General features: G+C 36.5%; 3 protein-coding genes across 3 annotated transcripts in view; all 3 read right to left on the reverse strand.

Moving 5' to 3' along the window:
• The window catches only part of LOC138883686 (uncharacterized), a 702-nt gene extending 632 nt beyond the window's left edge, over window positions 1–70 (reverse strand). Inside the window, exon 1 of the mRNA XM_070164388.1 lies at window positions 1–70. This exon is cut by the window's left edge and continues 632 nt beyond it. Within this exon, the coding sequence (XP_070020489.1) occupies window positions 1–70 (70 nt within the window).
• Window positions 71–14,398: 14,328 nt separating this feature from the next.
• On the reverse strand, window positions 14,399–20,040 carry LOC104224905 (probable glycosyltransferase At5g03795). Its single transcript, XM_009776628.2, has 4 exons — window positions 19,460–20,040; window positions 18,316–18,506; window positions 16,163–16,508; window positions 14,399–15,313 (listed from the first exon to the last, which is right to left on the reverse strand). The coding sequence occupies exons 1-4, from the start codon at window positions 19,613–19,615 to the stop codon at window positions 14,639–14,641; spliced, it is 1,368 nt and encodes a 455-aa protein (XP_009774930.1). The 5' UTR covers window positions 19,616–20,040; the 3' UTR covers window positions 14,399–14,638.
• A 23,209-nt stretch (window positions 20,041–43,249) lies between these two features.
• LOC104224904 (threonine dehydratase 1 biosynthetic, chloroplastic) lies at window positions 43,250–50,760 on the reverse strand. Its single transcript, XM_070164908.1, has 8 exons — window positions 50,153–50,760; window positions 48,136–48,315; window positions 47,550–48,026; window positions 46,433–46,685; window positions 46,279–46,348; window positions 44,241–44,358; window positions 43,771–43,905; window positions 43,250–43,658 (listed from the first exon to the last, which is right to left on the reverse strand). Exons 1-8 carry the CDS (start codon window positions 50,585–50,587, stop codon window positions 43,518–43,520), a joined length of 1,809 nt encoding a protein of 602 aa, XP_070021009.1. The 5' UTR covers window positions 50,588–50,760; the 3' UTR covers window positions 43,250–43,517.
• Window positions 50,761–72,089: the final 21,329 nt, after the last annotated feature.

The raw sequence follows: 72,089 nt of genomic DNA on the forward strand, positions 1-72,089 counted from the left end.
ATAATTGCTTCCTTCTCTCTATAGTGTAGAAGCCATAGACTACTGACAATATACACTTTTGATCCCCCATAGTACCTTTAACAGAGCAATGTATAACTTGTGCTTCTACTTTAAGTAAAGTAACTGAGTAGTAGTTTGAATCCCAGATCACTCAAATTCTTCCATTCACTGCATCATTATAGTTAGTAAGTATCTCCCAGCCAGGGGCAATGTGGCAGCTTACTCTCTTTACTTTATCCTCTTTCACTCTAGTTTCAATAATACCTGCAAGCTTAATATTTTTGATCTTCAGATAATTTTTGAGTTCTTTCCGCTTGTACCACTTATTGATACCCCTGACATTCCACACTAACCAGGTAATTGATTGGATTTAGTTCCCCCACCTCTCTCATGAGGTAGGTGTTTAACCAAAAATCTGAGTTTTTGGTCAAAGCTAAAAAGAAATTCGGGTTACTGATAATCATGAGAAAAAAATAAAATACTTTTGAGAACGATGGTAAAGAAGCAAATAGATGTGAATTTCAATAAATTCTCAATAGTATTCTGTGTCCTTACAAATGATGATACTTCTTCCTTTTATAGATAATTCTAGGTAAAGGAATGAAGCCTCAGCTTTAATGATATAATCATGAGTAATAAATGATATTAAATAAGCCGTTATACAATCATTCCTATTAAATACCAATTTCGTAACGTATCAAGTATTTAATAATGAATTTGGACTCCTTTCTGTCACCAGATCTTTGCTTTCAATGTCTTCTACATGTTGGCTGTAAATAATTTAAATTGGTACGAGACTCGTATCTATACGTCGTCTCGTGCCTATTTAAATTCTTCTTCCCGTGGCTGTTTCCATCCGTGCCTCTTAGTCAATTGCTACGCTTTGACCATTTAACTAATCCACGTGTCATGCCACATCATCTTTTAATATAAACTCAGTTTTTTTCCAATACAGATAGTCCCCCCACTTTCCATTTTTTATCAATTAAATAATTGGTAAGTGGATCTTCATGTAAAAGGAATTTTTGCCACAATTAATGCTCATGACAGTACTAACGTCTCAGCAGTCTTTTCTATTTAATGTTCTGCCCATGTGTCATTTTCTAATTGATTCCGCTATTCATACCCTTTTTCGAGACTTCTTCATTCTCACTATTTACGAAGTGATAGCTGCCTTTATTATAGGCTTTTCATCATTACACTTAAAAAGTTGACGGTTCCCATTTTACACATAACTTTGTCTTCCTTTGTCTTCTTCACAAATCTTCAACACATACTTCCTTCTTAACAATGTCTTCTTCAAACCCTAACCGTAAAAAAGTTCCAATTCTAGATCAATTCCCCAACGCCCCTGTTAGACACAAAAGAGGCGGAGGAGGTAGGCTTCGAACAGGGTTAGAATCTACGCGAGGCGGCTCCTCTGGTTCTTCTTCAAGGAGTTCTATCCCAAAAGCCCCTTCTTCTAAAAGTAGGGAAATTCTTGATCCTTCTCAAGAACCCTCAGTTGATGATATAGTTCCCGGTGATTTGTCTTTTGAAAGTGACAAAACGTCTCTTCAAAAATAAATTAAAAATTTAGAAAGAGCCGATACTTACCCAACAATAGTAACCGAGCTTACAATCCCCACCATAAGAAGAGATTGTAACTGGAAGGATAGTCTCCGAATGTCAATTCCTTCCCCAAATCAAAGAATTTCCTCTTTTAGAAGTGGGTATTCTTCTGTTTACACTTACCCCTTCACTTTAGGTTTTAATCCTCCGATTGACCCAGTTATTCTCGATTTTTGTCGTTTCTTTACAATTTGTTTGGCCCAAATCGGTCCATTGGTGTGGAGAACAGTGGCTTGTTTGAGATATTTATCCTCCAAGGCCAATGTCAATTTCACCTTTTCTCACCTCATTCATCTATACCATCCTAACTTAATACGCCATGGGGTTTTTACCTTAACTGCAAGGAGCAAAAAAGTTTTGGTAAATCCTGAGGATGACAAAGATCGTGGATGGTATATCCGTTACGTTGCTGTCCGTACAGTGGACTTGATTGGCGAAACAAATATTCCCTTCCCTGAGAAGTGGAATTTTGAACGTAGGTTTCCTTTTATTTACCGTACCTACTTTTGAGAATTTCAAAAGAAAGTTGTTTTTAACCTCGTCCCTTCTTGGTTTTTTGTAGCAACCATGGGAGATGTGGAACCTATTCCCAACTTTCGTGGTTGGGTAGACTCACTTTTGAAGATTGCTTCTAGGGAGCAGAGAACTTGGAAATCAATTTCTTCCTTACATGGCTGGAAAGTCAAAACACATGGTATCCCCCTTTTATATGAATTTTTTTTTACATGTTAAGCACTTTTTCCTCAACTTTAATCATGTATATCCATCCTTTAATCAGGATTTGGCATTAGAGGAATGACGGCTGAAGTAGCTATGGCCATTTGCATGTCTACGAATGCTGCTCTTGATTTGGATAAGGCTCGAGCCTTGCTGCCTAAAAGGAAAGCTACAAAGGAAAGTTCTGAAGAAGAAGAGGAGGGTACCTCCCTAATTACCAGGCCAAGGGTCAGGAGACGAATAATCATTGATGATGAAATTGAAAACACTCCTGCTCGTACCTCTGCCACCGAGCCTGTTTTGATTCAATCTGATGAGGACGCCGAACCAAGAGATAATAATGAGTCAATTCAGCATCTTTTTGACAGTGGTTTCGAGAGTGGCGAGCTCGTCCCTGTTTTTGATGAAGCTCCTCTTTCCTCATTTGTTCCTATTTCCTCCATTCCTCTGCCAGCCGTAAGTATTTCTTTACCAGTTTTGACGACTTCCGTTCTTTTGCCAGTTTCTACCGCTCCTATATCCGTTCCCTTGGTTGTTTCTGCCGCACCTGCTTCCGCTCCTGTGTTGGTTTCTACATCTTCTCCTTCCATTCCTTCCACTGCTCCTCTTCCCTCTGTTCATCATACAGAGACAGGTTCTAGCAGTGGAAGTATGACTATGAGAAGTGTTACTTTGGAGGTTCCTGCCAATCATAGCCTCTTGAGGAAGACCGGCAGAGCCGATGTTTGGCTCGAACCTCTAATTGGAGATATCGAGAAGAAGAAGATGGAGAGCCATAGCTGCTTAACTCTGATGAATGACGTAGTTCATTCTACTTTGAAGGTATTTTTACCAACAAGTTTTTTTTTTAATTATCTTCAATCTCTCATTTCCATGACTTACCTCTGTAGGCTAACCTTATTGGCACGGAATTAATGGGAAGAATTTCCCTACTGGAAAGAAAAGCTCGTGAGTCTGAAAAGACTGTCCACGAGGCCGAGGAAATAGCTAGGGGAGCCCAGCTTGAAGCAACCAATTGGAAGGAGCAGTTCGAGAATGATCAAGGGACCATAGAGGAGTTGCAAGAAGATAAAAATCTCCTGGAGCAGCAAAACCGTGGTTTAACTTCTGAACTGGCAACTGTCAAAGCCTCTTCAAGCCAATTGAAAAGAGACAAAGAGCTTTTGGAATGCTCTTTGTCAGAACAATTATCCAGGGCTAGTGAAGAAGTTAGAGAGCTGAAGGCACTTTTGGCTAGGAAGGAAGAATATGCAGGAGAGTTAGTGCAAAGCTTGACTCAAGCTCAGGCTGACTTACAGACTTCTTCTGACGAGATTCATGCCTTGAAGAGTTCTCATGCTTCTCTTGAAGCTTCCCTTGATTCCCATTTAGCTGAATATCAAATCTTAAAAAACGATCTTGCTATGTGGGAAAAGGAATATGGACTTCTAGAGGAAAATTTTAACATAGAAGTGAGTTGGGCTTTCCTGAAATCTCGTCGTGATGCTTTGACGGAAGCTGCTCAAGAAGGTTTTGACTTGCAGTCTGAACTGGCCAAAGTCATAGATACCATCGAGAAAAGCCAACAGTCTACTGATACTCTTTCTCCTGCACTTGAAGTTCCTGGAACAGAAGAACTTTTAAATGAAGAAGTGAATACTGCAGCAATTGAGATTACAATTCCTGCTTCAGCTGAAAATGTTGCAATTCCAGCTTCAGAGGGTGAAACTTCTATGACCCAGTCTGTGGAAGTTGAAGCTTCTGTGACTCTTGTTTCCCTCATTGATCCTAACATTTCAAGCTCTGCTGAAATCGTTCCTGTTGCTGCTTCTTCAGAAGTTGCCACTGTGCCTGTGGCTGAAAGTGAAATAAATATTGCAACTTCTGATGTGCTAACCCCTTCAATTGGATGATGGTTTTATCCCTTAGTTTTTAAGGGATTTTTTGGTGAAAGTCCCCAGTTATCATAATGGGGCACTTGTATAAACTTTTATTGACTAAGTTTCTACTTAGTCTTTTTAATTATATTAAGAAGTTTTGTTAGTACTTCAATGTGTTCTATTCTTGCCTTTTCCTTACTTATTTAGGACTTATAGAATAGTTTAGCATTTTTATCCTTTGAAAATGCTTTATGATTCTTCTCATGACTTATTAACATGAGGCTTATAAAAGAGGGTCCTTTTATTTTATCGACACTTAATGAAGAAGACGTCTCAACTTCATAATGGTGTTATAATACGATGAAAGTAATAGGAAAACACACGTTTTATATGAAACAACTTTGGCAAGTTTTTATTCATAAACTTTTAACAAGTGTTTGACTGTTACATGTATTACAATACATCTACAACTTTCTCGTAACTGTTTTTCTTGTAACAGATTTGTAAATAACATAAAATAAACAAGGTTTTTCTTCATAACCTGTTTCAGTACATAGTCATGACCCTATCTTTACATGTTAAGAAGGGTTTGAGAGGTGACTTTGTTTATGAGTTTGAGAGATGACTCTGTTGTTCTCATGAATGCTTGAAGACTTCGTAACTTTTTCTCAACACTTGCTTCTTTGTGGCCGATTTTTGTTCGATACTCGTATCTGTTTCTCTACACATATCTGTGTATAATATGTAGTCCCCCAAGTGTTTGAGCGGTGAAGTATGAAGCCTCGAGCACTTGTTTATTTCTTTTACTTTGGCCCTTTTCCTGAAACAGAAAGATATACGGGACTCGACGGTGCGATTATAGATGAAGACTGCCTAACTCGTGTGTATTTCCATCAGATTAATTGTAACCCTGGGCTAGGAATTTAAGAATACTCCATTTTGCCTTGCAGGTTGTGACTCATCATTTGGCACGAGTTAGGATATTTTGCCTAGCATCTAAAATCGTTAGTAAAATATTAATAAACCAAGAGAGAAATTTTAACATGATGATACCTGACCGTAGGTACTTTCTTAAAAGTAATATCTTTTTAAGTGGACAGCATTCCAATGTGAGGGTAAAACTTTACCATCCATTGTTTCCAACTGGTATGCTCCTTTTCCCGCAATGCCACGGACTTTGTATGGTCCTTCCCATGTTGGACTTAGCTTTCCTGAGTTAGCAGCTTTTGCAGATTGGAACACCTTTTTAAGCACGAAGTCCCCAATTTTGAAAAATCTGAGGCGTGCTTTCCTATTGTAATATCGTTCTATTACTTGCTTTTGTGCTGCCATCCTTATCAAAGCAGCTTCTCTTCTTCCTTCAAGTAAATCTAGGCTAACCCGCATCTCTTCATTATTAGATTCCTCCGTTGCCTGATCGTATCGTGTGCTTGGCTCACCTATTTCAACTGGAATTAAGGCTTTCGTACCATAAACCATCGAAAATGGTGTTTCTCCAGTGCCTGTTTTGGTCGTTGTACGATAAGCCCATAGTACTCCAGGTAACACCTCAGGCCAATTACCTTTTGAATCTTGTAACCTCTTTTTCAAGTTATTGATAATAACTTTGTTAGTTGATTCTGCTTGTCCATTCCCCACTGGATGATATGGCGTAGACGTTATTCTTTTGATCAGCCAACTTCGAAGAAATTCTGTAACTTGTGCTCCAATGAATTGTGGTCCATTGTCACACACGATCTCCTTTGGTACTCCAAAGCGGCATATTATATATATTTCGCCATATGAAGTCTTTAACTTCTTTTTCTCGTACCTGTTTAAATGCCCCTGCTTCTACCCATTTAGTGAAATAATCTGTAAGTACAAGTAGAAATTTTACCTGACATTTTGCTTGTGGAAGTGGACCTACGATATCCATTCCCCATTTCATAAAGGGCCAAGGGGCTAAAACAGGACGTAGTAACTCAGCTGGTCTGGGCATATTATTGTCGTACCTTTGACATTTATCACATTTGGACATGAAACTGGTTGCCTCTTCTTCCATCTTAGGCCAATAATATCCTATGCGAATTAACGTTCTTACCAGTGACCGTCCTCCTGCGTGATTCCCACAATGTCCTTCATGTACTTCTCTCATGACATATTCGGTTTGAGAGGGACCGAGACACCTTGCTAGTGGTCCGCCGAACATCTTTCGATAAAGATTACCTTGATATAAACAATATCGTGCAGCTTTTTTGCGAAGCGCGTAAGCCTTTCCTTTGTCATTAGGCACGGTTCCGTGCTGTAAAAAGGCAACAATTTCATTTCTCCAATCCCATGTTAGATGATTAAAATTTACCTCGTTTTTATCAGGTTCAAGAACGGAATGAAATAGATGTATGACTGAAGCATCTGTATTGTTTGCCACGTCTGCTGCGGATGCAAGGTTTGCTAAAGCATCTGCCTCTACATTCTCATCTCTTGGGATCTGCACTACTTTCCAAGTTTGGAATTGCTTTATTAACTCCCGTACCTTTGCGAGGTATTCTTGCATTCGTGACTCTCTGGCTGTATAAGTCCCCAGCATCTGATTAACCACGAGTTGAGAATCACTCTTGATTATAATCTGTGTTATGCCGAGTTCTCGTGCCAATTCTAAACCTGCAATTACAGCCTCATACTCTGCTTCATTGTTAGTTATAGAATGACATTTTATAGCCTGTCTAATGGTCTCACCCGCAGGTGGTACGAGGACTATTCCTAAGCCTGCCCCTTTTACATTAGATGAACCGTCAGTGTATAAAACCCAAGTCCCCGGGTTCGCACCATTAAAAACTAATAATTCTTTTTCTGCTTCTAAATGCATCCCCTGGCTAAAATCAGCCACGAAATCAGCTAGTACTTGAGACTTTATAGCGGTCCTGGGTTGATAAATAACTTCATACTCACTTAGTTCTATAGCCCATTTTGCTAATCTTCCTGAAAGTTCGTGTTTATGCAAAATATTTCGAAGTGGAAAAGCAGTAACTACTACAATGGGATGACATTGAAAATAAGGTCTTAACTTTCTAGATGCCATGATCAAAGCTAATGCTAATTTTTCTAGCTGTGGGTATCGTGTCTCAGCTTCCAATAAGGACTTACTTACATAATAAATAGGAGATTGTTTACCTTGGTCCTCGCGGACTAAAACAGCACTTACTGCGACTTCAGATACGGCCAGATAAATGAGAAGTTTTTCCCCCACCTTCGGTTTTGCCAACAACGGTGGTTTTGACAAATAAGCTTTCAAATTTCTAAGGGCTTGTTGACAATCTTCATTCCATTCAAAATGATCTTGCTTTTTAAGTGCAGAGAAAAACTTAAAACACCTTTCCGAGGATTTGGAAATAAATCTCCCCAAAGCTGCAATTCTTCCCGTTAATCTTTGTACTTCCTTTTTATTAGTAAGTATATCCGGGATTTCTTCTATTGCTTTGATCTGAGAAGGATTCACTTCAATACCACGATTAGAAACAAGAAAACCCAAAAACTTACCTGATGCAACACCAAATGCACATTTTTCTGGGTTGAGTTTCATATTAAATTTTCGCAAAATTTCAAAAGTAAAGATAGATGAGAAATATGGTCGTGAGATTGCTGGGTTTTGACGAGCATATCGTCTATATATACCTCCATTGTTTTCCCTAAATGTTCTTGGAACATTTTGGTGACCAACCTTTGATAGGTTGCCCCAGCATTTTTGAGGCCAAAGGGCATTACTTTATAACAGTAAGTCCCCCTGTCTGTGATGAAAGAAGTTTTTTCTTCATCACCAGGATCCATTTTAATTTGATTATATCCTGAGTATGCATCTAAAAAACTTAAAAGTTCATGACCTGCGGTTGCATCAATTAGTTGGTCTATATGCGGTAAGGGAAAGGAATCTTTTGGACAGGCTTTATTTAAATCGGTATAATCTACACAAACACGCCACTTACCATTTTTCTTGGGTACGACTACCGTATTAGCTAACCAAGTAGGATATTTTACCTCACGGATTGATCCGATTTTTAATAATTTTTGGACTTCCTCCTGAATCACCTGGTTCTTGAAAGCACCTTGTTTCCGTTTCTTTTGCTTTATTGGTGTGAAAGAAGGGTCCTCATTGAGTTTGTGAGTCACCACATTTGGTGGAATCCCTGTCATGTCAGCGTGGGACCAAGCAAAGCAGTCTAAGTTAGCTTTTAAAAATTCGATTATCATACCTCGCATGTTCGTGCTTAAATTGGCCCCGACATAAACCTTCCGTTCAGGCCATTGATCAAATAACATCACTGCCTCAAGCTCTTCAATTGTCGTTTTGATGCTTTCATTTTCTTCAGGTTCTTGAATTGTGTCAGGTCTTGAGTCCAAATCCGTCTTTTCCTGTTCAGTTGAAGTTTGATCTTTTTTACCTTCAACTGTTTCCTGTAATTGCTACTTTTCTTTATTTTCGGCGCTCGTACTTGTTACAGCGTTGACACTTTTAGCCATCTGCTGATCCCCACGAATTTGGCAAATTCCCCATGGTGATGGGAATTTAATAACCTGATGTAGAGTTGATGGGACAGCGTCCATATCGTGTATCCATGGTCTCCCCATGATCATATTGTAGGCCATTTCCATATCAACTACCTGAAATTTAGTTTCCTTCACAACACCCATAGCAAAAGTTGTTAGAAATACCTCACCTTTTGTTACTACACTTGAATTGTCAAAGCCTGACAAGGTGTGCGCCTTGGGTATCATTTTGTCTTCAGCTTGCATTTCTCGTAGTACCCTTAGTAATATAATATTTACAGAACTCCCTGGATCAATCAAAACTCGTTTTACATTAGTATCATGTACAAGTAAAGATATTACCAGTGCGTCATTATGTGGAGTTGTCACTCCTTCGGTATCTGCGTCATCGAACGAAATACTTTCATTTTCAAGGACCTGCCGCACCCGTTTCCCGTGTGTAATTGTTACCTTAGAAACCTTGTTGGAGGCTGTGTAGGTTACGCCGTGAATGTCCTCTCCCCCGCTTATGACATTCACTGTCCTCTTGGGTGAAGGAGGTTGTGGTGGCTCTTGTCTGTTTTTCATATAAGCTTGTTTTCCTTTCTCACTAAATAACTCAGTGAGGTACCCTTGCTTCAATAAATGATCCACTTCACTCTGCAGGAATCTGCATTCTGAAGTTTTGTGCCCGTGATCGTTGTGAAATTCGCACCAATGATCCGGATTGCGTCTACTTGGATTTGACCGCATCTCTTTTGGCCACCGTACCTTATCTCCCATGCTTCTTAAAACAGCTACGAGCTCGGAGGTAGAGACATTAAAATTATATCCACCGAATCGTGCCTTTAAACTCCTGTCATCATCTCGTGATTCTTGTCTGTTCCGATCATTCCTGAACTTTGAAGAAGAACCAGAATCCCGATTCCTTGATTTTTGATCATATTGCTGGCTATCTTGTTTCGACCATGGGTCCTTTCCTGCGGGTCCCATATATGGATCGTACCTGTTTTTACCTGATCTTTTTTCGGTTTCTGACCTTCGGGTACCGCCCCTTTCTTCATGATGGAGCTTAGGTACGGTATCTTCTTCGATTCGCAGCTTCGTGCTATACCTGTTGTAAACATCATTCCATGTGGTTGCAGGAAATTCTCGAAGACTTTCTTTGAGTCGTCTCGTGGCTTCAGAACTTTTGTCATTTAAATTACTTGCAAAAGCTATAGCAGCCCAATTGTCAGGCACACGAGGTAGAGTCATTCTTTCACGCTGGAATCTATCAACGAAGTTTCTAAGCAACTCCGAATCCCCTTGTTTGATTTTGAAAATATCTTCCATCCTTTTCTCAACCTTTTGTGCTCCCGAATGTGCTTTAATAAAAGAATCTGCAAGCTCAGCAAAAGAATTAATAGAATTTTCAGATAAAAGAGAATACCAGGTTAATGCACCCTTGGTGAGTGTTTCTCCAAATTTCTTGACCAATACTGATTCAATTTCTTGTTTGGTCAAGTCGTTGCCTTTTACGCCGGTTGTAAATGCAGTCACGTGGTCACGTGGGTCTGTAGTACCATCATATTTTGGGATGTCAGGCATTTTGAACTTTTTCGGAATTGGAAGGGGAGCAGCACTAGGCTTCCATGGTTGTTGTGAGTATTTGTCCATGTCTACTCCTTTTATTACAGGCGGAACTCCAGGGATTTGTTCAATACGCTCATTTTGTTCCTTAAGCTGTTTCTGCAAGGTTAGTACTAAATTTTGCAAATACGAATTATTTAAATTACCTGGTCCCCCTTCTTGTGGTTCACTGGGGGTTGCTCCGTTTCCAGAATTATCAAGACCAGAACGGGGGTTCTCCAATGTATTATTATTAGGAGTTGGTGTAGGTGGCGCAGCAGGCAATCGACTAACAAGTGCCTGAAGAGCTTTGCCGACCTGTGCATCAATTAGCTTTTGCAAAGCTTCAGTTGTAACTCCTTCAAAATGTTCAGATTGCTCTTGTTGATCAGCACGGGATTCAGTAACAGGAGTGCCTTCACGAGATTGACGTGGTGAATTTAGAGGAGAGGGAACCACGTTATCTTGATTTTGATGTATTTGATTCTCATGGTTTCCCAATGTGTTATTACTATTGTTGTCGGCGTTGTTGTTTGACATGGTGACGCCAATAGATAAGATATAGCTTAAAAGGAAAGATTATCAGATTCCCGGTAACGGAACCAATTTGTTTAACCAAAAATCTGAGTCTTTGGTCAAAGCTAAAAAGAAATTCGGGTTACTGATAATCAGGAGACAAAAATAAAATACTTTTGAGAACGATGGTAAAGAAGCAAATAGATGTGTATTTCAATAAATTCTCAATAGTATTCCGTGTCCTTACAAATGATGATACTTCTTCCTTTTATAGATAATTCTAGGTAAAGGAATGAAGCCTCAGCTTTAATGATATAATCATGAGTAATAAATGATATTAAATAAGCCGTTATACAATCATTCCTATTAAATACCAATTTCGTAACGTATCAAGTATTTAATAATGAATTTGGACTCCTTTCTGTCACCAGATCTTTGCTTTCAATGCCTTCTATCCCGTTGGCTGTAAATAATTTAAATTGGTACGAGACTCGTATCTATACGTCGTCTCGTGCCTATTTAAATTCTTCTTCCCGTGGCTGTTTCCATCCGTGCCTCTTAGTCAATTGCTGCGCTTTGACCATTTAACTAATCCACATGTCATGCCACATCATCTTTTAATATAAACTCAGTTTTTTTCCAATACAGTAGGGAAGAGCTTTTACTGGTACCAGTTGCTACCTTTTTGGAGCCACTCCTGCTAGTAGTAGGTGTTAACATAGGAAAATTCTCTAGGATCAAATCTGGGCTAGCTTACTTTTTGCCTTTGTCCACTGTATTTGATATTATGTTCCCTGCATCCATTGCAAGTTGCCTCTGCATATGCTCCTGGATCTCCACTGGTAGGCAAGGTTGGACTTTCTCCTGTACCGCATCAGTTTGGATCTGCTTTATTCTGTTGCCACCTTCATTCATCACAACTTCTTTGTGGCCAGCTTCAGGTATCACAAGCCCTTTAGTTCTCCAATCATATGTAACTTTTTTGGCTTTTCTCTTATTCTCTTTGGTTGCTCTCACTGCTGCTCTCTCGGGCCTTGTTGATTGTGACATACATGGCCTATGGTCTGGCATTTGTCACAATAACTAGGCTTCCATTCATATACTAGTTATTGCTGAAATTTCCAGCCTCTAGGATACAAAACAGTAATCTCTGTAGGTAAAGTTCTTATAACATTGACTTCGATCAGCATCCTTGCATAGGAGGTTCTTGTTTGCTTGGTGTTGCACTCATCAGCAAATAGAGGTTTCTCAATTGCATTGGCAATTTTGCTTAGTGATTTACTATCCCATCAAGTCACGGGCAGTTTAAGAAAAATCACCAATAAAGGTATTTCAATGAGGAATTCTTTGCGTAAGTCAAATTTTGGTGTCCACAGTTTGAGAATTATTGGCCTATTTCTAATAGTGTGAGGTCCAGCATAGAAGACTTTGAGCACGTCTACTAATGACTAAAACTTAATCATATAATATCTTTCATCATGGAGGAATAGATCTGATTCAGCAACATCAAGCCAATGCTGAGCAATATAACATTTCATAGCATTATATCCAGGATTATCTCCAATGATGTAGGCTATTAACGCTCCATTCCATTTTTCCTCTGCCTCTTCCACATCTTGAAGATCTAGTTTTACCACTATTTGGCCATCCACACTCTGAGGTGGGATGTATCTGAGTGTCATTCCATGAGTGGTTGCACGGTTCTGCTGAAATAAATTGGCCCATGCTCGTGGTTCAGCTCTGCGATTTGCAGGGTTCATCTCTTTAGGGTTCTCAATCAGATTCTCAATCACAATATGGGCTACAAGTGCCTCAATTTTATCTGCGATTTGCTCCTTACTCATTTTCCTTTTCTTTTGCACATTATTAGGGTAAGGCATAGTTACCGTTTTATTGGTTTTCTCATCAACCCTAGGAGCAGGGGTGTTCATTGATCGATCGGTAAGGTAGTTAGACATTTCGGTTTGGTATTTTCGTTATTTGGTTTCTTAAAATCCTATACCAATACACCTAATTAAATTTGGTATGGTTCAATTTTTCTCTTTTCGATTTCAGTTTATTCGGTTCGGTAACTTCGGTTTATTCGGTTTGAATACTAACTAGTGCATAGAGCCATACACTCTACTATTCTTAATTAAAGTACTCAAAAATACAAAACTGAAAATGTTTGTTGACAAAAATTTTGTCCAAAACTAGCAAATATCGACCCAAATAGAGAAACTTGTACATAAAAAAATATCTGATCATTAGAAATGTCTCGTCACTTGTTTAGAGTTAATTGATGAACTTTGAGAATAAAGAAAAATAAACTTTTAGATATTTTATATTTATGTTATAATTGATAATATGTGTTTTGCATAATATAATATATATTTCGGTACGGTATCGGTATTTCGGTATTTTATTTTAAAATACCACATACCATATCTAATACCAATTTTTTAAAAAACTTAAATCAAATACTAAAATACCGTATACCAAATACCAAAATTTTCGATTTCGGTACGGTAATTCAGTATTTACCAAATTATGCCCAGCCCTACCTAGTAGTGACAGTTTTACCAATTTGCTCAATTAGTAATGGCGTACTAAGAGTCAATTTCCTGCTCACCTCAAAGTTGATCGAAGAAGATGCTTCATTTCCCAGTCATCACTATCCTTGTTGTTCTGGTGTCTTCAATTCTTGTGTTTGTGCTTGAATTACCTTCCCAGCTTTTGCATTGTTGCTTACTGAATTTCCAAATGTAAGAATCGGCATTTTTTTCGGCCTTCCTCATCCTCTACCTGGCCCCCTTCCCATGGCAGACGCATCAACGTACGTTAGCTAACGTGCGCTGAGAGTAGAGGTGTCAAATGGGCCGGGTTAACCCGGGCCTGACCGACCCAGACCGGTTGAAACCCGGTCTGGCCCGGTACTTAGGGGGCCGGATGGGCTGGGTTACTGGGGTTAGGGGTTGGTCCGTTCACTTTAACTCATCCGGTTAACCGGATCGGTCAAATCCGATCAACCAAAATCCCTGTAGAACCCGGTTTAAAGGCTAGATTTTAATTTTTTTTTAAGGTTTTAGAGTCTAAGGCCATGCAAAACTTTTGAATTTACTCTTTTTTAGTTAATTTACTTGTTAAATGTAAATCTTTCAATTTGTAAGTTTAAATTTTGAAATAAATGTAGTACTTGCAATTTATAAGTGCAATTTTTTTTCCATCTTTATTGTATTCTTTATATTTTTACTTTATATTAATATAAATTACAATAGTTATACAAAATATAAAAAAATAAAAAAAATACTAACCCGGCCCCGCCCCGCCCCTTGTACCCGTAACCCTTACGGTTCATTTTTTATCCAGATGAACCCGAACTCATTAAGCCCGGTAACCCCTAACCTGTAACTGGCTTGGTTCAAAACCCGGACAGTTTCAATTTTTCCCTACCTAGCCCGGCCCGGCCCACCCGTTAGATACCCTTAGCTGAGAGCATGAGAGAGAAGCTTTAAAAAAAAGACTATTTTTTCTTCTTTTCCTTATCTTTTTTTTTTTATGTCAATTCAACAAGAAATAAATGAAGGTTCATTGAACAGCGCTATCAAATTGTCGCAACTGAACATTCATATGTCCAATCGCTACATACACAACACAATGCCACATTAATCAAATACAGAATAGCTTTTAGTAGCTCGTAAATGGTGCACAAGCATGAAACATAATGATATGTATTGATCTATTTAGCAACATCAAATACTCACTATAAAACACAACCATTTTAAAAAAAATTAAATTCTAAATGAAAATTCACAGTTTCCTATCCACCAGCAAAAAATTTCAGTTCAAGATTCATCCACATGGCGAATTCGGACATTTAATCTTCTAAGCCAAATTGAATGAAGAATCATATGAAAAACATCATATATTTTTGGCGGAGAATTAACCTCAAAATGCCTCCTCATTTGAATCCCTCTCTTCTGCATTTCTAAATACTTCTCTTGAGGAATATCCAATAGAATTTTCTTGAGGTTGGGAATATCCTTAACAGGAATTAAAACAGAAAATGTAGTCCAATCAAGAACATCACTAAAAGGGATAACATAATTATCTTTTATAAGGACAGGAACACATCCCATATAAAGTCCTTCAACCATTCTTGGACTAGCAACTTCATATCCACTTGGACATATACAATATTTGCTCTTTTTTATCATATCATAATATGAAATACCCTTTGGTAGGTATTTATGAATTTGAACATCTTCATCCTTATTTTCCCAATGTTGTAAAAGAATTGGCCTAATTGGACCATGTAGTCCTCCGGCGAAAAATACCAGAACCGGCCGTTCCGACGGCGGCGGACCGCCTAATAGGCCTTTAGTTGTGCCATAAGGGAGATGGATTTCTGGAATTGAGACATCTTTTGTTGGATTAAATTTTTCTGAGGTATTGGCATTGCATAGAGCTCTAATTGAGTTCTTGTATAAGTATGGAATAGCAAAAGAAATTTCAGGCCCCTGTATATAACAATGTATAAAGAATATTACATGTGACGTATAGACCTAGATAATCCACCCAACTGCTTAAACTAAAAATAGTTGGCGCGGATAATATATGTAAGTGTATAACCATGTATGTATTAGTATATAATTTATGTATGCCTGCTAGAAAAAATAAACATTAAATCTGGCTGGCTATTTGTGTAAAGATAACTGAATTTCTGTTACATTAGGCTAATAGCTAACCAATGTTCATGGTATTAGAAATGGTACAGAAAATCAACCGAGTGATATAATATTTGAAATTTTTCAATATCTATTTTATTTTTAATAACTTTACAAGGGTACCTGTGTCTCAAATTTATGAGTTTCAATCATCATTTTGAATTACCTATTCAAGTGAGGAAGAGTTGCAGAGTATGGACGCCAACCATGCAAGAAATGAATTTGAACTGAAATTAGTCCATTTATTCTAAAAAGGCATGACACTATTTGGTAGGTCAAAAAGGATATCTTTACCTATGTTTTTCAGGTATTTTTAACCATTTTAATTAAAATGATGTTCAAGTTTGTTTCGGAATAATGTTGTCTCTTGTGCTTCAAATCTAGTCATTTTTCTTTTCTTTTTTCTTCAAAGAGAAAGTTATTGCTATGGACGAATTTAATAAAATTATGTACATTAAAAGAGAGCCTGGTGCACAAAATATCTCATGCAGGGTCCAGGAAAGGGCTACACCCCAGGAGACGTGATGTAGAGAGCTCGAACTCGTGATCATACGGAAACAACTTTATCATTGCTCCAAGGTTCCCCTTCATATTATATATACTGATAATGTAAAAAAGAAGGGGGAATTAATGAATACGTACCCAATCATGACAAGCAAGGATGAAATGATCTGCTCCAAGGCTTCGATTCCAAAAAGGATACTTGTTGGAAATGATATTGACATAGTCGAGGGCAATGTTTTTCATAAGACCCCATTCATGGGAATCACGCACATAAACGAATTGTGTTAACATTGTAACACTCATTGGGAGGAAATACACATGAGCTTTGTTTGGATCTGAAGTTCTGAATTTGCTGATTTCCATTGCATGAATGAAGTAACCCTCAATAGCATATGTATGTTTGCATGGACCAAAATGAAATACTGGAGGTTCCCCTTCTTTGTACACATATACCTTGAAATTTTTTTCCATCTCCAAATAGCTCCTGCACGTCAAGAAATCGCGATCCAAGTTATATACATTTGCAATGTAATTTTTTATATTATCGTGTAATTTGACATGCATGTTACAATAAGTTCGTTATCATTTTTATCAGGTTACCAATTAATGTTTATGACAAACATTTATTTGTAATTACCTTATAAGTGACCTGATTGTTGATGTGTTTTTACACTGAGAGTGCATAGAATTTAAACTCATTATAGGTTTGGGTAGGAAATTTCAGTCCCTTTTTCCATAGTTAACAATCGAAGTTGGTTGAGGGCTAATAACAACAATCCAGTGTAATTTCACAAGTGGGGTATGAGGAGGGTATTGTGAGGGTTAATAAGAATATGAAAAAGAATAATTTAACTTTTTTGGTTAAATAAAACATTAAATGTCAAATGATGTTGTAACAATGCTGATAATCTAAATGTTGGTAAAATCCCTATTATGTTATTTAGCATTAGAAGATATTACTATGATTGCCATAGTAGGTAAATAGCTCCTGCATTTTACGAATTTAGGTATGAAATTTTCTATCTTTTTCCCCTAATCAGAAGCTGATACTTTCCTTCATACTCCTATATTTCATCTTCTTCTTCCAACCTACTCCCTCTGTTCCAGTTTATGTGAACCGATTTCCTTTTTGGTCCGTTCCAAAAAGAATGACCCCTTTCTAAATTTGAAAACAATCTAGCTTAAACTTACAATTCTACCCTTAATGAGAAGCTTTTATAACCACACAAATAGCCCCTTTTCAACTTGCTTAGGACCACAAATTTCAAAAGTGTTCATTTTTTCTTAAACTCCGTGTCCAGTCAAACAGATTCACATAAATTGAAACGGAGGGAGTAATATTTCATTTTTATACTAATTATAAATTTTAATATTTTGTCAAGATTGTATGAGTGGATAACTTTCTTATTGTATTTGATACTTCGTGATTTTTCTCGTCAAAGTATAGATCCATAGTAGCCATCTTTAACGCATTATTAATATGCACATAAATCTTAAGCCGAGAAATAAATGAATGATGCCTTTCACGGCTAGCAAGCAAGTATAAATTTTCCTAAAAAGAATCCCAGGATTCTAGTCTTATCCCCATTGTTTTTCCCCAGCTAATGTCCGGTACTCGTGTTGGGGCCCGACTAAATTTGGATTCACGCTCTTTAATAAAAGCGACTTCATACACAAGGCTCGAACTTGAGACCCCTGGTTAAGGATGAAAGAGTACTTAACACTGCATCATAACCCTTGTTAGTAAAAAGAATGTCACAGCTCTAGTCTTATTCCTGCTTCGTTTTTTTTTAGTTTTTCACCCGGTGTCTGGTACCCACTAGTCTTATCCCCACTTACTTTGCCGACTTCTATATATATATATATATATATATATATATATATATATATATATATATATATATATATATATATATATTTATATTCAATTAAAGTTATTAAAATTGGAGGAAAAACATAGAACTTCTTTGGCTTGGGTGATTGAAAACAATTGATAAGCTTCTGAATCAATTTTTTTGAAATAAGAACTTAGATATTTAAATAGAAATGTTAAAACTTATATAATCAATAAAAGTAACTAGTAGTGAATATGTGGACCACCAAGAGTTGAAGTAGGAAAGATAAAATCAATCTACTTTTAATTAGACATTTCGAATTCGAACCCTAAGAATATAGAAAAACTATATTGATAGGGAACGCATCCCCCTTTAATTAGTTTACGTAGAATTAGTTATATCGAACATCGGGTAGGAAAAAACAAAACTTGCGGTGAATGGTATGTAAATTCTTACCTGTGGAAGGCAGTAGCATTTAAGTACATAGGACCATGAGGTATATATTCATCTTCTGTCTGATTATTCCAATTATTGTTTTCTCTTAATATTGTAGCTCGAGCTTTTGCAAGACCTGCTTCCAATTTCTCTAATTTGCTGTATCTTTTTGGTGCGACTGAGCTCAAAGTAACATTTGGGGCCTCATCCTTCTGGTTAACAATAAATGAACAATTAGCACATGGTAAGTATTTATGACAACACCAAATCATAAACTTCTAATATCATACAACATGATCATGGTCCATTAAAATTTTAAGATTGTTGTAATCCTAACGATTATGCATCTAATAACGATTTTAAACAAGTATGGTCATGAAATATGATATAAATGATCAAGAAAACTGTGGAAAATTTGGAAGAATAACAACATGGAGTATTAACGAGGCAGCTATACAGGGTCGAAACACATCAAGATTATTTTGGGTAATGCTGAGTTTTTCTTTTTTGGTTGGGTTACCCACTCGGGTTTTGTTATCCGCACATTTGAATTCACTCCGGTTAAGGCTTAAGGGGGAAGCGCTCCCTAATAGGACTTTTTCATGTCCAGGGCTTGAAGAGAAATCTTTGGTTAAGGGTGGAGGAATCATATTCATTCCATCACAACCCATGTTGGTAATATTGAGCTTTCGCTCCAAGGTTTTTACATCAATCTAAAAATATAAACAAATTAAAATAATGAGAAAACCAGTTCCAAGTTATGCACCACAAAACCAGTTCCAAGTTATGCACCACACTTCTCCCCTTTGGAATGATATTTACATAACAATGTTTCCGTCTTCTTTTTTATTCCTTGAAGAATATTGATGACGAACTGTGCAGGCCGCGGGCGGATATAATATTCCAGTGACGTGTTCAATTGGACTTTCAGCAAAGTATAAATTTATATAAAAAATTAATTAAAATTATAAAAATAATAGATATGAATCCATAACTTAAAAAATATATGAGTTCAACGTTAAAACTTTAAAAGTTAAACCCATAGATTTTAAATCCTGAATTCATCATCCACATGATATAGGGGAATTGAGGACTTAATATAAGTAAGAAAGTAAATATCATTTTCTTATGCATAATATTGTTTCATCATTATACAAAAACTCACCAGTGTTGAAGTTGAAGAACTATATAAATAGTGAGAAGTTGATAGCCAATTATAAATAGAACCCTGTGGACCAGTGACAACAACAAAACCAGCGACCAAAAGCAATGGCAAAATAAACCATAAAAGCTTTAAAGAAGTTGATGACCATGCCCTCATTCTTCTTCTTCTTCTTCTTCCCTTTTTGTTCTTACTTTGTCCCTTTTACTTTTCTTCTTCCTTTGATAATTTTCTATGAATTTCTGTGAAAGGGATTAATGAATGAACGAAGAGAAAAGGCAAAGTTTGGCTTTGGTGTCATGTGGAATTTCTCATACAAAAATGGTAACAAGTTGTAATTTTAATTTGACTAATTGATTCCTTACCATTTTATTGTGCAATGGATATCTTTCTTCCTTTATTATTGTCCTACTACTCAAATTATAGTAATTCCTACATCCTTTTAATATACTCTAAATTTTGTTTTTTACCTTTACGAAAAGTGCAGGTGTGAGAACCCAACAAAAAGTGATGGGACTATTTCGCTTAGCCCAATTTGTTTATTTGTTTTTTCCAAGATCATTTTTAACCTGCTGCAAATTATCTATATTCGGTAGCCACAAAAGTATATAAAATTTGTATAACTTTTATATATAACATATATATATATACATACAAAAAATATTTATTTTTCGGCTATTATTTTAAGAGTGGCTATACAATATTATATTTTTACCTATATATACTACATTAGAAACTTATTTACCATTATTGTTTAGGTTTTAACTTAATTATAAGTTGATATATAATTTACCAGATATATACATATAAGTTTACCACTTCCGCAGATCTCTCTCTCTATATTCTTTTTCTGCCCGACTTCTTTCTTCTTTGGATCTCTATGATTCTCTTCTTCTTCTTTTTTTTTTTTTTGAAAAATTCCCAGGGAAATCCACAGTCACTACCCTTCAGGTGCGCACTGGGCAACCTGCTCACTGTGCAATAGCTCGCAAACCACACAGGAGATGTAAACCGCACTAGGCATGCGCGGTGCGACGAGCTCTGACTGAGGAGACTGCTGGTGAGTGAATCGATCTTAAGTCTCCCATATAGGAAATCACCCAACCAACCAACTCGGCCAACCTTTGCGGCTAAACAATCGGGAATATTCTTTTTTCTCATCTCCTTTTTCTTTTTTTTATTCTTCAGAGAATTCAATAAATTTGATGTCGTCGCTTATTACAATCGAACAACTCGTTATCCGTTGCCCCGTCTGCCATTGAAAGCCTTTGATTTTGAATTTGATTTTTTAAATTATTACTTGGGTGTTGTAAAAACAACCGGGAATATTTTTTGGAGTTTTATCTCTCAATTTTGAGGCTGTTTGATGAAGATTAGAGTTGATTTTGAATTAATTTTCAGATTGAAACTTGAAGATGTATAAAAATTATATTATAATTGTATGTAAATTGTATTTAAGTTGTGTTCTGTTGTAGTTATATTTTGTTTTATTTGAAAGTTGAAAAATACTTGTATAATATATGAATCGTTGTATGAAATTTGTATTTTATTTATAAATATTTTTTTTACATGAAGTTGTTGATTTGTATCAAAATTGTATTAAGAGAGAAAGTTTTGATTGGAATTTCAGAGAAGAAGAAGAACACACCACATACAAAATATATTCAAAATACATACAAAAGACATATTTTGTATGAAAAATATATTTAAGTTGTATGATGTTGTATTGTTTTTAACTGGATAAAAATAATGTATGAATTGTAAATAAGTTATAAATAAATTGTATACTATATAATTAGTTGTATAAAATTCGTTTTTAGTATATATATTATTGATTATGTGAGAAAAGCTAGTTGTTAATGTAACCTAATATGTTGATTATTGTAATACCTATATTTTAAATAAGGATGTATTGGTCATTAGCCAAAAAAAAAAAAGGGAAGCAAAACAAATAAAATAAGATTAAAAGAATAAAATAATACAAAAGAAGGGAAATATGATAAAGCCCATTAGATTGTGGCGTTCAATAAGGGATTGAAAACCCTTAGCTAGGGCTGTTTGTCGGGTGGATCGGGCGGTTATTTACTTTTAACGGTTTGGCTTATCGGTTATCGGTTTGTAAATGTATTAATCCGCTAGCCATCCGATAAGATATCGGACGGATTGGTATCGGTTTAGCTATTATCGGGCGGTTAACGGGCGATTATCGGTTTAGATTGTGCCTTTTTAATTAGTAAATTGTGTAATAAACCGAAGTAAAAATCTAAGACACACAGAGATAGCATTTCAGATCTGCACGAGTTCCAGCAGCAGCAACACGTTTGAGCAGCAGGGCTACTGGAAACACCAAGTATAGTGTTACATTTCAGCTAGCTAGTTTATTAGTCTTGTTCACAGTTCATAAAAGTTGTGTAGAACCTTGTGAATGTTCTAGTTAACGAAGTATAATGTTACACAGACATCGAATGAACAAGCATACTAATCAACTGCAACCTAAATGATATAACCGTTAACGAAGGGTGTAGAACCTTGTGAATGTTCTAAGAAGATAATTACAGTAAAATAACGTTAGTTTTGTGTCTTAAGTGAAAATACAACAAAGTGTTAATTAGCATGAAACTTGAGAGTAACATGTGACTAAACCCCAAGAAGGATATAAAGCATTTGAGCGGCTTTTAACTAAGCACTGTCCAAAGTAGTCATAAAGCAAATCATAGAGACACCATAAGTATAAAGTCTAAATGTCTAATAGAGGTCCAGTACTGGAAGTGGAAGTGTGGAAGGAATTTTTATTATTTAATATACATAGTAATATATGGATAAAATAAATTTTATATATATATATATATATATATATATATATATATATATATATATATATATATATATATATATATATATATATCTTTAACGGGTTAACAGATTATCTGTTAAGAAAATTAAAAAATCCGCCCCCAAACCGATAAGCCGTTAATAAAAAAAATTCAATCTGTTCCCCGTCCATTAAACCGTTAACCCGATACCAATAAGCCATTAAGCAACTTTTGCTGTTCGGATTTCGGTTTCGGTTCGGTTTTGAACACCCCTGCCCTTAGCCACTAAAGCATCAAACTTAGAAAAGTTTCGCTGCTTATAGCAGCAACACCGTGATTAATCACAAAGGAAATTGGCATATATTTTCGAGCCTCAACAATAGAGTTCCAGGTAACCATAAGCAAGCTTCCATCTACTGTGGCAATATTAATTTTTGATATAGAATTTTATGGTAATTTTGGGTAATTACAAGGGTGTGATTTGATTGAGAATTGGGGAAAAACAACTGGAGGTTTTAGAATAAAAAAAGAAGGAGAAGATAGCAATATATTTTAGTTAAACTAGTATCTTTATATACAGAAACTAGACCATGTTTAGTAAAATTTAATATTAGGATTGAGTGTGGAACTCTGATTTTAGTGGGTAATAGTAACATGAATTTCCATGTGAAACAAATTAGTTCCTGAATAACTATGAACCTAGAATGAAGCAACTGTTGAAAATTTATTTTAATAGTATTATGATCGTTGAACATACAATATCCTTAAGTGACGCTAAGATGTGGGTTACAAAAATTGTAATTCGCTATCACTTAAATTTAGTGAATTTCGGGGTCAATTGATAGTAACACTAAACTTATATGATTTATAGATTGCACACGAATTGAGCAATTGGATCAATAGGAAGTCGAGCTTTGGTTAGTTGGCTTTGAGAGGTGAGCAGTAACCTTACCTCAATTTATATTTTTATAACTAGCATGATTTACATATGATTTTAATATGAGCATGTTACCAACTGATTTGAATCTGCATGTGGGACAAGTCCTTTACTCGATATGATACTACTATATTTATTTTAGACGATTACAGTTATTCTGAATATTCTCATTGTTACTGAATACGTTTTACTGTTACTTGAGATAAGATTTACCATTATTGAAACGAAATTACATGATTTGATAAAAAACGAAATGCCCTATATTGTTTTAAAATATTTTCTACGAGTATATACGAATTACAAAGACAAGTATAAATGGAAGTAGACATTGAAGGATCTCGTAGCTAACGGCGGGTTCGTTAGACCTGGTGCACCTTGTAATTACAGATTACCGTTATAGCCCTTGCTAGTGGGAAGGTAGAACTAGCATACCGTTACCGATTTTCCTCGAGCAGGGACTACCGTTATATTTGACTTCTTGCGAAGAAGTCCACAGTTATACCGATTACATGGTCCGTTTATTGAAACCTCCCAAATGTGAATATTGATATTATACAGTGGTTACCGAGCTTATTATTGAACTGTTAATTGTATTATACTACAAGAAAAGCATGATGAGACTGAAAATTATTTATTGTTTCTGAAAGGTCATTTATATGTTGTTTTATGTTTGATATACTAGCATGTTTTCTGACTTGTCTCCAATAAAAACGATTGTGGTTAAGTGTTATTACTCACTGAGCTAGCGACTCATTCTCTACTAATTTTTTTACAGAGATAGCAGTTGACGGGGGCGAGAATTTCATCAATTAGAGCGCACAAGTTGATAGTTCTTGATGAGCCTCGCACTTGTTCGCGTGGGCAGAGATTTTATCAATTGTTATGGTCCTTTCTTTGAACTCTTAGAGTCGCTCCATGGTCATTCTTTTAGTATTTTGAGTATTTCTTTGTTATTATAGACTTATGTTGAGTATCGCTCATTCTTATCAAATTTGGAGATAAAGTAGTATTTTCAGTTGTTAGTAGGTGGACTATTAAAAGTAAATATTTATTTTGGTTAATTGATAAAGTCATTGTCAATTGAATTGTTATTAGGATGTTTGGTTGCTGATTTGAGACAGAGAAGTTTTTGGGATAGCCCAAAAACAGAGAAAACTCTATCCGATTTTCTGTAAAATACCGATAAAGCTTACTTGGGAGCACTTGTTCCTAAGCGCCGGTCACGATCCTAAATTGGGTCGTGACAATTATGTGTAATGCTAATTACGTCTGGTATACTTTTAGAAATTCCAACAGTTATACCACATATAGAGAGTGTCTTTTTCAATGTTTGGTATCCAGCACAACATTTGGACCTCTAACTGCATTTTCCGGCTTATTAGACCTTTTGGAACGTGACACAAAGTTTAGCGATCTTGATTATTACAACTACTTGTGATTAGACTATATTAAGAAGAAGAAAAAGAAGAAGTTAAAAAGCTTGTGCATTACCTAAAAACACGACTTTCTATTAAAATCTTACATTCGTTGCCCAGATGACTTGACTTCCGTAGACTTTCATCTTCTCTTTTTTATTTTGAGGAGAGAGGCGGCATTGAATAGGGAAAGAGAAGAGGAGAGAAAAAAGGAAAAAAAATGTAACTGAATCCCCAAATTTAAGACATTAATAATAGATTGGATATAAGTTGTAAGTATTCACCCTTAAAATGAATAACAATTGAATTTATACGCGGTTTTAAGAATATGTGGATTAATCTGATACAAGTGATTAATAATGTTAGATAAGCAAATAAAAGATAGGATAAACAGCCAAACCAACAGTAGTATTGAATCCGGGCTTGGTCGTGGGCTTAACAATTTATCCGCCTTCGATTCATAGTCGATATATATGAAAAGTTATGAACAACAATAAGAACCTTTGAATAGCTTAGAAATATAGAAAACAAGTTTATATTGCCTTGATATGTGTGTTACAGTGTATATTAATAACTTCCCCTTTATATAGTAGGAGAGTTTTATCCAAAGTATAATTCTAAAAAAGGTAAAAATCTTCTTTCCCGTAATCACTGACCGCTACCGATATTGGCCGAGATCCACGACGTGATATCCAGTTGGGCGCGGATATCACGACCATTCGTTAACCGTGTGCAACTATTTGGTTGAGCCTTCGGTCTTGGAGCCCGTACCGAATTCTGGAGGGAGGGGGGTTGTCTCGATGACCCGGTGGTAAGCGCTTCATTTGGGACTTAGTACGAGAGGTTATCAGCTTTGATCCCGATTTCACGCAGTTATGTCCTTGCTTCGTTTAACCCAACTGGCAAATCGAGGTGCTTACTTGCGCCGGTTTTACCCGTACATAGATAGTCCTCTCATTTCTCAGAGAGTAGGTTATCGAAATGATGGGAAACGACAGGTGTTCTTTGGTTCCTTTCTCCTTTACAATAGAAACATCGAAGAAGTCAAAACGTCCCATCAGTCGTGTCGTTCTGACTTTGGACACGCGTCAACCATCGGTTGGTTGCCTCCGAATGCGAAGCGTCACGTACCTCCCCATAAAAGCTTCCATCCTTTGTTCTTTTTCTACTTTCCGATCAAGCTATTACCTTCGAACTTCCTAGCTATTATCAACTTCTTTCTGACCTTTATATCTTCGTATTTTGATCTTCAAATCTTCATAATTTTCTTAGGTTCTTGCCCAGGTCTCCTTCAATTCCTCATACCCTGTTGTTCAGCCTTCAAACTTGTTCTTCCAAACCTTCATACTTTTTCTTCAAATCTTCAAATTTTACCAGAGAACAATGGCTAAAACTTCCAAATCAGTTCCCCAACAGGTTGCCTCTTCATCTTCCTAACCGACCGTCGGTGCTGAGGTAGTCGCTCCCCAAATAGTTGTCCTCGAGGCGGCTGCTCCATAAGTGGTTGCCACCGAGTCGTGTGCTGCCGAATCGGCTCCCGAGCCCCCTTGAAAATGTTTATTCTTGGGGGTTGTTCTATTGCGGACGACTTCAAGGTTGAGAAACCCTCATCCAAATAGGATCGGGGTGAAGGAGCATCGAGGTATATATGCTCTGTTATCGTAGACATCCTCCCTACAGTCCGTAAGGACTGCAATTGGGAAGGCAAAGATGTAGTAGTCTTCGGGCTCGGGGACGCCATTACTACCCACGTGGAGGGGTATTTAAGTGTTTACACTTACAACTTCACACTGGGATCGGTAGACCTAGTTATTTTGGATTTTTGCAAGAGATACGAGTTGTGCCTTGAGCAAATCCACCGGCCTCTTTGGAGGATTGTAATCCTCCTCCGCTACTTTGTGAATAACACCGAGTCTTATCAGTTCACCATCGACCACCTGCTTTGTCTATACAGCCCCTGAATTTTCCGAGGGGGAATGATCAAGCTCACTCGTCGGGCCAGCAAGGCCCCCTTCTCGGGCATCGACGAAGATCGAGACCGAGGCTGGTAGGGGCGCTTTGTCCCGGTGAAGACCAAAAACTTGATCCCTCCTGAGTTCATGCCATTCCCCGAGAAGTGGAATGCATCTCGTAAGTGCAGCCTTTCCTGAAGTGTCAATTTTTCTTCAATTCCTTTCTTATCATTCGTATTTGTGGTTGTGCAGCTGTTGCCCGGGTTCCCAATACGGTCCCCTGGCTCAAGAAGTGGATCAAAGGCATCTGCAAACAGATGTCATACTTCGAACACTCATAGCGCAAGCTTTCGAAGTGTCGATGGGAGGCTCGTTCTCATGGTAAGGTTCTCCTTCGAATAGTTATTACCGTGCTCTTAACTCATATCATACTGACCTTTCTTTTTTCTTTCATAGATTTGCCTAAGACCACCAAGTTTAGACCTTTGGAAGGGGATGAGGATGTATCATTGCACGTTGATCCCTCCATTACAGGAGAGACCGGGGCTACCGCGGGGGAAAAGAAGAGAAGGAAAAGATCATCTTCGGGCTTCCCGAGTCTCGAGGTGAAGCCAATGAAGAGTGTGGCTCGTAAGCCCAAGAAGAGTACCAACTCCCGAGCGCTAGATTTCGACTAGCTTCTCCGGCTTAGGGATGAGTCGAAAGAAGATGACATATTTATCGCCCATGGATCGACCCTTCTCGGGGAGCAAGCGGCAACCGAGGGGGAGATTCGTGAGGCTGACCCCTTCAGACTCGGGAAGCAGATATGGAGACGAGGGTAGGACTCCCTAGGACGTCTGCTGCTCCGAAGTAAGTGCCCGATGTAATAAAAATTATGGGGATGCCCTCCTACACTAAGTCCATGCTTGAGGAGGCCCAAGCAGGAAAGGAGAACTAGCCTAAGTGGCTAACGAAAAAACCTCGCAGGTCCAACAGAAGATCGACTAGATCGACCAACTCCAAAAGGAGATGAACGAGATCCAAGCTATGGCCGATGGGTGGAAAATAAAGACAGATCGGCCAATGCGAGAAAAAGGAAACTGCCTAGGCAAAGCTGATATCGGTAGAGGTTCAACTTCGGGTGGCGAAGGAGAAAGCTGACAAGCGAGCTCAGTTGTATGAGGACCTCCGACCATAGCTGAGCTTGTCTATCGCAAAGCGAAACACCCTCGGTAGAGAGCACGAGGCAATGAAGTCCAAGTTGGAGACAACAACTACCGATGCTGATGAGATGGTGGTCCAATACAAGGCCGATGTCAAAGTAGCTGAGGCTCACCTGAAGACCAATGCTGAATATATGAGGCGGCTATTTCAAAGGGAGACCCTTGAAGAAATTCCTGCTTGAGGGTTCGACCTGTCGGTCGACATCGAGGAAGCACTAAGGCTTGAGGCCGAGGTGAAGAAACTTTTCGAGCCTGAAGGTGTCGAAGGCTCCGAGGGTTCTGAAGGGTCTGAAGGCTCCGGCGATTCTGGCAACGAGTCGGGCCTTAGTGAAGATCAGGCATGGGTGCCTTAGAACTTTTTTAGTTTTTATTCCGTGTATGTTTTTTTTATTTTGAGGCCGTTTTTTTGGGCCTTTGTAAATACATTCCAGAATATATATATAAATTTTCCCTTTCTTGCAATTTCAAATCTTTACTTTTTTAGCATTTTTTCATAATTTCTATTCTTGCAAACATCTCTAATGCCTTAGCATAGAATCAAATGTAGTAATAAGCCATTCATTTTTCATACATCCGAACAGAGCCCGGTGCCGATGTAACTTTATTTGCTCGAGGCCTTAAAAACTTAGTGTGACCGGCAATTTTCCCAAGATACTTAAGTGATTATAGATGATGTTTTTGTTGAGGGTAACCTTTTAGCATGTTTTGAATTTTTATAAAGGCCTTATGTTCTGATTACGAGCTTTCGGATGTCTACGAGCCGTTCTTTAGGGTGGTCGTAGCCTTTCGTGTTTAGGCACTACTTAATAGGTTTTGTGCCTCTAGGATTTGGTAGCCCGAGTTGTCCGACTTTATTTCGGACGAAAGTCCCCAAGTAGGGGTAGCCCTTAGGCCCGATAGTCCCCGAATAGGGATAGCCCTCTTGTACGATAGTCCCCGAATAGGGGTAGCCCTTAGGCTCGATGTTTGAAGAAGCAAAAATATGTAATAGCAAGGTGGAAACTTTCTTTCATTTCTGTATGTAAAGTACATATTCGAAAGCATGTAAAAGCTTGTATTATTGCTAAGGTGGCCTATCCAGGCATGGTTCACTTAACTGTTTGGCCTTTACAATAAATTCTAACTACCGATCCTAAGTTGTTCAAGTACAAAGTTTCCTCCTTTCCTTGTTAAGAACCTTAACCCCGAGGGTGATGGCCCCCAGTATTCGAGGTCGATCTTGAGAGGTCTTTGATACTATTGATGCGCCCCTTGACTCTGATTTAAAACACAATCTTCGAATCTAAGTTAGCACGATTTACAGTTGCCTCGTTAAAAACCTTGCCGAAAAACTTATTTGGGACAAAACCAATTCAAGGGAAAAAGAGTGCAACGCGTGCTTTCAGACCTAATAGTCACATTCTCCTTTGGCTATTGCCTGCAAGTGTTAGGTCGATTTATAATATTATAAAAAATTAAATGAGATCGTACCATAGCAGTTGTACCACTTTAAGTGTGCCACGTTCCAGTTGTTCAGTAGTTGCGCACCATTTTCCGCTTCGAGTTTGTACTAGCCATTACCGGTAATTCCGACGTCGATATAGTCCTTCTCAATTTTGTCCCAACTTTTCCTTGTTCGGGTTTCGGGTATGCACTATTACTTTTCTTAATACCAAGTCCCCGATCTTAAAGTGTCTGAGGTTGGCTCTTCGGTTGTAGTTTAATATATCCGCTATTTCTGGATAGCTAGTCGGACTATCGCGGCCTCTCGTCTTTCAACCAATAGTTCCAGGCTCGTACTCATGGCCTCACCATTTGATTCTTCGATCGCATATCAGAACCTGAGGCTCGGTTCTCTCACTTTAACTGGTATTAATGCTTCGACACTGTTGACAATGAAAATGGGGTGGCCCCGGAACTAGACTTCGAAGTTGTATGGTATGCCCACAAGACTTCAGGCAGAATTTTCTTCCATTTTCCTTTGGCATCAGTCAACATCTTTTTCAAGTTTTGGAGTATGGTCTTGTTTGTAGATTCTGCTTGTTCGTTCCTATAAGGTGTGGATAGTATCTTTTTAATGGTGGTATTCGAAAAACTTGTTTACCTTACTGCCGATGAATTTCCTCCGATTATCACACACGATCTTGGCGAGTATCCCGAACTAACATATTATGTGGTCCCAAATGAAGTCAACGACTTCTTTTTCCCGGACATTCTCTAATGCTTAAGCTTTGACCCATTTAGAAAAACAATCAGTCATAAACAGTATGAATTGAGCCTTACCAGGTGCCCACAGCAAGGGACCGACGATGTCCATTCTCCATTTCATGAACAGCCATGGGGACAAGACTGAATGGAGTATCTCTCCGGGTTGATGGATCATCGGTGTGTGTCTTTGACAGCCATCACATCTTCGTACAAATTCCTTTACATCTTTCTCCATGTCAATCCAGTAATAGCCGGCCTAATTATCTTCTGAACCAAAGATTCCGCCCCCAAATGGTTTCCGTAGGTGCCTTCGCGTACTTCTCTCAAGACATATTCGGTATCTCCTGGCCCCAAGCATATGGAGAGTGGGCCGTTGAATGTTCTTCTGAACAAAGTCCCTTCGGATAGGCTGAACCTGGTCGCCTTTGTGTGTAAAGCTCTCTATTCTTTAGGATCCGAGGGCAACTTCCCAGTCTTCAAATAGTCTATGTATTTGTTTCTCCAATCCCAAGTTAAACTTGTTGAGTTAATTTCGGCATGGCCTTCTTCTGCTACCGATTTTATGAGTTGTACGACTGTTCCTGAGCTGAATTCATCATCGTCAACCGATGACCCCAAGTTAGCCAGAGCATCGGCCTCGCTAGTTTGATCTTGGGGCACGTGTTGTAGGGTCCAATCCTTGAATTGATGCAGCATTACCTGCAATTTGTCCAAATACCTTCGCATTCGTTCCTCTTTTACTTCGAACGTTCCATTGACTTGATTTACCACAAGAAGGGAATCGCACTTAGCTTCGACCAACTCGGCCCCAAGGCCTTTAGCCAATTAGAAACCTGCAATTATGGCCTCATACTCGGCCTTATTGTTAGTCAATTTCACAGTTCTAATAGACTGTCTAACTAAGTTACTCGTAGGTGGCTTCAAAATAATGCCGAGTACGGACCCTTTGGAATTCGAGACATCATCTATAAACAGGGACCAGATTCCCAAGGAAGTCCCCGAGGTTAACAACAATTCCTTTTCGACTTCGAGTATTAAGGCCGGTGTAACTTCGGCCATGAAGTCTGCCAAAATTTGTGATATGATGGCGGTTCGGGGTCGGTATTCGATATCGTACCCGCTAATTTTGACCGCACATTTGGCCAATAAACCCGAGAGCTCGGGATTATGCATGATGTTCCTCAGTGGGTAAGAGGTCACAACATATATGTGGTGGCATTGAAAGTATGGTTTTAACTTTCTGGAGGTGCTTAGCAAAGCGAGCGATAATTTTTCCAGGTGAGGGTACCTTGCTTCGCCTCGCCTAGAGTTCTACTAACATAGTAAATAGGAAATTGTGCACCTTCCTCTTCCCGGACTAAGACTCCACTTACCGCTATCTCGGATACCGCCAAGTAAAGGTACAACTGCTCGTCCGCCTTCGGAGTATGGAGCAAGTGTGGACTCGAAAGGTACCGTTTGAGTTCTTTCAAGGCCTATTGGCACTCCAGGCCCAAGAAAAGTTATTCTTCTTTTCCAATAATGAGAAAAACCGATGGCTTTTGTCCGAGGACCTCGATATGAACCAACCCAGGGCGGCTATGCGCCCGGTTATCCTCTAAAAGGCCTTGACACTGTCCACTACGGTGATGTCTTCTATAGCTTTGATCTTATCGGGATTGATCTCAATCCCTCGGTTGGACACCATGAAGCCAAGGAATTTTTGGGATCCGACCCCGATGCACATTTTTTCGGGTTCAGCTTCATATTGTATCTCTTCAATACGTCAAAGGTTTCCTGCAAATATTTCAAATGGTCCTCTGCATGTAGGGACTTAACTAACATGTCGTCAATATAAACTTCCATTGATTTTCCTATCTATTCTTCGAACATCTAGTTTACTAAGCGTTGATAAGTGGCATCAGCGTTCTTGAGTCCGAACGCCATTGTGTTATAACAATAGGTGCCAAATTTAGTAATAAAGGGAGTTTTTTCCTGATCGACCGGGTCCATCCGGATTTGGTTGTACCCCAAATAGGCGTCGAGAAAGCTGAGTATCTCGTGCCCGACCGTCGCATCGATCATGCGATCGATGTTAGGCAAAGTAAAAGAGTCCTTAAGGCATGCCTTGTTCAAGTTTTTGTAATCTACACACATTCTTAATTTATTCCCTCTTTAGGCACTACCACTACGTTAGCTAACCAATCTGGGTACTTAACTTTCCGAATGGAACCTATTTTAAGGAGTTTAGATACCTCATCTTTGATGAATGCATGCTTGACTTTGGACTGAGGCCTCCTCTTCTATTTAACCGGGTGGAACTTCGGATCCAAGCTCAGCTTATGAGTGGTTTTCTCTGGTAGGATCCCTGTCATATCAAGATGGGACCAAGCGAAATAGTCTATGTTAGCTATAAGGAATTCAATGATTTTTTTCCTGAGCTCGGGAGTTAACCCCGTGCCCAGGTATACCTTCTGATGGGGTAAGTGTTCGGTCAATATGACTTGCTCCAGCTCCTCGACCGTTGAATTGGTGGAATCGGAATTGTCAAGGGCGATGAACGACCTAGGGACTCCATAATCATCATTTTCACATGATCCTCTCTTCTCCGGTTTGGTCGGGGTCGGTATCGGTGTTTGATGATCATATTGATGATGTCCTGCGGTTCTTCTGATTCGTTCTGTTTGTTAAAGTCCCTGTTCCTAAAGTGATTTCTGGCTCGATCACTTAGAAATTCCTGGAGATGCCCGTTATTAAATAACCGAGCGACTTATTCTCTTAATTGTCAGCAGTCATCTTTCCTGTGGCCATGAGTGTCGTGATACTTACATATCAGGTTAGGGTCTCTCTGGGTTGGATCGTACTGCAGTGGCCGAGACCAATTGGTATCCTTGATGCGCCCGATGGCAGATATGATGCTGGCGACATTGATATTGAAGTTATATTCCGACAGCCTTGGTGCCTCCCTGGCCCCGAGTGGCCTCTCGAAACCATTTTTGCTCATGATTCTCTAGCTACTATGGCATTGATCGCTCCTCTTCTCGTTTCTTGTAGGGTTACGCCCAGATTCGTTACTTCTTCAATCTCTGCTATACGGTTGATACCGGTCTCTGTTCACTCTTGGTTCATGGTCGATGACTCTTTTAGGCCTATTACTAGCTCTGATAGGCAAACGGATCCGGAGGGGCCCCCGAGTTGATCGTCCTCAACTCTGATCTTTGACTGGTACCTGTTGTGGACATTGGCCCAAGTTATTGCTGGACATTCTACCAAGTTTTGCTTCAGCTGCTGCAAAGCTAGGGAGCTTAGGGGGTTGAGTCCCTGAGTAAATGCTTGAATGGCCCAACCGTCTGCGACACGAGGCAGGTCCATTCGTTCTATTTGATACCTTGACACGAACTCCCTAAGCATCTCGTTGTCCCTTTGCTTTAATTTGAAAAGATCTGATTTTCTGGTCTCAACCTTGATGGCTCCAGCATGAGATTTTACAAAAGCATCCACGAGCATAATGAATGAATCAATGGAGTTCGGGGACAAGTTATGGTACCATATCATTGCTCCTTTTGATAGAGTCTCTCTAAACTTCTTTAACACTACTAACTCGATTTCATCGTCTTCCAAGTCGTTACCCTTAATGGCGCATGTGTAAGAATTCACATGCTCATTTGGATATGTGGTTCGTTATATTTTGGAATATTGGGCATACAAAACCTCTTCGGGATTAGTTTAGGTGCCGCGCACGGAGGGAAAGGCTTTTGGACAAATTTGTTGGAGTCCGAGCCTTTTTGTATCGGAGGCGCTCCTGGGATTTGATCAACTCGGGAATTGAATGTCTCCACGTTCTTTTCATTTGCCTCGATTTTCTTTTCACCTGACTCCACTCATTTCGTTAACACTTCTAGAATGGTTTATCACTTCAGGGCTTACACCGGACTCAACTTCGTCTGGTCTTTCAATGATCTGCTCATTTTTTCGGGCGGTTTCCCGAGGCAATTCGGGCTCAACTCTGCTAGGGGCATGGCCTTGGTTTTGTAGCTGTGTTATCGATGCCTACTAAGCCTGTAGCATTTCGAAGATCAATCGTAGACTGACCCTGTCGCCTTCGCCTTCGGGTGCTCCCCGAGTCGTTGGTCGGGCTCCTTCGCAAATGTTGTTTTCGAGGTCGGTAGGAAGTTTGGCGTTGATGGCCACATGTGAGTTAGCATCGACTAGATCTATAATCGGGACCCCGTTGGCATCAGCAAGGGGCACCTCATTGCTAGGTGCCAGATTATTGTTTTCGCCATGATGGCCAGACCCATCTTCAATGTTTACGTGAGCGGATTGAGAATTTGACGTTTTTAAGCTAACCTGAAATTGAGACCTTAAAGAACAAGTGTGAAATAGAGTGTGTTATGGGAATTTGTATCAAACCACCACTATTATCCTTAGCCTCACGGTATGTGCCAAACTGTTTACTCTTAAAATGGATAACAATTGGATTTATACGCGATTTTAAGGATATGTGGATTAATTTGATACAAGTGATTAATAATGTTGGATAAGCAAATAAAAAATAGGATAAAAAGCCAAACCAGCGCTAGTATTGAATCCGGGCGCGATCGTGGGCTTAACAATTTATCTGCCTTCGATTCGTAGCCAATATATATGAAAAGTTATGAACAAGAATAAGAACCTTTGAATAGATTAGAAATAGAGAAAACAAATTTATATTGCCTTGATATGCATGTTATAGTATATGTATTGAACAATAACTCCATCTTTATATAGTAGAAGAGTTTACCCTAAGTACAATTCTCAAAAGAAAAAAAATCGCCTTTCCCGTTAATCACTGATCCGCTACCGATACGGGACAAGATCCACGCCGTGATATCCGGTTGGGTGCGGATATCACGGCCTTTCGCTAGCTGTGTGAAACCATTTGGTTGAGCCTTCGGTCTTAGAGCTCGTACCGGATTGGGGGTTGTCTCGATGACCTCGGTGGTAAGCACTTCGTTCAAGCCTTAGTACGAGATGTTCTCAGCTTTGATCTCGATTCCATGCAATTATGTCCTTGCTTCGTTTGACCCAACCGAGAAATCGGGGTGCTTACTTGGTCGGGTTTTACCCGTATACAGTAAGCAATCCTTGTTTAGGACGGATAGTATACAAAATTAAGATAATTTTGGTAAATATGTTTCAAATATTGTATAGGAACGAAATATCCCTTTTCTTTTCCACTTCTTCCTACTCCTTGCACCAGATTTTCGTCCATTTCAGTTGTGAAATCCAAAATTTTATCAGGGGCGGCCCTTCCATAAAGCAAGTAAAGCAACTGCTTTATGTCTCACATTTGTGGGAGCCCCATTTTTTATTACACCTAATAGGCTATGTATAAGTTTAAAAAAAAGGTTCTGTGCATTGAAATTTTTTGACTTCTTTCTTTAACAAAGTTGCAACTGTTATGATTTTGCCAAGAAAACTACACTTGAAATGATTATCGAACCTGAATTTCGTAAAAAAAAATGTATGATATATAGGAAGTAAAATTTGATGAGAATGTTGATAATAAAATCTCAAAATCTTTCAAAGAGTCCTTTGGAGTTGATTATTTTATACATAGTAGACAAGGCTATTTTTTTCACTTCAAAATAGATTTGAACAATTTGAAGCATATAAAAATATTTTTGATTTTCTTTAGCGGTAAAAATTAAGATCACTAGATAATGGAAATTTGAAAAAATATTGCATTAATCTTTAATGATCCCTAGAGCATAATAATCAATTCGATATTGATGGTTTAGATTTTTTTTTCGAAATTAAAAATTAAGAAAAATAGTGCAATTAAAAGATAATAGTTTAATTGATACACTCGGTCAAATAAAAAGATTTGATTCTTTTTCCAATGCATATATTACTTATGGAATAATATTAATAACTTTTGTTTCCGTCGCTTCAGCAGAAAGAATTTTTCAAAATCAAAATTGATAAAATCTCATATAAGATTAACAATGTCTCAAAAAGGGTTAAATGGATTGGTTATATTGTCAATTAAGAAAGATATATTAGGAGTTATTGATTATAAGAAAATTATTAATAACTTTGTAGCTAAGAAACGCTAGAAAAATAGACATCAAATAAATAAATAATTTTTAAAAAAAAAATATTAAGGCCCCTCATAAAGTTTGGCTTTAGACCACAAAACTCGTCGGGCCGCCCCTAAATCTCATCTGGATATGTGTATAGTTTTGGACTGCTACCATTCTAGGCTAGCAGCCCATCACGCAATGAATATGATATAAGTCTCAAGGGTTGCTCATAAAAGGAATATCCAATTTAATTTAGAATTGGGAATTAAAGGGAATCCATTAAGGGGATACTTTTGGGGCTACCATTGAAGTTATACATGTATTGTATAAAATTTTGTAAATTCGCTCGAATCTGAAGTAGTTCAATCTTTTCAATACAATTTCAGAAATCATATTTGAAGTTCTTTTATCTTTCAAATGCATCTTTAGAAATTTGAATCTGAAGTAGTTCAATCTTTTCAATGCAACTTCAGAAATCAAATTAATCTGAAGTTCTTTTATCCTTCAAATGCAACTTCAAAAATTTGAATCTTAAGTAGTTCAATATATTGAATACAACAAATTTCGAATCGTAAGTTCTAAAATTTAAACTTGTTCTCCGAATTTCAACAATCCAATACATGGATTCAATGCCCCAATCTACTTCAAATTTGCTCAAATTTGAAACATAACCTTCAAATATCATAAAGAACAAATCTCAATCATCAAATTGTTAAAACAACAACAAATTTAACAAATTCAATTTGCAACTAAGAAGAAGAAGAAAACAACATTACAGAAGAGAAAAGTGTATGAATCTGAAGTTATCCAAAATTGGTTATCACTTAAACTATTTTTAAAAAATGGGTACAAATTCAATTGGTGACACAAAACTTGGCTGCCACATAAAATTTTTACTCCGTTAAGTCATGAAGAGGTGCTCTTAAAGGAATCAAATGTGTTAAAAGCTCTTTTCAAAATTTTTAGAACTTCAACCTATAGCATGTCTGGCCATGCTTCTTTTTTATCAAAAATATTTTTCAGCCAAAGTTAAAATGTTTGAATAAGCTTTTAGAAGGAAAAAAAAATTATTTTTGAGTAGAAGCAGAATAAAGTAAATTCTTTCTAAAGTTACTTTTTTCAAAAGCACTTTTAAAAAAAATATATACTTTTTTAAATTTGGCCAATTACTAATTGTTGCTCAAAAATATTTACAAATTTATTAGTCAAACATAAAATGTTTCTCATCAAAAGTTCTTTAAAAGCACATTTAAAAAAGGCACTTTCTCAAATAAAATTAATTTTAGAAGCACGTCCAAACATACTACTAGAATTGTCTGTTTGTCACAATTTCATCCTCTATCGATTAAGGGATCGTTTAGTTGGAAGGATTAAGAAAAACAATTCCATCACAAAATGCCTGCCAAAAAAATAAAGCTGTGTTTGGTTGGTAGAATGGAAAGGAAATAAAAAAACTCAGGATAACTAATGTAACATTGATTGGCCGTATTAAAAAAGATAATTCCTGTGCTAATTAACTAATGTAACATTTGGTTGGTAGAATGGTAGTTAATACCTGCATTAAGTTATATTGAATCTATATATTATTTTATGCATGATAGAATGTGGAATAATAATATATGTATAAGTAATATTCTAATCCATTATTATTCACCATATAAACAATCCATGCTTAATAACTCCTGTATAACTAGACGTGTAGGGAGGAGCAGATGTATATAGTGTACCAGATATGAGTGCACCCAAATCCACCAATTTTAGCTGAAACCTTGTATATGAATTAAAAATTCACTAAATAATAACAAATAATAGATTGTTACAAAGTAAATCAATTGGATTGTCCTGTAATTTCGAACTTAGAACTCATAAAGTTCAAATTCTGAATCCGTCTCTGCCTCTTGGGATGGACAGTGGTATGGCACCCGCTACGTTGGTAAAATTATCATATATTTATGTATAAATTTTCTTAAATTATGTTAAATATTTTATCTCGCCACCCCCAGTTGTAAACTAGACAAAGGTGCCACTGTTGATAGACCTTTTTGAAAGTTTTTCTCCTGTGTAAAATTCAAGTTCGAATTTATCTTGAACTTTATTTGACTTTTCCTTTTTGTTGTACGTACTTTTTATTTTCGTTGTTCCTATCATTTTCTTTTTTGGCTACCTCCTAATTTTCTATTTGTCGTTCATTATTTTTTATATTTTTTCCTATATTCTATTATTTTATCTGTGATCTTTGACAAGAAAACTCAAAAAAGAACCTCCAAAATTTAAAATTTCATAAAATAAGCATTTCTCTAAATCTCAAATTTTTTAATTTTTTTCTTTCAAAATCAAGAAAACTTGGGTCTTGATAGGAATTTTGGATTGAGATCAAATTTAATTTTTATAATTTTTTATTATCACATAAAAATTTGTGATATTCTATAATAGTTTTATACATCTTAAATCTCTTTACTATTAAATTATGATGAATATTTCACAAGCGTTGCCTAGAAAAATATGAGATTTATCGTTTTAATTTTTGGGATCTTGTAGTTTATCTAATTCTGCATTTACTCATGGGGTATAATTTATCTATTGAAGATTTTTTTTTGTTATTATGATGGGTGAAATTCCCTTATTGAAGATGTTATTTTATTTGCGCAGATTTATTTTTAGCATACAAAAAAGATGTAGTTCCCTAGTGAAAATATTAATTTTACTTGTATTGTTAATAATAAAGGTGTGATTCCTTCTTTAAAATGCTAGTTACATTTGCTTCTTGATGTCTGGGATGGAATTTACATGTAACAATAACAACATATCCAGTGAAATCCCACAATCAGGGTATGAGATGGAGATTTAATTTTCATATTTGCTAATAAAAAATGCCTATTAAATTGCCCGAATAAACTAAAAAAAATGAACAGAACATGTGTTCCAAACAAGCTCTATATTAATTATTAAAAGGTCTACATTAATGAAAATTATGGCACCCGTCACCTTCAAATCCTAGATCCGCCTCTGGGAATGGAATTACCTTATTTAAGGCATTTTTTATTATGAAATACACTATATATTCTTACACCAGCATAAAATGTTTTATTTCAAGATAAACCGAATAATTAAACACAACCGAGCACATGCCTACTTAGAAATGCTTTATCATTTCTAACCAAGAAGAGAGTTACTTGATCGTGGTATGTTGAAAACATATCATGTTTTAACTTATACATTTTTGGAAGCCCTTTTTTTCAACTCAAAGTAATCCATATGTGTAACAAGTTGCTAAAATGCATGCCATCACTTAAGACAGAAAATGTCAAGGATTTTCTCATTTTCTGTTAGATTTTGCTTCGAAGGTAACTATTAAATTGAACAACCTGTGAGTTATTTTTATTTTCATCTATGTGCTAGGTAGTTATATTTACACTCCTTGGGTGCGGTCCTTGCTCGGCCACTGCATGAACACATGATATATTGTTCAACGGGCTGTCTTTGTTCTTGCGTTGAAGGCAAAAGCAAAGTAGGTCAGTAGGGGAAGAAGAATAAGAAGGAAGACAATAAAAGCCGAGCATGGGCAATATTTTAAGTTTATGCATTAATAATATAATTATACGTAAATTTCTATGATAATTTTAGCACACACCTACACTGATATTTAAAAAGAATCTTTACATCCAAATAAAAATAGAGAATATTGCTATATATATTTATATTCTTGCAATTTAACTAGTTGCGTCAGAGGATTTATGTTATATATGTATATAAATGGAGAGGCAAAAAAAAATTTACAATATGAATATAGTGTAACTTATGATAGCAGGTAATAAAAATTTATAAATAAAACATATATAGTGTGCACTAACTTGAATTGTAGCTTCTTAGTTGCTTGGAGATTTGCAAGACGCTAGCGCTTGGCGGCGGTGGACAAAGATGGCCCAACGCATTGAAAATATCATACTTTTTCAACTTTCAGTTTGGAAACAACTAACAAACTTTTCCTTGGAAATTAAAATGGATGTAATTTAATTATTCTTTATTTATTTCCGTATAGTAAAGTTAGTTAATCTTACAAGCTAAGGAAGGAACCCCAGATGATTTCTTCCAAGAAAAAGGTGAGCAATTTAGAGAGGGTTGAAGCTGGTTTGAGACAAGTGAGGGCTGCTAGCTATAAGAGAAGCTCAGACTAACATTTGATGACTCTGAATGTATATGTACCTAAAGCTAAAGAGAGAAACTTCCTGCATTGAGTACTTAATTATTTTTTTGAGGCATCGGTTTTTCATCTTGTTATCTTGGTGATAAACTTACAATTTTAAATTTGATACCCCTTGCATGTGCCTGCTTTTACTTAGGCACATTGTAGAACAAAAATAATTTTAAGTTTTTTTTGTTGAAATAACATTATTAATTCATATGTGCAAAAAAGTTTAATAATTGATCTAAAAGTTTTGTTGCTTTTAGGTACTTGTTCTTATATATCTATGAGAATGGGACTGAGAGAGAATGAGAGTTCACACCTGGTTATTTTTTTTTATTATTACTATTATTATAACATAATCATAGTTTGTAAGAGTTTGTTTTATGTAGTGCAGACATAGGAATCTGATTTAGTAAAATTGCTCTGCAAATTCATATATGTATTTTGCGCAAGGTATAATATTATAAAAAGTTACTACTTAATTGAGAATTTGTTGAAGGAGTAAAACTTTATAAGTGCAACTTCTGTTAATTCTATTGGCATCTCTTAAGTCAAAATAAGATGCTTACGAAAATAACTGAATGCAATAAACGACTATACGATCTTTAACTTTGTTGATGAAGAGATGAAGTTTTTCTAAAATTTTCTTGCTTTAGTTTTGTTACGATGTTACGAATATCCAACCTTTAATGATCTTATTAAAAAAATGGAAGCATTCATTGAAACCAAATAAAAAAATAATTAACTGTCAAATCATAGAAGAGAGATATATCACTGAATAGTTCATCATGTCACAAATACGCAATATAGATGCACTAAGTTAGTCAAATCAACAGTACTTCGCTCAACTCCTAGAGACTATGAAGATGTAAGTTTTTTATATAATTTAATATCTATTGTATTCTTTTAGAATATGTACGCAATAAAAACTTTATAACTTTAGATAAAATTCTATTATGCTTGACAAATAAGTTAAATTACACGTGCAACGCACGTACACTAAATCTAGTGTAATGAAAATTGTAAGATAAATACATGATTTGAACCAAAGCTAATGGATTCGGCCGCCAAAGCTACTGGATTCGGTCGAACTCATAGCCGGCACTGTGGCTCCACCTCTGCTTGGAAAGATCCCGGATGAGAACGAGAAGTAAGAGAAAGTGAAAGAAAAGATCATCTCTAACACAAGGTACAATCACATGCATGTAGCATATAATCAATGGGTTGAAAAGAACCCAGTGTGTTGGGCACAATACGTAAATATATAAATAATTCACTAAAATCTTAATAAATATTAAGTTCCAAATCCATAATTTTAATAAATAATGAGTTCAGTGATAAGAACCTAATAGTTGAATTCACCGAATTTAAATCTTAATTCCACCTCGGACTATAATTAGAATATGGTGAAGCCATTAGAATCTCGAGACCATAGTTTTTAACGGAGACATATGCTAGATCGCGCTATTTCATGGTACACATTCTCGGCATAGAAGTGCTTGAAAGGCATGATCCATTTGAGGAACCAAGAAAAAAACAAATTGGGAGAAGGAAAAAATGTTTTTCTTTTTGTTTCTTTGTTTTTTCCCAATCATTAGAGAAGCAAGCAGAATGATATCAAAGGTATGAAAGAGTAGAAGGCTCACCCATGTAAATGACAACCGCTGTCCTCGCTAGTCGCTATGATAGGAAATTTTAATCTCCATTTAGGGTGTGTTTGGTACCAAGGAAAATGTTTTACATGGAAAATGTGTTTTCCTAGAAAATATTTTCCTGGAAAATGAGTATTTTTATCATTATTTTCCATTGTTTGGTTGGTGAGTGAAACATTTTCCGAAAAATATTTTCTAGTGTTTGGTTAGAGATTATAAAATCTTTCTAGGAAAATAATTTTTTTATGCTACTCTCATCAACCCACCTTCCCCAAAATTCTCATGTTTCATGTACTCCTCTCCCGTCCCCCCTCCCCCCCCCCCCCCAAACTCTATTTTCTTCAAAAATTTAGGTATTCTTTTAAAAATTTACACAAACCCAAAGGAACTAATGTGCTGCTTTACTTTTTCACACAAATAACATTGAAATTTGAGCTCGATAACTAAAAGGAAAATACTTTATTTTGCTGAAAAAGAAAGTATCTTTTTCTACAGCATAGAAAGAAATTACTCATTTTGTTGAAATGAAAGAAAATATTTATCTACATCATGAAAAGAAAGTACTCATTTTGTTACAAAAAATACTTTTTCTATTTCAGGAAAAGAAAATACTTAGTTTGACAAAATGAAAGAAAATAATTTTTCTAAATCATGAAAAGAAAGTACTCGTTTTGTTGAAATGAAAGAAAATACTTTTACTACATCATAAAAAGAATATACTCATTTTATTGAAATAAAAAAACGATACTCTAATCTACAACATGAAAAGAAAGTACTCGTACAAATAATTATATTTAGGGTAGGTGGTGGGTGAGGTTGGATTGGGTGGGGGGTGGGTGGGAGTGGGTGGGGTTGGGGTGGGGAAGTAGGGATGGGGTGGAGGTGGGGTGGGGGTGGGGCTGAAATGTTTTGAAAAATATTTTCCTCCAAATGAGTTAATGAGGAAAACGTCTCCCAAAACATTTAAGTCAACCAAACATGAAAAAATTTGAAAATATTTTCTGGTGTTTTCCTTCGTATCAAACACACCCTTAATTGAGGTTTTTTCAACCCCAATACGTAGAATAGACACTACCAGCCTAGATTACCATGTTACACCCACCCACAGATGAAGACTTTAGTTTTAAGGTGTATCGTGTATGTGAGCTGAAGTAGGTGTGCAGTTTTCAAGATTCCCACTGAAGTCTGCCAAAGGAAGGAAGTAAATTATTTGTTTCACTCGGAAAACAAACCCACAACCTATTATCTTAATATAATCCCAAAAGTAATTCTTCAAATTCAAATCCAAGCACCCGCAGAAAAACGAAACGAAACCAAAAACAAAAACAAGATAATGAACATGAAACAAAACTAATTTTAGTCCAAACACATGATGAAGCTGGGATTAAGAAGGCCAAAGTTGAAAAGAAGAGATAACTCCTACAATTATCTTGCAAGTGAATTGTTTGTTCATGCCTTCATGGAAATGGAGGCCTTAAGATAACATACAATGATACAAATAGCTATACATACAAAAGATAAGAACTAGCCCAAAATCACCTAGCACACTGGATCTATGAACCAAGCATCATCCGCTAACAACGAGAGCTCAAAATGATCTAACCGGGAGAAAGTGAGGTCGGCAAGTTCCACATGTTATTTTCTTTGCATTATGAGCTGCAGCTTTTTCACTGCATTATGAGCTGGAAAGCCTCATTGAGACTCTCCACTGCATATTCATAACCAAGACTGTCAGCCCGTCCCTGGAACTCATCGACCTCAGCCTGTGGAACTTGGATGCCGACTAGCACATTTGCACCAGTATCTCCCTTTCAGGACGAAAGAAATGACAGAAAAAATTAATCAAAACTAATAGCAGAAAAAACTAAAGAGCAGCACCATCAAAAGGAAGAATGGAAGAATGAGATTCCATATAGGTACCTGTGCACGGTAATGAAACAAACTTATATTCCAACGTGGGCTGAAAGCATCTAAAAACTTCATCAACGCACCGGGCTTCTCAGGAAAAGTGAATCGACACAGAAGCTCATTGAGGACATTTGTTCTGCCACCCATCTGAAAAGATGAGAGAGAGAGAGAGAGACAGAAAGAGTGAGAGAGAGACCCATCAATATCCAATGTGCACTGCATAAATTATTAAACCAGGTAGAACAAAAGGAAACATTTCATCACGTATGACAGGAAGTTAAAACTCATTTCTCTCTGTAAATGTACTCTCGAAGAATTAAGAATCTCAAGAGACAAAAACATTAATTTACTAGTGTTAATCGTTATAAGTTTCATAACATAGTAGTAAAAATCAAAATATTCGAAAACACTACTAGAATAACTACACATACTGTTTCATACTAGGAATTAGATCAATATGATATAGAGACTTAAAACATTACCAAATGCCTTAGATGATCTTTGACCAAGTCATTATCTGTAAGATTAATGGTTTGCAGATTTGCATATTTCATCCTCTCCACCATTTCTTCAAGTTCTAATTTTGTGTGAAGACCAACACTGCACATTAAAAAGGGGGGCAACAATGAAAAAAGCCAGCATTATTCAATTTAAAATTTTAACATAAATAAAATTAGCTTTATTATAGGTTATAATCTCTATATTATTAAAAGGAGAGGAAAAAAACCCTCCCCTTAAGCCAAGTAGCAGCCTTAAAATTAGCCACATGAAATGTATTAACTAATAACTAATCCAACCATATGGCATAACCAGGAAAAGCCAAATATAACTTATTTCTTAATTAATTAATAATAAATAACTAAATCAAAATATCTATATATTTTTAAGAAAACTATTTTAAAAAAATTATATTAAATAACTTCAATATAGAGATATATAAAATGATAAGACTAATTTATTTTTTGAGATAAGAAATATTTTGAATAATAATTCATATGCCAATTTAATAATATTAAGTAATGGATAACACAATTAGATAAGCAAAGAACAAAAAATAATTTATGAGAAAATACAAAAATATAAGACTTATAATTAGAATTATGATGAGAAAAGTCGTACATATACACATAACTAAAATCATAATAAACAAACAGTCATAAAGTTAGAATACTAAAAAATGTATTCAAGAGATAGCATAAAAATATATATACTAATTAATTTTTTCTTGAAGGAAATTTTAGTTAATAAATAGAACTTATAATTTCATAATAAATAATATAAAAATATAAAGATACTATTATGATATTATACATAAGATAAGTTATTATGTATATAACACAAATTAATAATTATTAAAAATATTTATATGTTTTTTATAAAAGTAATAAAAGGTTTATCTCTTTATACTTTTGATGATTCAAACTTATAATTTAGTAAAACAAAAAGTATATTATTAAATTTTCAATAAAATACAAAATGAGAAAACTACTCAAATATTACAGTAGAAAAGAATATACGAAAAGAGGGGGATAAAGATATTTCTATGATATTTATATTATGAATTAATTAATAAATAAAAGATAAATAAATAACACTCAAAAAAATTACTGATAAATGTAGACAATTGAAGAATTTTGAGCAATATAACATTAACAACAACAACAACAACAAGTACAACAATAAAAAACCTCATATAATCCTACATAGTGGGGTCGGGGAGGGTAGTGTGTACGCAGCTTTATCCCTACCTTGTGCCTTGTGGAGAAGTATAACATAAGTTTTAAAAAAATAAAAATATTTTCAGAGTAAGAATATATATATATATATATATTAAAAGATACTCCCTCTGTTCCAATTTATGTGAACCTGTGTGACTGGGCATGGAGTTTAAGAAAAAATAAAGACTTTTAGAATTTGTGGTCCTAAACAAGTCAGAAAGGGGTCCAGAGTATTTGTGTGGTTATAAAAGCTTCTCATTAAGGGTAGAATTGAAAGTTTAAGCTAAATTGTTTCCAAATTTAGAAATGGATCATTCTTTTTGGAACGGACCGGAAAGGAAATAGGTTCACATAAACTGGAACGGAGGGAGATAGTATCAAAATATTAAGCCAATTAACAAGTTAATAAAAAATTATATTATTAAATGTATAGTGCTAAGTACTTGATAATTTAATAATAATAATAATACAGAATAAATAAGGAACAAACAATTTATTTGATTACTATATAACGTGTATCCTTTGATTTTGTATAAATTTTGTTATATTTCAGTACAACACATTAAATAATAAAATGACTAACATTTATTAAAATAATATGATATATTAAATCATAATTTTTGTAAGATTAATACTCTATTAAATTATCCCAGCATTGCGCGGGTTCTAACACTAGTAATAGATATATGGAGAGGCAAATAACTGGGAAATATTAAAAATTTGTCGATGTCTTTTCATGAATAAAGTAAATCTATCAGCTAAAATGAGTCAAAATCTCTTTAGAATATCAAGGAGAACTTGCCTGTAAAGCACAAGAGCTTTTTCTTTCCCAGAATTGTATCTGTACTTGAATTCAGTGATATTCATTGGCCCTACCTGTAATCGAAGTGAATGCTTCAGTCTGCTGGTCAGGGAAGTGCTACGAACCAAAAAGCCATATTAAGCACTAAGGTAACCTACCATTTCAGAGAACTTCTTGAAGCTACCTGGCTTTTCTGCCATAAAAGTAGCAAGAACAGCTTCCCGTTGTCTACCAACATCTGCGAGTTCGGTTACCAATCTAAGTCTGTCAAAGTTCATGTTGGCTCCACTAGTTATTGCTACTATGTTTTCACCCTTGAGGCCATAGTACTTGCAGTATGCCTCAGCTCCAGCAAGAGCAAGTGCACCTGCAGGCTCTAGTATGCTTCTTTTCTCTTCAAACATGTCCTATCAAAGGAACAATGAACTGTCACATCAAAAGATGTATAACTCATGCAAAAAAGCTGTCTCACCAACAGTTGTTATAGACTTGCTGCATGAAAAATGGTCATATATATATCTCCAAGACCATTTCCGTACGAAAAAGAAATTTGGGCACAGAAACATATTGCTTCAGTGGACATTCCACAGTCTAGCCCCTATAAAAGGATGATCAAGTTTAGCTAAACACCATGGCCTCTCTTTTTTTCCTTTTATCTGATAACCGAGAAATCCCCGAGAGCTTGTGGCACACGGTTTGAAACTCGGTGGACAAAGGCCCGTCCCTCTACCCTTTTCCACTTAGATACTAACCTTTTGTTTGCGGCAGGATTGAACCAGTGACATGCGCCTAACCCACACATCATAAGTTGCGGTCTTACCACTAGACTGAAGCCCTGGGGGTAAAAGACCTGTGGTGCCTCTTCCCACTGATCATTTCTGAAATTTTGCGGAATGCTGGTATCGAAGTTCATAGCTTCCTACAATTTTTATACTATATTTCTTTACAATGTTTTAATTTTCTTTTACGATTCATAATTTTTCTTAAACCAACTTGTTCCATTCCATCTTTTAAAACATTGTCGCATAGTATCATCATATATAACACAAGAGGCCAGAACAAAGGTGACAAAAATAACAATTCCTAGCAAAGAAATAGAGGTAACTGACAAAAACTGCAATTGATAGTCTCATTTAGGGAGATTGGTGGTGGTTCAAGGAGCATAATAACAGACATTGAAAGATTTGGTCCTTAGTAAGATATAAGGTAAAAACCAAAACAGTCACATAATCCAGATGAAGCAACATGTAAAATAAAAGATGGAGGCTAACCTTTATAGATGCACATATAGCATCACGACCAACAAGGACCACGCCATCTATTAATTCCTTGCAGAGACGATAAGTTTCTTCACCAACCACTTTAACAGCTACACCATCTGCGAAACCCCCAACTTGGTCCAGCATTACCCTTTGACCATGCTGTAATGATAATGCCATTGCATTTGCATCAAGTGGCTCAACTCCAATAATTTTTATATCAGGGGCAACCCTTTTCAAATAGGCAGCAATACCAGCTATAAGACCCCCTCCCCCAACAGGCACAAAGACTGCATGAATGTTTTCTTTAAGCTGTCGATTTATCTCCATTCCAACTGTACCTTGTCCTATGATGACATCAGGGTGATCAAAAGGAGGGATGAATGTACGGCCTTCAGCTTCGGCCCGCGCTTTTGCGTATGCTTGAGCTTCATCATATGCGTCTCCCACTAGGACAACAGTAGCACCCAATCTCTTAACTGATTTCCACTGCTCAGATTGGGAAAACATGGTTTTAGAAAAATGGATAAGTTAAAATAACAGAATTCATTCAATACTATAGCTATAAAAACCAAAAGTGTAATTCAACAATCCTAACTTTAATGTCTGGTGTAGTAACAGGCATGGCAATCACAGCATTGCAGCCAAGTCTCTGAGCGGCTAATGCAACACCTTGTGCATGATTTCCAGCTGATGAGCATATAACCCCTCTTTCCAACTGCTCCTTAGAAAGTTTTGCCATCATATTGTAAGCTCCTCTGAGCTTGAACGAGAAGACCTGCCCATATGAGTATGTCAAATTTACTGAGTGTACTCTACTCCAATGCAGAATATTGTATTTCCAGTGATAAGAACCTCTTCTTTTCATTCATTCATTCATTCATGCTTTCTATCTTTCTTTCTGTCTTTTTTTGGAGGGGAGTTTAGAAGATCTTAAGGAGAATAACAGCCTACAGAAGTGCAACAAGCATTAACTTTTCAAAGCCAAAAGTATAAAGGAATAATATTTAGGGGAAACAAAAGATACAAAACTAGATAAATCCACAAGGTACACAGACTTAACTACTTGCTCCCATTGGCTCTATCCAAAAGAAAAGGATAAAAAAAGAACTTGCTCCCTTGATATAGGAGACATAAGTTTCAAGTTGCGCTGAATAAGAAACCATGCATAGCACAATATTCATAAAGCTGAAGAACAACTAATCCAGCGAAAAATCAACATAAATAGCAGACAAATTCAGGTCAGGGTGCAGAACCAATCAGATAAGCACAAGTCCACTGTCTATTTTGCTTTTTCTTTCCCTAATGTAATTAAACCTCGTCTAACCCCAACAAGAAAAAGATCTGAATCAACCCAAAATGTAACAAGAGTGGATCAAAGCCAAACGACGGGTAGAGTAGAGCAGAGTCAATTTCCTCTTCGAGTGTCGTTAGAGTTTGGTCAAAGGGAAAAAGAAACATGAATACGTGATAAGAGAAAAATGCCTAACATGGACGTTCTTGAAACAATGTAATCACAGTAACTTCAAAAGATTCCTTAAATTTCAAATATTTGAAGCATAATCAAAATATAATGAGACGAACCTCGAATAGCTTAGAATCTTTCTATCAAAGTTTAAAAGAATAAATTACAGGTACATGCCTGTATAGACAAATATTGGAAAATCAAGATCCAACAATGTGAGAAAATATTCAAGACATTAAGATCCAAAGCTACCCGACTTTTCCCCTAGCCCCAGCTCAAAAGAAGTCAACTGCTTCATTTTCCACACACTATATACATAAAAGCTTGTACATTTCTGACGTTTCTTGCATATCCATACCTTTTTTTTAATAAGTTGAGGAAATACATATCTAAGTAAAGACTTCATCCCAAAAACACAGTCTCTAAGACCTCCCTTTCTGTTACGCGATTGCTATGCACAATAAGATATAGCACCAAATTTCTCGTCCTAATCCATTGCCCAACCTTTCAACCCTCAAAGGAAAACACCAAATTCCTAAAACCTGCTCTTGGCATAGCTTGGAGGCTCAACTTTCCCGAAACCAGTCACGTCAAAGAACAAAAAAGTCCTGACAGATCATTCTTAGACAGAGAATTGTAGGCAATCCCACAGGAAAAAACAAAGAGAACAAAAGCTACTTCAGCCATATGATATGGTTTAGTTCCAGAAATTAAGGAGAACGGAAATCTTAATAGTAGCTAAATCGCTACTTATGAGATGTACTTCTGGACAATAAATTACTATTACAGTAGTTTTATTCTATCACAAAAGAACTGCATAAACTTTCATTTGATATTTTGTGAAAATGTGTTTCTCATACCAAATACTCTCATAGTATTTTTCAAGTTTTCATTTGACTTTCTCATACCAAATACTCTCTTAGTAACCAAATATTATCTCAGTGTAAAGTAGCTTTCAGCTGTTAAAATATTAGTTCTGAAGAAATTCCATTTACACAACAACTACTACTATGCCTTAATCACAAACTAGAGTGACAAGCCTAATATTAATTAGCACAGAAATATATAAAGAACTTAATTTAATACCAAAAATTCAAACTTTAACAATTCCTATGTAAGGTATCAAAGAACAAAACCAAAAGATAGATACCGGCTGAAGATCCTCTCTTTTGAGCCACACATTAACTCCCAATCTCTCTGACAGTTTAGGCGCGTTCTGCAAAGGAGTCTCATAAGCCACGTCATACACTTTAGACGACAAGATGTTCGTCAAATACTCGTAACCAAGCTTACCACCGGTACCTAAAACCGGACTATTCGGTATTAAGAATCCCGGTTCGCACTGCAACGAGCTCGGCGAAACTCGTAGCAACGGAACCGAAGGAGCCGGTGAATCCTGTAACGGCTCCGGTGCCGCAACTGGAGATGACAAGATCTCCACCGCCTTAGCACGTATAAATGCATTCCTATTGATTTTTCTCGTTTTCACGGCATTAGTAGGAACAATGGGGGAGGTTTTAGCCGTTAAGTCCGGGCGGAGGCAGGAATTCAATGACTTTACAGCGGTAAAATGAAGAAACTCCATTTTGTAAGTATATAATAGAATCCGGCGGTGGCCGGGAAGTGGAGATTTAGCCGGCGGCGGAGGTCGTTGTCTAAGGGTTGCAGCGGAGAAAGGAGGAAGAGAAATGGCCTGAATTGTGCAATTTATATAGGGCCCTGTTTGTTTGGTTGTTGAAGTCTTTGTTATCAAGTCACTGAAATCTGTAAATGTGTGGGGACCTGAAGGTTTTCATAACACACGTGACTGTGTGTAGTAACTAGCAACAACAATAATAGATCAAAGTGAAATTTCACATACTTTTTGGTTTAATTATACTCCCTCATGTAGAAATAAGATTCAAAGAATATTTTTTTTATTTTTAGTTTCCAGAAGAAAAAATATACTATAAAATAATAATATTAAAGTTATTCGGATAAAAGATACTAGGAGTAGTAGTTAGTACTCCATTATGATTTTTCAATTTCACTCTTTTGCTGTGTTGGTAGAAAATTTTGGGAGCCGCCCCTGTCGTGTGGTCCCCCATAATCATATTTTTCGAAAATGGGTAAATGGTAGAATTTGACATTTTTTCAGAAAATGGTAAATAGTTTCGAAATAATTGTTGTTCTATGCTTTTGAACCATATAGACCCTTTTTAATTATCTTCGTAAAAAATTTATAACCTCTTTGGTCAAGCTATAAAAATTAACTTATTTTGATAAGTATTTTTCTTAAAGTGCTTTTTTCAAAAATATTTTGGTAAAAAACTGTTTGTATTTGGTTAATTTATTTGTAAAGCACTTCTGAGCAGTAATTAGTATTTGTCCAAGCTTTTAAGAACCGCTCCTAAGTGTATTTTTTTCAAAAGTGCTTTGAAGAGAAGCTATTTTTTTCTGCTTCTCCAAAACTGCTTCTACTTCTACTCAAAAGCAATTTTTTCCTCTAAAAGCTTGGTCAAACACTTCAACTTTGAAAAAACACATTTTTCTTATAAAAAAGTTCGGTATGAAAAAGCTTGGCCAAACAGGCTATTAGTAGGCGTTTGGACATAAAAATTATGATTTTTGAAAAGAATTGTATTTGAAGTTGGGTTGAAAATTAATATTTGGAATTTGAAATTATGTTTGGACATGCATTTCACTTAAAAAAAAATATTGCAATTTTGTGAGTGGAAAAAAAATCTAAAAATTTTGAAAAAGTGGTCAAAATTACTTTTTGATTTTTGAAAAACTCATTTTCAAAACCTTGCAAAATTTCATGGCAAACACATTTTTGAAAAAAAAAATTAAAAAGAAAATTTTGTTATGGACAAACGGGGCATTAATTGTTGTGAATAGCTTATTTGAAAATATTACTTCAAAAAGAAAAAAAATATACGAGATTAAAGAAACAAAGATCATATACAGGTCAATTCTTCTATTTATTTTTTTAAAATTTGCTAATTAAAATATGCATAAACAGGTCACTAAATCATATATGCATAAACAGGACAATAAATCATACTTTTCGTAATTAATATATTGAGAAACGTTTGAAAAATCCATAGTAAAAATGTGTTCCAACTCAAGAAATTATATTAGTATCTTATAAAAATTGTTCAAATGGTTAAAAATAACACAGTTTCAAACAATAAAAAATTTTACTATCTTTCGCACGATTATGAGTATTACATTAGAATTAGCTAACCATTGATTTTCCTATTTCTTGAAAACTAGGAAAATTGTCACTTTCCCTTGCGGTGTCTCTTAGTATGATGAAAGGAATACAAACTAAAATATATATATAGAGAGAGAGAGAGAATTGGAAGTCGTACAAATACTTCTATATGGTATACAAGTGCTTTCTTCCGATCTCAAATATTAATTGTTCGGATATGATTTTGTCTTAAAATAATTGACGTTTTTGAAAAAAATAAAAAGTAAATCATCATTTTCAAACCTACTTGTAATTTACTTTTTAATTAATGGAGTGTTTATTAAGTGTGACATTTAAGGTAGAGATAAATGGTAATTTTAGACATACTCTTATAATTAAGGTTATTAAATGTCTTCCTTAAGAATACACAAGAATCATAAAAGACAATAATAATAATAATAATAATAATAATAATAGGTTCTGGTTCTTCTCTTCAAAAATAGTTTATTTCTTTTCAAAGTAAATAGGAGTTTCTAAATATATAAGGGAGATTAATTCGGTAGATGATGGTTTAGCCAATTTAACCTTTAGTTAAAAGTCTCGTTTTGAATTGCATGGGCTTGAGCTTTCTAGTATTTTTTTTTTCATATTACAAAAAATAATGTTGAGGTTTTATTCCCTCACTTAATTTGCAGCTAGCTTTTATTACTTTGTTTCTCTTTTGAAAAAGAAAAAGAAGTGCAATATTAGTTTCAAGCCTTATGGGCGATATCGGTGTTGTTCAAAAAATGGAAGCTGTTGACAAGGATTTTGAACGTCAATTTCATATCTTATGATAACATTGACAACGTGATGCATGGAACTATATGCCCCAAATTCCTTTTCCGATTTAGTGATTGTGATAGAAAAAGGTGAATATCTTATCTAATAAAAAGCTTAAGTTTTTTATATTGACGGTATAAAAATTATTCATACAAAAATGTCATTAAAAGATAATGATAAGTAAACATTGATTGAAAAATAAATTAAATTATATCGATAACATAAAACTCGTATTATGATATATATATTACTTAAATCCTTCAATAATATCATTTTTTTAAGGCCGGCCTTTTATGCTTCATCTCACTCATAAAAAATAAAAAAAAACAACCCGGTACACTAAATTCCCGCTATATGTGAGGTCCAGGGAAGGGCCGGACCACGAGGGTCTATTGAATCTCACATATAAAATAAAATAAGAGTTTTCGGGAAGGTAATAGAAACCTTTTTTCTTTTTGAAAAGGAAGTATTTTGGTAGTTTTTGTTGTATATTTTTGTTGTTCCAAATACCAATTTTTTTTTTTTGTTTGTTTAACTTTCTAGAATGTGATCACCCCACATGTCATACTAATCAAATTCGAATTTTGAGCCAAAAAAAAGAATTAAATGTGGATTAATTATCCTTATTATCTCATGACACCTAATTAATGATGCCAAAAAAGTTATTGCAACGCTTTGCATGTAGACAAATACCAGAATATGTAATTTATATGAAAAGAATTAAGAATCCCTTTACAAAAAGAGTTTTGCTCGAACGAATATTCGAATCCAGAGTGAGATGCACTTTTTGTAAATCTATCAAACACGTATATTCTTTAAAGTAAAAGTATTAAATAATATTTAAACTGAAAGTGTTAAATATTCCGATGACAATTTTTTAAAAATGGGTTAATGCACTTGACTATTATGCTGTCATAGGCCTTCTAAAGTTGGCTATAGGCAAAAACAAATTAGAGTAGTGCTACACACCTATTCAGGTGGAAAATTCATCATTAAGGGATCGAGCAAAGTTGGTTTCTTTCTCCAGCAGCATAAATATACTATTGCTCTCGTATATATACAGTACTTCTACTTTTAGTTTTTTCCTTTTACATTAATAATATACAATATTTTAGATTTAGATTATATGCACTATAGTATAATGATCTTTTATATTATCAGTGTAATTAACAATTGTTATAACAAAGTATTTATTATTAACAAAATTCATAATTTATCCATCGACCTTGCAGTGAAATCCCTGTTACACACCTCTTGTTCACGGAAAATCTTTTACACACTCAATCTTTCAAAAGTATGTCTAAGACACACCACTTTTGTGTTTGACCAATTTTTCAGATAGGGTCGTGACATGTGTCATTGACTTTAAAAAGGAAGAAAAATATTAGAAATTACAAGTAAAACCCATCGTCTTCATCTTCCCATTTTCTATCTTAAGCACCATTGTTGCTGCCACCTAGTTGTTTGTGAGAAGGTTTCCAGCAACACTAAAATTCAACTACACCATCTAAACAGCTAGCTGAAAATACTCGAGCAACAAATTGAGTTCAACAACCCAATAATCAACAAGACACAATTAAATTTTCAAGCTTTTTTCGATACCCCAACAATGGTGGATTCTAGATTTTTTTTTACCAAACCTTCAATACTACTGTTAAAGCTTATAAATCTATCACAAATAAATGATTTTCACAATATTTGGACAAAAAACCAACAAAAACTGCTCAATTTTAGATCTAAAATTTTATGTTCTTTCAAAATTTCTATTTGGGGAAGAAGATGAGGGGGAGGGTGGTATGAGGAAGAAGACAAGAGGGAGGGAAAGGGGTTCATGTGGGGAGGGAAGACAAAAAAAGGGATTTTTACGGACTTCATGCGTTTTTTTGTGTGTGTAAACACGCAAATGCTAATTGGTCAAAAGTAGTGTGTCTTATACACATTTTTAAAAGTTAAGTGTGTCAAAGGTATCCCGTGAAATAAAAGTGTGTAACAAGAATTTCGATGCAAGGTTGATGAGTAAACTATGTATTTTGCCTTTATTAATTACTAAAGATTATCAATTAATGATATGAAATGCAATTGCCTTTATGAACGTGACTGTATAAGAGTTCGTTTGGCCAAATTGTCAAATGACTTATTTTGAAAAGTATTTTTGTTCAAAAGTGCTTTTTGAAAAAGTACTTTTACAAAATAGTAGTTTATATTTGGCCAATTTATTGACTAGTGTTTCTTGCAAGCTTATTATGTTTGGCCAATCTTTTAAAAAAAATACTTTTAAGTATCAAATTACAAAAAAATGACTACAAAGGTTCAATTTGCAATAGTATTATTTAGAAAAAAAATAAATCTAAATAATTATTATAAAAAATTCAATTAAAATATAAAATATAAAGTAAAAATATATATTAAAAAATTCAATCAATATAAAATATAATTATTCCAAACCAATAATATTGAGTGTTTGTATGGGTTTCGTCGGTCGGCATAGTAAGATATTTAGACATTTCAATTCATTATTTTTAGTATTCGATTTCTTAAAAAAGGAAAAAAGTCAGATTTGTCCCTCTACTCTAGTAAATTGATCACTTTTATCCCTAATTTTACTTTTGGTCTAAATACATCCCCACCATTAAGATAGTAGACAAATTGTCCCTAGCTCTAACATAAGTCCACTATGGCACCGGGATATCAACCCAAATTTTAAAGACCCATGCCTATTTATTTGAGCCAACTATCCAACCATCTTATGGATCCCAGAAAAGTATGTTCGCATCAAACCAAAAATTATGTACAATGGAATTGCATTATGCCATCACATATCTTAGAACTAATCCTAACACCAACTAGTATTAACATTCATACAAATTTAAACGTCTTTGGCGGATGAGAAAAAATGGACAAAATTATTTTTCTTTTTTCTGATCAAGCTCTAACGAAACGGTACAAATGAAAAAAAAATTCTCGATCAAGTTCTGGTCTCTCTATCTTCAAATCATCAGCTTGGGTTCATAAATGAATTATAATGAACCAAAGGTCCCAATAGATCTAAAACCACCAGTGAAATCGAATTTTCAACTAAATTTCAATGAGTTTCTTTACTAATGGCAAGACATAGAAAGGAATGAAGGAAAATATTTTATTATAAATTTTTGAAAGCTCTCTACAATTCTAACAAATTTTCACACATAAAATAAGCTATCAGTACCCCTATTTATAATAGTATGAAACATATTTCAACTAGAAACAGGAAAGTCTATTCCTATATTTGTTCTAACTGCAAATCCTATTTAGACATGAATTAAATAAATCAAATCTTAAATAACTAAGGTTTCCTACTACAACTTTGAATTAGTTTTCCAACATTCTCCCGTAATTCAAAGTTGTATACGACTGACTTGTTCGTTATGCAGTTATGTTGGAGCACTTCTCTCCAACTCTCACTTTTGATGAAACACATGTCTTCATCCCTTGATTTTGTTGAAGCACCTTGTCTCAAACTCACGTTGATGCACTTTGTCACCAACACTCAATTTTGTTGAAGCCCCTGTCTTCAACTCACGTTGATGCACTTTGTCACCAACCATTGATGCACTTTGTCACCAACACTCAATTTGTTGAAGTCCCTGTCTCCAACTCACGTTGATGCACTTTGTCACCAACCATTGATGCACTTTGTCATCAACACCCAATTTTATTGAATCTCATGTCTCCAACTCACGTTGATGCACTTTGTCACCAACAACCAATTTTGTTGAAATACGTAATCAACTTCCAATGTTTTTTCTAAAACCTCTCTCCAACTTTTAGAGAAGAGTGTCTTTATCTTGTGCCATATTTGTAGCACCTCTTTAAACTTGTTTTTCTTTCTTGAATCTATCATGAAACTTTTCATCAAATAATCTAATTTTGTCGATAACTATCTATGATTTTACCAACATAGTTTTTGGGGGCAATACGGGCAGCACACATTGGCTAGCGCCGCCCGCCGGCAGCGGAAGCTACTTGATTCTCTCCCAAGATCGTAGAAGCTTTGATATCAATATGAAGGAAAATATTTTATTATAAATTTTTGAAAGCTCTCTAATTCTCACAAATCTCTACACATAAAATAAGTTATCAATACCCTTATTTATAATAGTATGAAACATATTTCAACTAGAAACAAGAAAGTCTATTTCTATATTTGTTCTAACTGCAAATCCTATTTAGACATGAATTAAATAAATCAAATCCTAAATAACTAAGGTTTCCTACTACAACTTTGAATTAGTTTTCCAACATTCTCCCGTAATTCAAAATTGTATACGTCTCACTTGTTCTTTATGCATTTATGTTGGAGCACTTTTCTCCAACTCTCACTTTTGATGAAACACATATCTTCATCCCTCGATTTTGTTGAAGCACCTTGTCTCCAACTCAAGTTGATGCACTTTATCACCAACGCTTAATTTTATTGAAGCCCTTGTCTCCAACTCACGTTGATGCACTTTGTCATCAACCGTTGATGCACTTTATCACCAACAATCAATTTTGACCTAACTCCGATAAATTTCTTCACTGATAGTTCTTGATCATGCTTGAACATATTTTGCTTAAAGGGGCTTGAACAAAAAATCAAAAAGGAAGAAATGAATAAAATGAGTATACGAATAGAGAATAAGTTACATCAAATTGAAGCAGGTGACATTGCAGGGGAGATGCCCGTGTTGGGGGGTGTGGTTCGCCGGGGGGCTTTGGGAGAGAGAGTGAGTGAGGTGGCACACATAAGGTGTTTGTATAGGCGGACCAAAGAAATAGGCACGGATCTTTAAAATTTGGTTAATATTTGCCTAGTTGGCAGTTTAAGAGAAGGTTCCCAGTGCCACGGTGAACTTTTAATTGGGCTAGCCATAATTTTGTCGACTATCTTAACGGTAAGGACACATTTGAACCGAAAGTAAAACTAGGAATAAACATGGCTAATTTATTAAAATAGAGTGACAAATTTGGCCTTTTCCCCTTCTTTAAAATGTTATTCCAATGTCATACCTAACTAAATTCGGTATGATTCGACTTTTCTCATTGAGACAGTTGATAGAATAAAAAACAGGACTAGCTATCACAATACGAATTAATTAATTTATTTGTTCCATTTATATATCACTATTTTCATCTTAAAATGTTTCAAATTATTTGATTTATATACGGTTTTACGACTTCCAAAATTAAATTAAATTGACCAATAAAATTTGAAACTTGATATGATGTTTTTATTTATTAAATTGTCTTATGAGCTTAATATTTTTTTATTAATATAATAATATGCATGTTATGAAATTGACTAATCCAGTTGAAACGTCTTATCGATCCAAACTTATATCGACTAGAGTTTTTAGCGACCAAATTTACCTTTGCTGAAGGTCTATTTTTAGTGAGACATGTCCTCCTTTATTGATAGATATAATGTAACACCCTACACATTCGGATTAGGTATGAATGAGTTAAAGGAGTGGTAAGGTTATATTTTGTACATATGAAGTCCTATCGGGATGATTATGGGTGAAAATAGTTGTTTAAAAATCAAGATGGAAAGTGAGGTGCATAAAATTTGACAAAATCAACTAAGTTTGCAGAAGGTCCGTGTTCCACCAGATTTTAGTGAATATATATAAGGAATTTGGGAAAACTCAAAGCACAAAAGTTGTAGGTCTTTGAAATAGCTTTCCAACGATATATTGTGGAGCCCAAACAGAGCTCTGTGCAAAACGTTATGCCCATTTCACAGAATATTGTGCGACCACCGTGGTCCTACCGCGTTTTTACCGCGACCGCGGTGGTGAGACAGTGTCCCAGCGATTTACCGCGTTCAGGACCGCGGTCGCGCCAACTGGGACGTGGTGGACGACTTGGGAAGTCATTTTTTAGCCTTATTTCATCCCCCACAACCCCAAAATATAAAAACTTGCCCTAGAAAGGAAAGCTCTCAAAAACCTAACTCCTTAAGGGTACCTCCACCACCCAAGGTAAGTTCTAATGGTGATTCTATGTTTATTTCAATTCCCCAACATCATATTAACATGGGTAAACCCTCCATATCATTAGATATTCGATTGGGACACCATTGTTGAGAGAAGAAACCCTAGAACTTGAATTCAAGAAGATAAAACGTCACAAAGGTAATATCTTCACCCTCTAATTGATTCTAGCATTGGATTAATGATTATAGACTCTAGTTCATTAGATATGAGTTAATGGGTTTGATAGAAAAGCATGAACGGTTATAGGTTTGGGGTGTTGATTGTTGATTATTGGTTAAGGGTGTTGTTTACCTTATAGGTGATAAAGAATAATGTTGATTATAACCATTTGAGACTTTAGAATTTATTTAGGAGCAAGAGAATGGGTTATTGGGTGCAGAAACACCATTAATAAGGATTATGAAGCTTTATGCCACCAAGTGTTTGAGAAAATGCATAAGTGATCAAAACATGAGTATTGTTGCTAATTTGGAATCCCTTTGACTTGTATTGATATAGATTAAAGTTGAAAGGGTTGGCGAATATTGTATTATGCTCAAGAGCAGGAAGTTAAGGTATGTGAGGCTAATTCTCTATGTTTGGGAATGTTAATAATTCTTCCTACACTACGTTTCTTTTACGACGTATCGATTGCCTCAGAAATATAGTTAAGCCTAGTCCTTGAATAGTTGTAGAGCTTCTATTCTCTAGCTTCATAACTCGTTCATGGCTTTCATTCTGAACGTTGTGAGCTCAGTTCGTATTCAATATAGACTTGGGTTCGATGTCCCTAAGTCTCAGTATAGCTTACTCAACATATCATAAACAGTTGAAGTTTCAGTGTTCATAATCAGTTCAAAAATACATGTCTCATTCTAGTCCCATTCAGTATTCCAGTATTATATAACTCAGTATGATTCAGTATTCCAGTATTATGTAACTCAGTGTGATCCAGTATTCCGTATCATGTAACTCAGTGTGATTCAGTATTTCACTATTATGTATTTCAATATGATTCTCAATTCCTAATTTTAAATCCCTGAATGTCGAACACTTATATTTGGGCTTGAGGCCGCAGTTAATGCTTTATGCATCTTTGGGCCTGAGGCCGCAGTTATATATACGTATACTTGGGCCCGAGGTCGCAGTTGTGTGTGTGTGTGTGTATATGTATACTTGGGCCCAAGACCGTAGTTTGTACGCATATATATATTGGGCCTGAGGCCGCAGTTTAATATTTAGATAAACAGGTTGTTCATCATTCAGAAGAGGGAGTATTCATAACCTTACTTCCTTTGTTCAATTCAGTTATCAGTTATCATTTCAGTTATCAGTTATTAGTTAACATTTCAGTTATTAGCTATCAGTTATCATTTCAGTTACCAGTTATCAATTCAGTTATCCGTTATCAGTCATCAGTTATCATTTCAGTTTCAGTTTCAATAGTTATCATTTCAATTATCAATTATCAATTCTTAGTTATCAGCTTAGTTTCAGTTTTAGCATTTATAATTCTTTCTTTCAATTGCTTTACATACCAGTGTAATTCAAATGTACTGACATGCCATTTTGCCCGGGGCCTGCATATCACAATGCAGGTAATGATTTATAGGTTGATGATTCAGAGCGCTAGGACTCTCGTATCAGCTGTTTGGTGATCCCCAGTTCTTTCAGGGCATTATCATTACTTTACAGCCTTTCAGTATTTATAGATAGTTAGTGTTTTCAGTACTTCAATAAAGGCTTCATAGACTACAGTAACAGTTAGACAGAGTCTCAAGTTTTTCATGTTTTGCTACAAATACGTTTCAGAAATTGTATTAGTATTTTCGTACTTTGATTTATATCATTCAGACTTTCAGTATATCAGCATGTGTTAGTTTATCTTCCGCATTCAGTATGTTATGATATCACATGTTGATTCAGCCAACCAGTTGGTTCGCTCGATCACATGTAGTCAGGCACCGAGTGTCGTGTTACGTCCAGGCCCAGGTTCGGGACGTGACATAGCAAATGAAAAATAGGGTGGTATGTACCTTTGTTAGCACAAGTAGAGTTATAGGAGTATGTTCACTAGCTTTTATGTGGTGTGAGTTTTAACTTGTGAATCGAAAGAATTTAGACGGTTGGTGATTGCTGAATTTATGAGATTAAGGCCAATCCTTGTCCCACCATGTGTTAGGTCTATATTCTTAATTAGCAACTTAATGGAGATAAAATATTGTCTTTTGTACATTATGTTATGGCAGTGGAAGAAAAAACTCGGTTGAGTCATGAAAGATGTATAAAACAGTTAAAGGGATATTTGATTTGGCTATTGAATCAAATCAAACTTATTTCCAGAAATACAAACTTCTAATGTACCTTCTTTTAATGCTGCTTGGTGGACCGGGCCCGCGGTCTTAACGGCCTAACGGGCCTGGTGGGCCAGTCTTGGTGGGCCTAAGAAGCCCGTGACGGGCCGGTCTTCATAAATTAGCCCACGAGCCCGGGACCGTCAGCCGGTCCTGGCGGGCATGGCGGGCCTAACGGGCCCAACGGATTTTTTAAAAAAAAACAAATTTTGTATACACATAACATACAAAATATATAAGGTAATATATACACCTAACATACAATATATACTACAAGAAAATATATAAGTAATAAGTTATAATATATATACATAAGATACAATATATATACTACAAGAAAATATATAAGAGAATATATATACATAACATACAATATATACTACAAGAAAATATATAAGAGGATATATATATACATAACATACAATATATACTACAAAAAATATACAAGAGAATATATATACATAACATACAATATATACTACAACAACATATATAAGAGGATATATATATACATAACATACAATATATACTACAAGAAAATATACAAGAGAATATATATACATAACATACAATATATACTACAAGACAATATACAAGAGAATATATATACATAACATACAATATATACTACAAGATAATATACAAGAGAATATATATACATAACATACAATATATACTACAAGACAATATATAAGAGAATATATATACATAACATACAATATATATTACAAGACAATATATAAGAGAATATATATACATAACATACAATATATATTACAGACAATATATAAGAGAATATATATACATAACATACAATATATACTACAACAACATATATAAGAGGATATATATATATACATAACATACAATATATACTACAACAACATATATAAGAGGATATATATATACATAACATACAATATATACTACAAGAAAAATATACAAGAGAATATATATACATAACATACAATATATATTACAAGACAATATATAAGAGAATATATATACATAACATACAATATATACTACAACAACATATATAAGAGGATATATATATATACATAACATACAATATATACTACAACAACATATATAAGAGGATATATATATACATAACATACAATATATACTACAAGAAAAATATACAAGAGAATATATATACATAACATACAATATATATTACAAGACAATATATAAGAGAATATATATACATAACATACAATATGTCACACCTCCTTTTTGCGCGCCCGACCCCGAAGGGTTAAATGCGCGAGGGAAGTTTTTCCAATTTAAGTGACAATATTCGAAATGGGATTATTTATTTAAATCAGAGTCGCCACTTGGGAAAGGTTTGGCTTTTGGTGTCCCAAGTCACCGGTTTATCTTGAATCCCAAATCGAGGAAATTTTCGACTTTTCCAAATGAAGTCTGCGAACCAGAAATTCTAAGTAAGGAATTCTGTTGACCCGAGGGAAGGTGTTAGGCACCCTCGAATCCCGTGGTTCTAGCACGGTCGCTTAAATTGTTATAATGGCTAAATATCTGATTTAAATACATGTTGTGACTTATGTGCTTTTATTAAGTTTAAACCGCTTTTATTATTATCATTTATTTTTATAGAATTGCAACGTCGTGAAAATGCATCTCGAACCACGTCACAATCAATGCACCCGTAGTTGTTAACACATTTCGACTCCGTTGAGATTTGAATTTGGGTCACATAAATGCGCACCCGAATTTAAGAATGTAATTTAATTAAGCCGCGCCTAAAGAGTCTAACGCGTTATTATTTTTGAGAAGGCCATGAGATTCACTAAACGGCCTAGCCTGAATTCTAAATATTATGATTAGTTGTTGAGGGCCCCGCAATTTGCATTTTTTATTTGGCGAGGCTCGCCTCATTATTTTTAAAGAGGATATCCTACAGTGACTACATTTCTATTATTTTTTGTCTCTAAAAATAGAAGAAAAGATACATGCTAATTTAATTATATGCTTTGGCCTAACCCGGATTCTTATCAATTTCTGATTAATTATTTACAAAGTGAAGAGGCGTCATACCTTGTGAAACATGCGAGATTAACCAAATGCTATACTTGTATCCAAACATTTCTTGAATTGAACTTAACTAGACTTATTTTAGGCTAGATTAAGGGAATTGAACACTAGGCATTATTGATAATGGGGATTCGAACGTGCTCCTATATACTGCCTAGCGGGTCCTGATAAAAGAACTAAAGTAAAACAGAACATCATTGTGTAAGGTGGAAATATTCTATCCTATGCATGTCATTATAGTTAAACGGGAATCCGATCGAAAATTCTATGTCAATTATCCATGCATTCTACATATTGTACCATTACATCTCGTACTAATAAACAACTATAAACTAAGATGCAAGAGGCTAAAACTTGGTTAAATATTAACTAACTAATCTTTCGCTGCTGAATTACGCGTTAATCAATTTATACAAAAGAAGTCAATATACCATGAGCATTACAAACAGACATTTAAATTTCTTCAAACTCCTTTCATTTCATGCTTTCGAACTGTTACAGTTGACACCAAAATGGGACTCGAAATGTGTACCTGAATACTGAATACTGAAATGCAAAGAAGAAGTGAAGCAGAAAGGTCAGCAGCAGCAGGAAGCAGAATAGCAGCAGCAGCAACAGCAGGTAACCAATAGAAACAAAATCCCAGTGCAAGATGCAGTTTGGAGCCAAAGAAAAATGGCAGAGTGTAGCAAGTTCCCAGTAATATGAATCAGAATTTAGGCAAAACAGATCTAGGAATGCACTGATGCTACACACAACTAAAAATCTCAAACAGGACTCAGAAGCAATCAATATGGAACAGTGAAATCCAGGCCAGTGAGAATCAAGACAAAGATGAAAAATGTAGTTCTTCTTTCCTGTGTTATGCTTCTCTCTATCTATTTCTGTCTGTGTATGTATATACTATCCTTTCCCTCTTCTCAGATCTCCTAATGTCTCTCTAATATCAGGTGTCCTCTCATCCCCTGTGTTTTCTTCTTTAATGTCAGGTGGTATCCTTCTTTCTTTTACTCTCTTCTGTCTATCTATGTATATCCGCCCCCCTCTCTTTTTTCTGTCTCCCCTTTTATAAGCCTAAACCTCAGCCCTTTAACAGCCTGATAGATTAAAAGAAAACCCCTCCCATGTGCCATCTTCTTTTCAGTTCTACTTTAGCTATTTAAGTATTAACCCCCATCAACATTCCCTGGCAGATTTACCCTTTAAAAGGTTTAATAGTTCTTAAACTAAAGCAAAGTATGGGCAGTAGAATATATCTGACAGCATATGCTGTCAAACCATTTTTAAATCAAAAGCCCTTTTATGCAGGAAACAGGCTGTGCACAATGCACATGCTGTGCACAAGTGCACATGCCATCAACTCAGATTTCAATTACAGACCAAGCCTTAGGTTTCTGAAATCATATTAACAACTATAAGTAACTGAACTTGGTTCTTAATTGATTCAGGCAATGTTCAACAGAAGCAAATCGATTTATTTTTGTTCAGACAGTTGAAACTAATTGACGACACATGTCGACTCGACTATATTAGTTATAACACATACAATCGACACCAAAATCAGACATGCAAAAGTATGGGACACATGATTCGAATTGTACTGACTAAACAGAATTGTACTTCGAGGAATCAGTTAATCAGTACAAATTTGGAATTCAAACTAATTGCACAACAAATACCTACATACACACTATCAGAACAAGTAGAAGAAGATACTCAACCAAACAGCAAAGGTTCAGGCAAAGTGGACAGGGCATAGTTGATAAAATTCGGGGACACAAACAAAACATGAACAGACCTTCACCATAAATCAGATGGACCAAAACAAATAAAGAACAAAAAAGAAAGAAACTCACCTTAAACCTTGAAAAATCAAAACCTTAACTCGGACTTGGTCAGGCCTTTCTTAAGGCTGAACGGAGAGAAACACTTCGATTAAGGTCCATTAGACCTTAACTTCTTTGGCTCGGACGGACATGGACCAGTGTTGAGGAACCTTATGGTTTCAAAAAATCAGATCTGGGATTCGTGCTTTCCTGGTCAGATTCGGACCAAACCATGGGGGTCTGGGGAGTGTCTGGTGTGAGACTGGGGTCAAACGGTGCGAGTCAGGTTCCGACTCGAATCTTCAAATGAAGATTCGAGAAAGTGGGAAGGGATTCGAGCTAGGTGGTTAGCAGATCCAGGTTCAGGATGACAAGGGGGTCCTATGGTGTTAAGGGCGAGGTCACCGGCGTCCGTGCCGCCGGTTTTCATGGTTAAGGATACAGAGGCGGCTCTAGGGTTTGATGGGGAAGATGGTGAAGACGGGAGCTGGGGTATCAGATGGGGGGCAGGGTAAGGTTAAAGGGCTTATATATGGAATGGGTGGGTTGATCTCAGCCGTTAGATCAATCTAGATCTACGGTCTGGATCCGAGGGCTTAAGTGGAACGGTGTCGTTTCGAGGGTAAAGGGTTTGGGTTGGTTCGGGTAACGGGTCGGGCAAATGGGGTTACGGGTGAGAGATCCGGACCGTTGGATCAGCTTGGTTTGAATGGTTGGGATGGATTGGCACTGAAACGACGTAGTTTTGGTGTTAAACTACGTCGTTTTGCTGCCTGGGGAGTGGGCTGTGCGGACTGGTGGATTGGGCCATTCAATTTGGGCTTCAGACTTTAAATATTTGTAGCCCAATTTCGTTTTTTTTTAAAACAAATTTCCCCTTTTTTTCTTTATTTTTAATTTCCTAAATACATAACCTAATTAAATAAAACTAGATACCCTTAATTAAGCACTTAACATATTTATTTCATGCGTATAAAATGTTAAAAGTAGGTAAAATCAAACAAGGCAACAAATCAGGACAAAAGAAATGCGTATTTTTGTGATTTCCTATTTAACGAACGGACTACGCACGACACATACATTTTGTATTTTGTTTTAATAAAAATGGATAAAAATCGTAAATAATTAACAAAGTGTCATATAAAGACCCAAATTTGTACAGCGGGACCAATTGTTATTATTTTTTTTATTTCTTTTGGAGCGATTGTCGCGCGAAACAAAAATCACGTGCTCACAGCTGCCCCTCTTTGTTCGGAAACACGAAGAGTTTTCGTGCAAAGATAAAGTGAGCGTGTATGAGCGATTTTTGCCTATGGACTACTCCGTGTGAAGCATGTTTTTGAAAGAAAGATGTGACCGAATCTTGCTTCAAAGATTTCCTACATATCCTGGGCTAAACAGGAATCAGGTCAATGTAGTTCGGGAAAATTTTGGTAGCTGGGACTACCATGGGATTGCAATGCTTGTTGTTACTGCTGCTGCTGTCGTCACTGCTGCGTCACTGACCGCCTTATTACAACCAATCGAAAATTGGAAACTGAACTAACTACTTATATGCATGTCAACTGATAGTTACAAGATTCCTATCTATGATTCTTTTATGACTTGATCTTGGGTCTTAGCTGATTCTGCTTGTAGACTCCGATCTAAATCTTGATGCTTGCGAGTTGCGGCGACCTGTTCAATCTTTGGGATACTGAGTGAAACGCGACTGGCAGAGTTCGGGGCCTTAGTCAAATGTTGGAGTCAATCTGCCTTCCATTTACTCCGATATCTCGGGACATCTTTCTTTTTTTCTTTTTCTTCTTTGATTCTGAGCTGGGACTCATCTCGTGGGTCATTTTGATCCGTGTGGCTCGAGGTTAGACCTGCGGGAGAAAACAAACGAACGAAATTTTCTGCCCCACTTTCACTAGGAAAATTTCGTTAATTATTCGCCAGGAAGTTCACATATTTGATGAAGGAAGATAAAAATGCTCAGTTCAGGGTTGGAGCCCTAATACCGACTAGCTGGGGAAAGGTTCAGTTTAGGGTTTAAAACCCTAATGCTGGCTGAATGGAAAAAGTTCAGTTTAAGGTTTAAAACCCTAATGCTGACTAAAAGGAAAAATTCAGTTTAGGGTTTAAAACCCTAATGCTGATTGCATGGAAAAGCTCAGTTTAGGGTTTAAAACCCCAATGCTGGCTGAATGGAAAAAGTTCAGTTTAGGGTTTAAAACCCTAATGCTGGCTGAATGGAAAAAGTTCAGTTTAGGGTTTAAAACCCTAATGCTGACTAAAAGGAAAATTCAGTTTAGGGTTTAAAACCCTAATGCTGATTACATGGAAAAGCTCAGTTTAGGGTTTAAAACCCTAATGCTGGCTGAATGGAAAAAGTTCAGGTTAGGGTTTAAAACCCCAATGCTGATTACATGGGAAAGCTCAGTTTAGGGTTTAAAACCCTAATGCTGGCTGAATGGAAAAGTTTAGTTTAGGGTTTAAAACCCTAATGTTGACTGATTGGAAAGAGTTCTCGGGTTATGCCGAAAAGATTCATCGAGTTATGCCGGGAGGATTCATCGGGTTATGCCGGGAGGATTCATCGGGTTATGCCGGGAAGAATTATCGGATTATGCCGAAAAGATTCATCGGGTTATGCCGAGGGGATTCATCGGGTTATGCCGGGAGGATTCATCAGGTTATGCCGGGAGGATTCATCGGGTTATGCCGGGAGGATTCATCGGGTTATGCCGGGAGGCTTCATCGGGTTATGCCGGAAAATTCATCGGATCATGCCGGGAAGATTTATCGGGTTATGCCGAGGGGATTCATCGGGTTATGCCGGGAGGATTCATCGGGTTATGCCGGGAGGATTCATCGGATCATGCCGGGAAGGTTTATCGGGTTATGCCGAAAAATTCATCGGGTTATGCCGAAAAGATTCATCGGGTTATGCCGGGAGGATTCATCGGGTTATGCCGGGAAGATTCATCAGGTTATGCCGGGAGGCTTCATCGGGTTATGCCGGGAGGATTCATCGGGTTATGCCGGGAGGCTTCATCGGGTTATGCCGGAAAATTCATCGGATTATGCCGGGAGGATTCATCGGGTTATGCCGGGAGGATTCATCGGGTTATGCCGGGAAAATTCATCGGATCATGCCGGGAAGATTTATCGGGTTATGCCGAGAGGCTTCATCGGGTTATGCCGGGAGGATTCATCGGGTTATGCCGGGAGGCTTCATCGGGTTATGCCGGAAAATTCATCGAATTATGCCGGGAGGATTCATCGGGTTATGCCGGGAGGATTCATCGGGTTATGCCGGGAAAATTCATCGGATCGTGCCGGGAAGATTTATCGGGTTATGCCGAGGGGATTCATCGGGTTATGCCGGGAGGATTCATCGGGTTATGCCGGGAAATTCATCGGGTTATGCCGGGAAGATTTATCGGATTATGCCGAAAAGATTCATCGGGTTATGCCGGGAGATTCATCGGGTTATGCCGGGAAGATTCATCGGGTTATGCCGGGATAGTCGAGGAATGAGGTCCTACGCTACCATCGAAGCATTTTTTTTTTTTCAAAATGCATGAAAATATTATGGGAAACTTACCTTTGGTCGTTTTCTGCTGCAAGGTTGTTTCAATGCTTGCGCGCTTTATCTCTTTTGGGCTACACCTGCTTCTTGCACAGCTGCTTTGTGTCGCACCTGTCTCAATTTTCCTAAACAAAGAAAAATTATTAGTTTGAAAACGGCGGTTGGTTTGGGGGCCTTGACTGTTCCAATTGCTTTGTCTTGGCCTAATTCTTGTTGAGAAACTCTGCTATTGATTGGATTCACATGCGAAAACCTTTGGACTACTCAGACTTGCGTTTCCAGATTTTGTGATGATTTGCCTTATAAGGCTTTGGTTTTTCCGCCCCGTTCTGCTTGGGGATTTTGGTGGGGATTTTATCAGGGAGACTCTGTGGGGATTTGTACAAGGGAAACTCCGTGTGGATTTGTCCAATGCGAACTCTGTGAGGATTTTTTTTTCGTAGCAAACTTGCTGGGGATGTGCTGGGGTGGACTTCCTTGGGGAATTGTACAAGGGGAGATTCCATGGGGGATTTATAATAAGGGATACCCTGTGGGGATTTGTCGGTTTTGGAAGCAAATCAACTACCATGGCCAGCGGGATGGGACTGACGCGCCACTGAGGTCGTACATTTTATTTGACTCTTGCCAAACGGAGCCCTGTAAAACCGGTCCTGCCACCTTTCTTTGTGATTATTACGGAATTAAGAGTTAGATCAAAAAGAACTCAAAGAAAACTATGTAAAGGAGAACATATGAGTTTAAAGAGCAACGCCCCTCTCGGGGAGAAAAGAAGGACTTATCTGGAGTGTATGCCAGTTTCAAACCGACATGACATGCCTTTTGGACTGGATGTCTGACCTCCGAGAACTTGCATTTCCTCATGAATCAAAACAGATCTATATTTTTTCAAAACCCGGGAACCTTGCCAGGACTTTCTGAGGTGGAACCATCTTTTGGCCGACAACACCCTTTGCGGGTTTTCGCTAGTCGGCCTCTCTCATTTCTCTTCTTACTGTCGCCTGCTAGCACTCTTTGCGAGTTTTTTACTAAACAAACTCTCTCATTTTCGATTTCCCTTCTCGCGTCGCCTCACGGTGCCCAAAGGTTTTCACCGACAAGACTCTCTCATTTTATTCTCCTCATTTTGTTGTATCAGACCCAAATAATTCCATCTTCCCATTTTGAAACGCTTTGCTTGATTGATCAGAAGGACTTGGACAACGGCTTGGGGTGAAAAGAATGTGGATTGAACTACAACTTTGGAACCTTTTGGGTGGGATTATTGCCGAATTATTATAACTTCTGCCCCAGTTTTACTTTCGGGGGAATTCCTGGATTTTATTGTTGGTGTGACTGAACCCCAAGGAGAGGTTGCCTACGTATCCTTTCGGAATCAAGTCAAACGTAGTTCAGGCCACTCTTTTTTTTTTTGGATTTTTGTTGTTGTTTTTCTTTTTTTTTTTCTTTTTCATTTCAATTTTTTTTTATTTTCAATAATAATTTCAGGTTCCAAAGAGGGTAATCAAAGAAGAGTAACCAGCTCAAATGGGTTTGCAAAGGGTTAATAGTGTTTGGGTAGCGAGAATGAAAGCCTTCGTCATCTCAAACTGTGCAAAGATATCGCCAGAGTGATTTAGACATATCACTGCACCTGCTTTCCAAGCAAGGCTGACGTTGTTTCTTCCGACGTCGCCCAGATACAAATGCTCCATTTGGTAACGTTTTTCGATGACGTGTGGACCCTTATTTCTTGGTACAATTGCTCGTGACAAACCGCAGTTATTAAGGTTATCATTCTGTACGGGTCTAAACCCATTTACTGCTCTCAAACTCTGCTTTAGTGACGGACATTTTCCAAACCATGAACCACTTTTCTTTAGTTGTTCCTACTTTTCAAATTCTTTATATCTCAAATTTTTGACTCATTATTTGAAATCTGATCGGAGTTCTCGTGATCCGGGCATGAAGTCCGCAAACATGTCATGTTATTTAAAGCTACATTTATCAGAATTGAAGAGAACACAAAAGTAAACATAGAAGGAGAAAATGAGTAATGAAACATGATTTCATTTCTTGGCGTTTTGGGGAAGATAAGGAAAAAGGTTGACATTCAGGAAATTAAAAACATGAAAAATGAAGAAAACATCTGAGTCACCCTCTGGGGTAATTCGTAATGCAGAGAAGGTGGCAAGGCAGGTTCATTAGGACTTCCGTTTGATCAAGAATGGCGTAGCCTTCTAGTTTTGAAGCTTGGTGCTTGGCCCCATGTACGATGCTTCAACGGTGCTAGTGCCCTCTCCTGGCTGGACCATGTGTATTTCGCATAGCTTTTCCCTTGTCGCCTCACATATTTCCTCGCTCTCGTCGAGCGGGGACACCTTATCATCTCCCTCTTTGTTGTATTTTGGTTCCTGTGGTATGTGTCCAACAAACACTGGCTCGTTCGGCCGAGGTTGTTTGATCGTCCCCCATACCATGGAGGCCTGCTTGAATGCATCACTTATTCTTTTTTCTTGCTCTGGAGTTACCCTGGGTCATTTTTCTATATCAGCAATAGCAATTATGGCTGTAAGTGCCGGATCATCTTCCTCGTCTTCACAAATCATCCCAACTATCGGCCCGTTGTTGTGGGCGGGCAGCGGATTATTGGTCACATTTGGGATATCCTCGTCTCTCAACACAATCTTCCCTTGGTCTAACAGATTCTCTACAGCTTGTTTCAATGTCCAACAGTCGTTGGTGTCGTGCCCTTCTACCCCTGAATGGTATGCACATCTGACACCCCGCTGATATGATGGTGATCCCGGGTTCTGCCCGTTCGGTGGTATGGGCTGCAACAAATTCATTTGGACAAGCTTAGGGAATAGGGTGGAATAGGGTTCACCGATTGGTGTGTAGTTGGGTCTCCTGGGTGGTTCCCGAGGACGGAAATTATTTGGAGGAGGTCGAGGATTGTAGTGGTTTCCGTGAGGAGGCTGATTCCTAGGATGTGGGGCCTGCCCCCGATTGACTGGTTGTGACCGCTGGATATAAGGCTGGGTGCTCATGACCATGTAGGGTTGAGGAGCGTAGGTCGCATTTCGGTGGGGGAAATAATGTTGCGAGGTTCTTTCCGGAGAACAAAGCCCGGGATTATGATATTCTCCCACCTCTGATACCGCCATGGATATTTCCTCTTTTTTCTTCCCTCTTGCCATTCCTCCAGACCCGCTTTGGACGGCCTGGGAGGTTGCCCTTATGGCTGCCTGACTCAAAATTCTTCCCGTTTTCAAACCGTTCTCCACCATCTCTCCA

Source organism: Nicotiana sylvestris, chromosome 12 (assembly GCF_000393655.2).
Source record: "Nicotiana sylvestris chromosome 12, ASM39365v2, whole genome shotgun sequence".
NCBI lineage: Eukaryota > Viridiplantae > Streptophyta > Magnoliopsida > Solanales > Solanaceae > Nicotiana > Nicotiana sylvestris.

Excerpts from the sequence above, each read along its gene's own strand:
- LOC104224905 (XM_009776628.2), bottom strand. The coding sequence starts at position 19,615 with ATGAGGGCATGGTCATCAACTTCTTTAAAGCTTTTATGGTTTATTTTG. Across the intron at positions 16,509-18,315 it reads AATGCTACTGCCTTCCACAG|GAGCTATTTGGAGATGGAAA; the intron begins GTAAGAATTTAC and ends CTTGACGTGCAG. Across the intron at positions 15,314-16,162 it reads TCCTTGCTTGTCATGATTGG|GGGCCTGAAATTTCTTTTGC; the intron begins GTACGTATTCAT and ends TGTTATATACAG.
- LOC104224904 (XM_070164908.1), bottom strand. The coding sequence starts at position 50,587 with ATGGAGTTTCTTCATTTTACCGCTGTAAAGTCATTGAATTCCTGCCTC. Across the intron at positions 48,316-50,152 it reads AAAGAGAGGATCTTCAGCCG|GTCTTCTCGTTCAAGCTCAG; the intron begins GTATCTATCTTT and ends TCATATGGGCAG. Across the intron at positions 46,686-47,549 it reads CTATATGTGCATCTATAAAG|GACATGTTTGAAGAGAAAAG; the intron begins GTTAGCCTCCAT and ends TTCCTTTGATAG.